Here is a 72089-nt window from a genome sequence, read left to right as displayed (position 1 = left end):
TTGGAGATATAATCCCTCCACTTAGTCCTGGGTCTTCCCCGAGGCCTCCTCCCAGCTGGACGTGCCTGGAACACCTCCCTGGGGAGGCGCCCAGGGGGCATCCTTACCAGATGCCCGAACCATGCCTGGCTCCTTTCGACGCGAAGGCGCAGCGGCTCTACTCCGAGCTCCTCACAGATAACTGAGCTTCTCACCCTATCTCTAAGGGAGACGCCAACCACCCTCCTGAGGAAACCCATTTTGGCCGCTTGTACCCTGGATCTTGTTCTTTCGGTCATGACCCAGCCTTCATGACCATAGGTGAGGGTAGGAACAAAACCTGACCGGTAGATTGAGAGCTTTGCCTTCTGGCTCAGCTCTCTTTTCGTCACAACGGTGCGATAAATTGAATGTAATACCGCACCCGCTGCGCCGATTCTCCGACCAATCTCCCGCTCCATTGTCCCCTCACCCGCGAACAAGACAGCAAGGTACTTGAACTCCTTCACTTGGGGTAAGGACTCATTCCCTACCTGGAGAAGGCACTCCATCGGTTTCCTGCTGAGAACCACGGCCGCCGATTTAGAGGTGCTGGTCCTCATCCCAGCCACTTCACACTCAGCTGCGAACCGATCCAGTGAGTGCTGAAGGTCACAGGCCGATGATGCCATCAGGACCACATCATCTGCAAAGAGCAGCGATGAGATCCCCAGCCCACCGAACTGCAACCCCTCTCCACCCCGACTACGCCTCGATATCCTGTCCATAAATACTACAAACAGGATTGGTGACAAAGCGCAGCCCTGGCGGAGGCCAACTCTCACCTGAAACGAGTCCGACTTACTGCCGAGAACCCGGACACAGCTCTCGTTTTGGTCGTACAGAGATTGGATGGCCCTGAGAAGGGACCCCCTCACCCCATACTCCCGCAGCACCTCCCACAGTATCTCCCGTGGGATTTTAAACATATTGCAATCTATTACCTTTTTTCCAACTTCTAATTTTTCCCAATTTGAAATTATGTCCCTAAAAAAAATTTGTTAACATCTGTTTTATCTAAAAAGACAAATAGCTCTGTTTGTTCATCTCACTTCCATTTTATTGCTGCAAAATGGGATTGTCAAGCAGACAAACTGACCTACACATATATAATAAAAGATCGATACTTGGCGTCTGTGTATCGATACATTATTGCCACGGAAAATATTGCGAAACAATGCTGTATTGATTCCCCCCCCCTAGGTCTTTGTAGATTGTATCCTCTAAGTTTAAGTAACAAAATCGATATCAGAAGAAAAAGTTGGATTGCTGCATCCCTACTCATATCTGGAAGTTGCAAGTTCTTCAAAAAGATCATGAGACTTTTACAACAGCAGGACATATAATGCATGAACATCTGTCAAGCTCTAAGTCCAAATAGGAGGAAAAACTACAAATCAGTCATTTTTGATACCCTGCAGCAGTCTCTCTCTCTGTGTTTTTCTCTTAATCTCCCTCTGTCTGTCTCACTGTCTTTAGATTTAACAACCATAGTCCTACCCCCCCTACGTTTATTAAAAAAACTAACTTTTTTTGGCATTTTTTTTACAATGTTTTTGACACTTCACACACATGTTTTTGTCACTTTTCTCAATGCTTTTTAAAATTCATGGTCATTAAACCTAATTTAAATGACATTATATCTCATTTCAGAGTTAGCAGAAATTATGAATAATTTAAATTTAAAACTTTAGTCAGGATATACTATTTTGAAAACATTAAAAAAAAAAGTTTTTCAAATGCTATAAAATTGAATAAAACACCCAAACTTCAATGAAAGTAATTATTAATTGTACCTGCGAAGATTGGTATATGGGTTCCATACAACGTACATCATGCATCCATGTTATTTTTGGGCAATTTGGTTGTAAGAAACCCATATTTGTGATATAAAAAACTTTGAAAACGGGTCAAATTTGACCCTAGGACAACACAAGGGTTAAAGACAAAAGTTGGAGCTGCACTGCCCGATACCATTTTTTGCTTCCCGATACCAATTCCGATACCTGAACTTGCGTATCGGCCGATACCGAGTACTGATCCGATACCAGTGTGTCATATATTTTATTATGTTTTAACAACTGTATACTACTATCCCTGTATGGATGTGATATTATTTCTATTTTTGTTGTCAGCCTGGCTCAGGTTAAAGTCTTTGTGAAACATGAACAAACACAAACAATGAACGCCACAGAATGTTCTTTTATTCTCCAGTTTGACAGTCAGTTAAAACGGAAAAAGAACATAAATAAACTACTTTAACGTAGATTTTTTTTAGGGCTTTATTACGTGGTATTGGATTGGTGCATAAACTCCAGTACTTCCCGATACCGATACCAGCGTTTTAGGCAGTATCGGAGCCGATACCGATACTGGTATCGGAACATCTCTACTTGCAGGATTTTAGCACAAAACAAAAGCATATTATAATTATTCAAACAGCAAGAACAAAAGCACAATAGACATTTAAGATGTTCTGCCTCAACACGTGTCTTCTTGCTGATGGTAACCTTGCAGTCCCCCCCACACTCACACACACATTCCCTCGCATGTTCACATGAGTGACTTCCCGGATTACAAAAGGACTCAACTCATGAATGCATGAACTCTCTGTAATACTCCACTCCAAATGCCTGACATGCCTACCAAACTTCAACCTCGAGGCAGATCCACACGTGCTCACTAACCCAAGAAAAACAACAGACATGCAGGTAAGCCTGTATGTCAACACAGACGCATTTACACGGCCCGTATATGCTTCCACAACAACACTAGATATTTATTTGAAGTGGAGGGAATGAACTGGGATGATGAAATCCCGGCTGATGCTGTAGTACGCCAGGCCTCAGCGGCAGGCGCTCCACTGGGAGACTTTAAGATGATATGTTTCGACAGACAGGTGAGAGGTCACACCTTTCAGTCCTACAGCTGAAATACACTCAAAGAGACCCGTGGGAAACTAATGACGCCATGATGAAATCTAAAAGCTGGATATTTTGATGAGCGTTATGAGGGGAGAAGAAGAGCAAGAGTGAAAGGGTGCAGGAACATAAGCACAGTTCAGTCGACGTGCTCAGGTGGAGCAGATTGATTTATGTGAATATTCAGTTGATATTTGCCATCCAGGCTCTGACCTCATTAGTACCTGAAAGTATATGCCTATAGCTGCGCACAGAAAAAGCTGTAGAGTGACAATAATTAACTCCAAAAGCCACATAAAAACACATTAATAGATGCTGGTGCCAGTCATTATGTGGAATCTTAGTCTATTTAGACATTTCATTTCCGGGATTGTTCAGGTGCAGGGAATCCCTCATTTCGGTCGGATGTCCGTCACCTTCTGCTTTCTTTGTGTTGGTATTCTGAACTCCGGTGGATTTATGAGGACTATGGTTAACTGCTCCTCGGATCTCTGCAGGGTAAATCCAGACAGCTAGCTAGATCTGAGTTTTCTGTTGCATGAGTAAAACAACATTTGAACGAGCATGTTCCACAAAAACAAATTCCTTCCCGAGGCTACTTTGCAGAGGCACCGTTGCTCCATCTGGCGCTTAGCACCGCCCAAGACGATTGTGATTGGTTTAAAGATATGCCAATAAACCAGCGCACGCTTTTCTACCATTCAGAATGCTGTGTCGACTGGCCAGACCCTCCTCCATGGCGCTGTGAGGAAGCTCTGGCAATGCAAGACTAGTGGAATCGTATTAATGTGGCCATTCCCAACAAAGCATCTCCAACCATTGCACGACATATACCACTTGGTGAACCCAGATTACCTGAACCCAGCAAACCACAAAGTCAGAAGCAGGTCTCAACATGGCAGCTATATGCAGCAGAGGTATACATGCAGTTTAGCGTCCCAAATTCCCTGTAACGTAACCCCATTTGTACAGGTCCTATCTCCTGACCAATCGGCTATCCTAACCTTAACCACTCAAGGTCAAATGCCTAACCCCAACCAATCGAGCTGCTTTGTAGGACGGGTCTTGGCGTGGCCATAATGGGATTTGGGACACTAAACTGCACGTATATTGTATACGCATATCAAATCACTGACATTCATACACTCTATGAAATGCCATGTAGCATTAATAAATCAGCAGATGACCATCAGTAGGTGGACATAAACATAAGGCTGGCATTGAATCTGGCTGAGAGGAACAAACCACAGCCGCTAAGCTTATAAGATATAATTATAATGATGACAAACAACCTGATACATAAACCCATTTGTTGTGGGCTGAGCCATTTCTCTAATGTTGCACTGAATGTAAAAAGAGCGTGGAAGAAACCTATCTTGTATGTGGCAATGACCGTGATGGGTTTCCTATAAAGCCCAAATTAGAGAGAGATAATTGTGTATGGGCAGTGTGTGGCAACATTAGATTTTCTGAAAAAGTTTAAGTGTTTCTATTATTTAGTCCACACCACATCTTGAGTGCAGGCTAAATAACAGAAACACTATATGTATAATGCAATACAATTCAACATGTATACTGTGATATTACTGACCTACATCATCATCTAGACCACCCTTTGCACCAACTGTATATTGACTCTTTACTACATTTCAGCATTTTATAGATTGTCTATTAATGCATATCGTGTAATTTCTGATCTACATCACTACCTAGACCACTATTTGCACTAACTGTATATTGACTTTTCACTACATTAAACATCTACATAGACTGTCTATTCTGTTAACTGTGTTATTACTGACCTATATCACTAACAAGACCACAATTTACACTAACTGTATATTGACTCTTCACTACATTTCAGCATTTACATAGACTGCCTATTCATATATATTGCGTTATAACTGATCAACACCACTAACTAGATCATAATTGGCACTAACTGTTTTTGTTTGTTTTGTTTGGCTCTTCACTACATCTCAACAGTGTTATAGACTGCCTATTCATGTATATTGTGTTATTACCATATCACTTTCGCATATACTTCGTCCTACTTATACCTCACTTTGCACCGGCTTTGTAATGCCTACTTAATCTGCACTTCATGTAACTGTGGTAAAGTTGGTTTTATATTGGACATTGGATATTCAACACATTCGAAAAATCTATTATGCTGCTTGCCATTTTGACTTATTCATGTCAAACCACTGTTGGTGAACTCAGCTAACTCCCCTACACATTGCACAAAGCTTCTTTTTTCAAAAAACCCATCCTTTGATTTTTTAAATATTTTTTAATGTAAAAAAATGCTATAAATCTATTATGCGGCTTGACCTTTCGACCTATTCATGTCAAACCACTTTTGGTGAACTCAGCTAACTCCCCTGCAAATTGCACTAAGCATACTTTTTTCCGATTTATTTAAATATTTTTTTATTATTTTATTTTATTTTATCTTTGTAGACCCAATTTGACTCATGCAGAAGATGGTTCCAAGATCTCTGCATTCCAGCAACTGGAATGGTAGGCCTACATGTTCTAGAAGAATTGTTTCAATGTACACTGTGAAAAACAATAAATAACTAGAACTGCAAGCAGGGTTGTGAGTAGCCACCGACGACCCGGGGAGCGCGCGAAAGTGGGACCCAAAGCGTAACGGTGAGGAGGCAAACGTCAGTAAATATCGACATGTGTGAGCCGCAAGGTCTGTGGTACGTTGCCGTTGCAAATGTCCCATTAACATTGATTGAGTAGAAGGGCCGAAACTGGTCTACGTTGGCTACAGCGCCCCTTAATGGCCGATCTTCTTAAAACGTGTGGGGACCCCCAGAGGGTCATGGCAAACTAGGATCTAAAGTTTCGTGTTGGTAGCGTTTATTTTGGTTCAGATATGTCAAAGTTGGTGTTTTCATAGTTACCTACACAAATTTGTTTGTGCGTAATTTGCGCAATTTTTGTCTAATAAAAATTCTATAAAATTAAAGGACGGGTTTTTTGAAAAACGATGCAATGTGCAATGTGTAGGGGAGTTAGCTGAGTTCACCAAAAGTGGTTTGATATGAATAGGTCAAAAGGTCAGGCCGCATAATAGATTTATAGCATTTTTTAATATTAAAAAATATTTTAAAAATCAAAGGATGAGTTTTTTTGAAAAAATAAGCTTTGGGTTATGTGTAGGGGGGTTAGCTGAGTTCATCAGAAGTATTTTGACATGAATAGGTCAAAATGGCAAGCCGCATATATATATATATATATATATATATATATATATATATATATATATATATATATATATATATATATATATATATATATATCCAATGTCCAATTTAAAACCAACTTTACCACAGTCTTTATGTAGCCTTTTGTATTCTGTATTCCTGTATTGTTTTGAATGTGAAACTGTATGTTGTCCTGCACGCTTACGCTTTTCTTGGCGAGGTCGCCATTGCAAATGAAAACCTGTTCTCAGGCCTACCTGGTTAAATAAAGGTTAAATAAAAAAGAATAAACAGACCCACAACATCCTTCAAAATGATCATATAGTTGAATCAACAAAAACTGAATATTATAACCTCCATTATAATTACCTCAGTGTAGCCTATATCCCCCTCTACACAAGCCCCGGTTTGCATTGAACCAATAGAAAAACACCAACACAAATGTAACTTTCTGTAGAGGGAGATAATGTAATCAAGGCAGCAGCACACACACAATGACCCTCCAACAACGATACTCGAACATTTGTCATATTTGACCCTAATGTAAATCAGCAGTATGAAAGCATCATAATGCATCCACCAAACACCAAGCAAAGGCTACAACAAGAACTATTCACAATTAACACTTAAAGCAAAAATTGCACAGAAAATAGGAAGAAAGCAGCATCAGAGCAGAAAATAGGCTAACGGCTAGCAGCCTCCGAAGACAGTGTGAGCACAAGCATATAGTAGCCTACAATTAGCAGCATCAGCAACCTCAGTGATACAGCCATGCACACACAAACCAATTGCAGACCTCAGACATGAAGTCCAAACATGAATGTAAGCACAAGTACCAAGAACTTAACTTGGTGAAGTGTCTCCGGGAAGGGTTGTAGTGAGTAGCTCCAAGCAGGACAGAACACTTTAGCTTGGTGGCTTGAAGTGAGCATGGAAGTCAGGGAACAGCTAATAGCGCCAAACGAAGCAACATTAGGACTGTTAATAGGCGAGCTTGATTATGATATACCTTAATGAGCAGCAGCGTTAGCAGCTAAAGTTTACAGACATTTTACAGCAGAGTTAGCTAAAAAGCAGCTTTGCAGCTTGCAAACCAGATGGCAGGGCAGGTTTAAATAGACCGCCAATAGACCGCCTTGCAAAAGGGTGCGTTAATTATGTGTTGCAGCAGGTGTATAATGTCACGTGAGAGTGTAGTACCGCACCTGAACACCTGGGAGAGTTCTCTTAATTTAAAGAAAAGTTCACTATATATCACACTTTACCACTGTTAACAAAACTGTTATTGTTATTGTTTGTGGTGTATGGAGATGATTTCTTATTTCTATTGATAACTGACTAAATGGAGACAACAGTAAAGTTAATAAAATTGTATTTATATATTATGTCTATAATATTTGTCTATAGGGTGGGAGGAGTTCATGTCTTGTATTACATTTCTTTAAATTAAGAAGATTTACCATATATGCCACATATATAGCCAATGTGACAAATTACAAACTGAACGAACTCCCATCACAAATGTTTTCTTTATATTTCGCATACATAATTCTTATCTCAGTTAATAAGATATGACAAACATGCTGTCCCAATTTATCTGAAAACACTGTCCCAGTCTGGCTAAGCAAACATGGGAGCGTGCTCCAAAAGTTCTTAGTCCAATTTATTTGCTGGTTCACTTTCCCTGAACACATGCCAACCAGTCTCTCTTTGGCTTTCAATAATTTCCACAATGATGAAATAAAAGTCAATGTTCAGTGACAAATGGTGGTGTGGCAAGATTTTGGGTTCCATTAAGTCCAATGACCCAACAAGTCAATGCCTAAAGACCCCACCTTTGCTGAACCCACCCATTGTAAATGTCAGATTTGTCATGAGTCCCTGAAGCAAAGCTTCTCTCCACTCCAGTTAGACCACAATGCAATGATACATGCATGCATTCAGAGTAAAGTCATCAATGGATATGTGTAAACTTCAGTTTAGACCTAGCCTACGAAACGTTGATGTCTGTATCATACTAAAACACATATTTTTCATGTAAGACAACACATACAATATATCTACAATGGATAATGGGATTTTACATGCAGTGACATACAATACAAATCTCACTTAAAGTGACTACATGTACCTTTTTAATGGTTAGGGGTTAGGGTTAGTGGTTAATGTTTCTGAAAATATAATTTTCTATCTGATTATCATGACCTGTAACCTCAAACGAGACTGCTGAAACAGTGAAAAGAAAGCTATTTTTATATAGTTTTTATTAATGCCTCTGCCCGGGTCCGATTTTTCCCAAAAAGTCACAAAATGATTTACGTCAGGTAGACGGCGCTACAGAGCACATCTTCTAACCGGTCACAGACTCGGTGTAACGCACGAAAAGCCTGGGGTATTGTATCCAACAAGGGTAGCAGGAGATTTCTTAATAGGCCGTATTGTATTTTAATTTTATTTTAGAAGTTATCTGCTGTTGTTATGGCTGATAATGGGGCAGGGCCATCACAGAAAAGAAGGAAACAGTGAAAGACATCGGGCGAAACCCGAGACACACTCGGTCTGGCTTTCTACAGATGGAGACGATTACGGGATTGTAAATGATTCAAAACCGACCCCAAATTGGCCTTTAGGTATGTAATATGTCTATTTCATTCAGAAAATAACATTAGATTGCGCAATGTTGTTGTAGCCTAGATTAAATTACGTCCCCCTTCCATTTAGCGCGGACGTTTTATTCCTTTTAGTCTGTACTTGTGTTGGCCTACTATTTTCTATTTCTTTGTCCCCCTGTACTTGTTTAAAGCGTCCTTGGGTTTCATGAAATGCGCTATATTAATCTTATTACGTTGGTGCTACAACAAACTCCTAATGCTTTGGCTCGTGACACAGAGACAGTGATACCTAGTTCATCCAAAGTAGGCTAAGTTACTGTATGCAACACTTGAAATGCAACGATGCATCTTTAACGTATTCTCTTATTGTAAATGAATGATTTTCTGACTGAGCAAAACGTTCATTGCAACTATATGACCTCCATATCACACTAACTCAATAATCTACAGTGGGCATTACAGCACCGTAAAGAAAACACCGTTACAACAGCAGGTGTGGTAAAAACACTACCACTTTTGTCCAAAGTGGCCGTTTGAATCAACACAAACTGTAAGTTCCACTTTAAGAACAGAAGTATTGTGATGTTCCAGGGGAAAGTGGAAAGCCTTTCAGCATGCAGAGCAACAGGTTTATTGACACCAGTCCCTGTTTCTGCAATACTAGTGTTTTTGTGTTTGACATTTTGTTCTATAGACTTTCAATTTATTTATTTCAATCAGTAGCAAATATGACTGGACTGTGGATGTTGTGTTGTAGTATTGGTGGCCCACTTTCAGATGTGAGTGCAAAGATTTGTTGCTGAGAAGCTTATAAAGCAAACACGTTTTTCCTGAGAGAAAACCTTAGCATTATAGTGATTCTCCCATTCCTGCTAAATTCCTACATTCTTACAGATAGATGTCAGCAAATTGATTGGAGTAGAACGAACCAATGACAAACTGTTCAAGATGTGGTCAAATCCTTTATTCAGATGATTTGTATGCTGACGATGATGTAACCTATGTGAAGAAAATGTCCCAAGAATGAATCCATTGCAGTTACCAACACAACTCTCCATGTTTGAATCAGGAGATTTTTGCCTCATTGTTTGTGTATAAGATAATGGGTAAATATGCTGAAAGTCCAAGGCAAGCTGCATCATCATCATCAGATATCATCAGCCCACCAGTCTGCCAGAGAGCACAGTCTGCATATCAGTGCTAAAAATTGTACAACCTGCAACCAAATCTGAAGAAAGTATGTGTAGTGTGTGTTTGCATGCATATGCATGTGTCTGCATTTGCCTGCAGCCCTGTAGACAGTATCTAGGTAAAAGTTGAATCAGGCAGTGCCAAAAGGGCTCACCCCACCTATTTGTCTTTGAATAGCTCCCACCTGTATAGGTTGATACAGCAGTCATTACAACAGTCTTTTGAAACATTGGGAAACAGCAAATAAATGTTCAACAAAGTGCCACATCACTATTTATGCTCCAAGATTTATTTTGTTACGTGATCTGAAAACCATTAATCAGGTCACACTGTTTAAAGGCTGTGTTAGTTGAAAACTGCATTTAAACATGCATATATTGTTCATGCTTGAGATAAAGGTAGATCTCCAAATCCTGTCCAAACCATCATCTTAAATAATCAGCTATCAATGAAATGTATCTTTCCTATGTTAAGTTTGTTAAAAAATATGATACATTGTTAGATTAAACTACCCAACTGTAAATGAGGTAGAGCAGCTCCACCTTGACCGTTGGTCAGACGGGGGTCTCTCCGTTCCAAACATGCACATTTTCAACAGGCAGTGTACTAGTTATTACAATTAAATACATTTGAAAAATTTCAAATGCACTATAATGGCAGAGGAGAACAAAACGGGCGGCGTTAGGACCTGAAGTCCACCTTCCTGCGGAAGAGGGCGTAGGCTCTGTCAGCCGGTTGAGGAGGAAGGGCCCGCGACTGCCGAGCTGCTCGCGCACGAACTGCGAGGTCCAGACAGCAGCACGAGCGATGCGAGTCAAGGGTTGTGAGGAAACAGACTAACCAAACAGAAACACATCGACCGAGTATCGTCTTGTCTCAGCAGCGTGAACAGAAACACAGCACAGTGAGCATGTCGGTGCTAGCTCTGCAAGAGTACGAATTCGAGAGACAGTTCAACGAGGACGAAGCCATCCGATGGATGCAGGAGAACTGGTAAGGCTACGCTGCCATGTAATGTTAGCGCCTCGTTTTTAATCCCACATTACAATAAACGTTTTCAAGTGCAAATTCAACGCCGAGTGTACACGAGGGAGGCTGTGCCGTGCACTTGTATCAGCCTCGCCCACCGGGATTAACCACGCCGTATCCTATTATATCAGGCTCTGTCATCATCCGCAAATTGCTGCTTGTGCTTCATAAAATGAACAAATTTACGCAGGCCTTTAGCCGCGTGCGAAAGCAAGGCTCTGCCACACTTGAAGCCTGTCTGAACTAATCGGATACTACATGGCATTCCGCTGTTGCATTGTGCTTCTTTAACGGGTAGGATTTATCCCGTGATTTATTTTCCCTATGTTAGTTATTTTATTGTGAAGGTCATCCTTGACTCCAGCTACCTCATCCATTTACAGTCACTGGCCCAATAGCATATTGAACCAATTCCCCTCAGCCATCCACTGTTTTCTCCTTCAAACAGGATGGTCTTACTTATTATTGTTATTTTGATAAAGGTAAGTAAGTCATCATTGTGTTGTACAGGGGAATTCAAGTCAACGTACTGCATGTTAGCAGTAAGGCCACTTATTCTGATTCAGATTTATATTTTTAATGTTTTTCTGAATGTATGAAAATGTTTAGCAACATTTACAATATTTATTTTCACAATTATTTTGTGAACAATTAATAATTATTTTCAATAATGAACAATTATTTTCATTATCGATTCATCTGTTGGACTATAAAATATTGAGTCCAAGGTAATGTCATCAAATAGCTTGTTTTCTCCAAACAACTGTCCAAAACTCAAAATATTTTCAATTTAAATGATGTAAAACAGAGAAGAGGAGCCGGATTCATTTTTTGATGTTTTTGCTTAAAGTGCTCATATTATGCTCATTTTCAGTTTCATAACTGTATTTAGAGGTTGTACCAGAATAGGCTTATGTGGTTTAATTTTCAAAAAAACACCGTATTTTGTTGTACTGCACATTGCTGCAGCTCCTCTTTTCACCCTGTGTGTTGAGCTCTCTGTTTTAGCTACAGAGTGAGAGATCTCACCTCTGTTCCATCTTTGTTGGGAGTCACACATGCGCAGCAGCTAGGTCAGCACAGCTAGCTAGTAAGTTGCAGAGTATGAGGGCGTGCCACGCTAGCAGCTAGGCGAGCATTATAACGTGTGTTACAAAGTGACGCATGTTTGTCACGAAGTAAAGGCTGGACTACAACAGAGCTGTTTGGAGCAGTTTGTGAACAGTGTTTTCTGGTGGAGATGGTAAGTCCCTTTGGGGTGGACTTTGGGATTTTTCACTTTGTAAACCTATTACATGCACAAAAAGATATATAACACAATAAAGGAAAGGGAAAAAGCCCAAAAGCATAATATGAGCACAAAATGACTGAAATGATTAATCTATCATCAACATAGTTGGCAATTTTCTGTAAATCGATTATTAGACTAGTTTTAGAAAGGATAGAGGTTTTGGCAAAAGGAGTGGAGAATGTGGACCAACTTATAATTGATTAATTATTAAACAAGCTTCAACAGAGTAACTTGCAGTGTGTTTCTTGATACATTTTTCGTCACAATCCCTTGCGAAATGACTCATTTCCTGTTTGAATTTGATCTAATTGGTCCGATAACATTTAGAAAGTCTAGAAGAACTGCACAATTACATAATTGAATCCCCATTCAAATTAGCATTGGTGCTAAACTGGAGGTCTCTAGCGCGCCTGCTCTATGGGCCCCATACTGCAGAAGCAGTGTCGATAATCTGGGTATTTTTATACTTGGAAGTTGAACTTTTTGGGCTTCCTGCTTCACTGAGCAACTCTCAGTAATAAACAGGGCTCTGCCTCAAAAGCTGTATCCAGTTCTTGAAGTATATCCATGGCCTACTGGGGTTAAGTAGATATTGCTTTGTGTCTGTGTGCATTGATGCATTTCAAATGTAGGTCATGTGCTGGTCCATCCAACCATACGTTGCATGAACTCACTGTCGGGTCATTACTGTCCAAGTCCATGCCAGGTTGAGAAAAAAATGGTTCTAAGCAATACAAAATAAGTCAAGCGTTAAGTTAGCATAGGCTTCATTATGCATTCAGTGGCACTAGGTTTGTAAAAAGCAGCACACGGCGAGCAGGAGGTATTCATCTGTCTGAATTGTCTGTGTAAAAAACACATTTAGCATATTATTTTTTTAAACAAATTTGGAGTGAGTAGAGCTCATGGAGCCAGTCTTAGAACAGTTCCATTATTATTTATTGGAGAGAGAGAGAGAGAGAGAGAGAGAGAGAGAGAATTGGGAGCAGTGTGTAGGAGCTGTCCATAGCCTGGTACTGACAACCAACCAATAACATTAATCTTCTGATGTCGGCTGACGGAGCATTAGCCAATCACATTGCAGCTGACCTATGCTGACTTCTCTCCTGCTCATGTATCAGAGGATGTCAGACTGGGCCACAGAGGATGTCAGACTGGGCCACAGAGGATGTCAGACTGGGCCAGTGCACGTTGCTGTTAGAAAATGGGATTTGATAGGTTATTTATTACATTAAAAATGTTCAGGGAGGAACTGACTAAGCTTGGCATGTTTTTATGACTTAAGGGTGAGACAGAGAATAAAAGCAAATAAAAATAGGCAAGCTTCATGCGAAATAGAAATAAAATGAAGATGTTTGATGGTTACTTCGGTAGTTGAGCACTGCAATGCACTGCAAACCAACTGCAATGTTCTTTCACCATGAAGTGACTTAAAACACAGACTTGCATACCACACTTTTATTTATTTAGCCTGGGGTCAAGCATCTTTAGCAAACCTCTACTAGGGTCTGGAATTAACATCAACTAAGCCAATTCAGTGTTTCCTTTAGGATTTTATTTTTTAGCAGTGGGGGCAGGTCTATCCAGGTCTGTTCGAACAACAACCCCCTGTTCATTTAATAGTCGACTCTGGACGGGCCCAATAACCTCTGAATAGTTCTACTTATCAAATTGCAATGTGAGGGGCCATAGGCGCCGATTTATGTTTTCCTCCGTTGGTGCTCACGGGCGCACGCCCTTTTTAAAAAAAAAAAAAAAAAAGTAGTCAAAAAATGTTTGCATTTCAGAACCTTAAGAAATGGACAGAGGGCCGACACGAACACACGCCTATTAACTCGATAATAAAGCCGTAAAGTAGGCTATCTTTCAACTCGGGACAGCGCCACTTCTCACAAATACAGATAGGATTGGAGATGAAAAGTTTAACTGACATGCATAGGCGCCGATTTATGTTTTCCTCCGTGGGTGCTCAGTATTTTCCGTGGGTGCTCGAGCTTCGAAGCACCCACGGTATCGGCGCCAATGTGAGCGGCAGCCGATGGGGGTTTGTATTGTGTCAGCAGGATAATTTAAAAGTGTCTGCCCTATTTCTGATACCGTGGCGGCAGAAATTTTGCCATGGCGGGCCGCCACTAAAAATCAACAGAGGAAACACTGCAATTGCAAATGCCAATCAAATTAGTTTTGGGCTGACAATGGGTTGCTTAGCATGTGTGTTAAGATGGAATTGTTTCTGATTATCTTTATGAATTCCACTTCTGGCTCAGTTTTTGTGACATTATTTGAATGGAAACATCATAAATGTGCACCAATTTAGGTCCAAGTTTAGTAGGTCTTAGCTACTGTTGAACAACAATCAGTGATGTGACAGCAGGTGTTTTACCTTTTTCACTGCTGTTGAGAAACATGCCTGCAGTGACATCGCTGATTGAGGTGAGGCCAGAATTGCAACATGCTTTTATGTCTAAACCAGTGGCTCAGCATTCAGTATTGTAAGTGAACAATTGAACACACCCCATGAGAGCTATTAAGAAGGTCCTACCAGATATGCCGGTTGTAGCAGTCTGTAACATAAAAACCCATCGCTACAAAGACCGAGCTGAAGGAGGTGGAGCATCTGTGTTGACAAATGATGATCATGAAAACTATTCAGACCTCAAAGGTAAGACAAATTGTTTAAGTTTGGATATTGACAGAAATTAAATTTAAAAAAAAATCTATGCATTGGTATGGTACTCATTGTACTTGTTTTCAAAGGGGTCATGAAAGTTGAGAGGGTGATGTGTTATTTGAGCACCTAAAAGAGTGATTCAATCAGATGCCTTAGACTGTCTGTATTGAGGACTAGGGATGTTGTAGTGATGAATAGCTCCCACTTTCCATCCAGCATTTTTAACTTATCGTGACGGTTTGGACTCAATTTGACTTACAGTGCATTCAATTCTTTGCGGTGTGTTGTACATGCTTATCTCATAGTGTTGACGATGAAACCATACATTGTTCAGCCCTGGTTATAACACAAGCCAACTAGTGGCTGATTTGGGTAGATAATCCATTTTAGCATTACTATCAGTGCACGTAGGGTAGCTAGGTGAAAAAGCTGCAGACTACTACTGCTCTTACTACACTCCAACTGATATTGTTGCATTTATTGAATCGTATATTATTATTATTGTCAAAGGAGGAAAAACTTCTGTTCACTTGATTTCCGTTGAGCTGTTAAATGAGCTAAGAATCAATGTGCTTTGTTGAGCAGAAGTCCATCTCATTATTATGTTAAAGAATCCAATTAATATGCTGTTCTTAGTGTAGCCTCAGGGTTAGGGTTACTTTACTTTTTACCCTACTTTTTATCACTTTTAGGGGTGATGCATGCAAAGTAAGATGTTTGTGTTTTTGAAAGGAATTTTCTGTACAGACTAAGTCCTTGGCCAAAGAAATGCATGTGTTTTAAAATGGACACAGTGAGAAATCTTTAGACATATACTGTGTATACATTGTTCTGCAGGGATGAATGGAGACTGGTACACTGATCTAATGTGTTCCCGTGAGACTGGCAGCGGCAGCTCAGCGTTGTGAAGCAAGGATGATTAAGTGGCCAGTTGTTCAGAAAACTAGGAAGAGGAAGGAGTGGACATGGACCTAGATGCTGTTGTTTAGCAACATGCATGTGATACTGTGTGATGGGTGAAACCTACTGCAGTTCCAAAGTGGCCTGTTGTGTTTTTAAGATTATTTGCAGTTTGGCCATACTTTCCGGAAGAGAATACTGTTACCTTTCCGTTATACAGACATATTATTTAACCTGCTGACTCACTCTGTACTCAGATGTCATCATTCTCCATTACCATGCAGGTTGTTTGGAATCTGCGTTCTCTGTTTTTGAAAAGCCTCTGGGGTAGATGGCATCGCTATGGGTCTCTGCACTTTTGATGGATCTCTGGTGGTTTACTCTGGACTGATGACAAAGGATGCAGAGCCTGAGAATGCTTCAGTGAAAATGCACCAGTGATAATGACCAATGAGATCTTTGTTGTGGTCTGTTTTTTGTGTATTTTTGTCTGTTAATATTTTCTCACTGTTTATATGATTCAGCTGCCCTATGAGGGATATGGCAATGTTATTCGGAAGTATCATAGCTCACTGACTAGTCTTAAAGGTCAGGTTCCTATGGTACTTGATAAGTTGAGGAGATAAGTCTCTTCCTTCCAAGTCTCATGTTACTTATTCAGTCCAAGAGCAGTACAGTCTATTGTCGCAGGGTTCTTGAGCCCTGCTGTTGGATGGATGAGACCAATAGATACCCCCATCTTAAATTAAGCATCAGGGTATCATTTCAGTGGTCATTAGATAACCAGTTTCCTTTCTTCTGTAGTTAAAGATTTGGTTGAATATGAAGAAAAAAAAAAAAAAATATATATATATAAATATGGTTAAAATGCTGACGGCTTACGTTAAGAGGTGTAAAGTGTGACTGTATTTCCCTGTAGAGGATTCCAACAGCGGGACGTAACAGTCTGGTCGGAAAAACAACACACAGACGTTCACTTGAAACTCGCCAGCCTTGTGGTGCATTTTAAGTTATTGTAAAATATCCTTTTCCCATCTGGTGCTTGTTTTTGTCGTTTACCAGCAAAAATAAGACATTGTTATAAGTTATTGTTATTACATTATTAATCAATCATTTAATTTTGGCCATATGGCATTTAGTATTTTGCTTAATGTAGAAAGTAAATTATTATTTCCTAGTGCATTTGAGAGGTTCCTCTTGATGGCCATACATTTAAATCTAACATGTCTTGCTTCAGCATGCTGCTGCCATTTTAACAAGAGCAGCACATGATGCTGCTCATTTCTGACCATGTTAACCCAGAATTCACCCCAGGCTTGAAGATTGCGAGGCTGTTCGCCTTCTCACGACTGGTGAGATGAAGCTGTAGGCTGGCTCCTTAGGAATTAAGGTCTGCCTAGAGTGTCACTGTTTCTGGTTTCACTTTTAGATTCCATCAGGCTGTCAAGGAAAAGCTTAGATGCAAGCAAAGGAAAGAGCAGTTCATTGTACAGTCTATTGTATATTGTATCCATTGAGTTACTATGCATATACATTTTTGCGTGATTTAATAGCTGTCTTATTCACTGCCTGAGCAATTATTGCATCTTTTCTTGGCATGTTATCTCCATCAACTTTCAATCACTGAACTAGCATGCCTTGCATAATTGCATTACTGCCCTCTGCAGTTCCAGGAATGTGGACTGGGTCACCCTTGTGCTTGACTGTGTACATGTATGCCATTATTAGGTGCTAGTAGAGCACAAGATTTCAACAAAATTGGCCGCCGTTCATCAAAACATTAGATCATAGCACCACCATTAGTCACACATTTTTCTGTGTACCGTTGTCTGAGATGGTTGGATAGAGAGAGATGCACAGCTTGATCCACAGCCTGTAAGTGTAGTCAAGGAATGTAGTGGCTTAAAATATTTAATCGCGATTAATTGCACGCTTGTCCATAGTTAATGTCTATAAATTGATTGTGCATTACAGGGTTGAGGTTATACAATAATTATTACATAACAAAACCAGGTGAACCAAAGATTGGAAAAAATGGCTTGGCCTTAACAGAGGGTTAAAATAAGCATGACTCAAGATGTTCCTAAGCACTTAAAATACTTGAATAGATACATTTTCCCTTCATGTAGGCTACTGATTGCAGAATGAACTGGAACTGGTGGGTGTGTTACTAACTGGATTACAAATGGGTGCTTTGGTGCTTCCTGGATGGGAAATTATTCTGCAATAGCTAGGTCTTACTTACAGCACCTCTTGGTCTTGTTTAGTGGTTTGCAGCTAATGCTACACGGTGCCACAGTAACTCCGGTTGCCTTTCCAAAGTTTTAGATACATTGTCAGGGAATAGAGTTACACGTACTGAACTGCATGACTTTGTGCATTTGTGTGGCATACATACATACACACACACACACACACACACACACACACACACACACACACACACACTTTTGTTGTGGATACAGTTGCATGTGACGCCGTAAACACACACAATTTGGTAAGACAGTTGGACACCAGCTCAATGGCACAGGCGTACAGACTCATCCTCAGACTGCAAACTCAGGATTACGTAACGGGTAAAGTCTCCTGGACCAGCTAATGCAGATCCAAGTTTCACGACAGGTTATCCAGCAGCTTTGTACAACACTGCGAGTGGGGGAGGGCAGGGGCTACACAACCAACATCCTTATTATGTTATGATCTATACTACATAGTCCATATGCAGTAGATACACAGACCACCTAAAACCACAAGGATATAGTACACACATATTGTGATAAACTGTGAACAGTACTTTAAGATTATGTCTATACCTGCTACTTGCAATTGTGTATGGGATCTGATGCCTTTTCTCAGTGGCAGTTTGTCTGGAAATCTTGTTGTGAACCTTTGTTGGGCTAGAGTGGCTTTGTAACTTTGCTTTTTACTCTGTCAGCTATGAACACCTTTTTATTTTTATATATCAGATATTCAGCATGATTTGGCAACGGAGCATACTGGACCAATGCCCAGCGTCACACCCTCTGATAACAAGCACACATGGGAGAAAGACATGTCATACCTAACTAACTGAGCAGCTCTTCTGATTAATTTGACTTACTCATTGTCCTGGTTACATATAATGATCGTGGGCTTTTTAGTCATTGGTTTTATTGTAAACTAATACTTTACTACATTGTTCATGGAAATAAGTTATATCTGATCCTCCCACACCAGTACAAATGGTATATGATTCAAAATGATGTTTTGATCCTGAATTAAGCTTTCGGTGCACAAACACTTTGAACATGTAGATCTTATGCAGTGGATCTGGGACACCTATACTTTTTACACTGCTGCCTACTTTTATTATTTCTCAAAAGAGCTCTGACGTTGTAGTTTTTCATTTTTGCTGCCTGGTCCACTTTGACAACCAGCAGAGTCGAACATTTTGCCACACCCCTCTCTATATATTGTTCTGTGTAGACAGAAGTCAGGTTCAGAAGTGGTGGTTGCCACATCCAGGTTTTTTTTTTTCAATTATTAGTATAGTCATTATAGTTTTGTCATTAAAATGTCATTGGTAAAATATTTTAAGGCTTCTTCCATCTTATGTCTCAACTCAAAATCAATAGATCAACGTCAAGTTTCATCTCAAGTTTTTGCATCTTTATTAGTTTCTGGGTTATGTTGTAGACATTATTTGCTAAGTGAACTGAAGGAAGATGGGAGAAACACATATACACCGTAAATCCTGACTACAGCCAGAGTTGCTAGCAGAGCTTGTCTACGGATCAAACTTTTAGCTATTCTTCAGAAATCTTTTATAATAAGTACAAAATGAATAAATCGTATTATCAGGACTTCACGTCATTTGTCAGTTTGTCAAAGCAGTGATACTTCTTTTGGCCCTTGGATCATTCAAAATGTATAGCTTGTATTTTGGCTTTTATTTTGAAAAACATTCAGTTGATTGTATCATTTCTTGGGTGAATCTGCATTCTGAAGGTCAGGGCTAGAGCTGTAGGGGCATCGTGAAGCATTCAAGGGATGATGTGAATTCACACTGTCTCAAATAAATTCCTGTGACCGCAGACATAGCTTGGCTGCAGCTGGCACTTCACATCCTTTGCAAAGACAACAGCTCCACCTCCCCCACCACCATGAACCATCTTGTTAGAGCATGCCCTTGGATTTCTTTAGCCTTTTATTATTTTTTGACTGTGTAATTCAGGGGCGTTTCTAGGACTGGAGGAGGTTGGAGGCTTAGCCCGGACCCATTTAAATAAACTGAACGCAATACAAAACGGCGATTGCCCAGCTTGTTTATAGCCAGTGTATGTTAATTTCAGCTGCCCAGTTTGTAGATGTTAGTTGGCACCAACATTTGGCCTAAGCATAACTGGCCTGGCAACCCAAAGGCCAGGTTTTTTTGTTGCAGATTTGTGTGGTGACTTATGATGCGGGGGTCTGGGGGGGTCCTCCCCCAGAACATTTTGTGCATTAAACACTTCATTTCCTGCATGATGGTGAATTTTTATTTACCCATTTCTACATTTTTCTGCATCAATTTATGCTGAAAATATCTTTATGTAAAGGGAAACATAGATTACAATCCAAATATACAGTAAAAACACAAAAGAATATATTGCAGTAAGGCTCTCAGGCAAACTATTTATTCTCCTGTAGATCGACTTTTCTAATTCTATCTGAGTCAGCACACATTGAGCCTAGACATCATTTACTCCTCCCTCCTCTTTTCCGTCTTTTGTTGGAGAAGTAACCTCCTTAAATGTGCAAATGACAATTATTCACCTCAATGATACATTCATTAATTTTAATTAATTAATAAACGCCTGGACTGTAATATTTCAGATGTTTGAGTAAGATTTCTGCTCATGTTCAAAACTTTGTCCACATTCAAAATATATCCCATCTGTGCTCTCTGACATTTGGAGGAGTCATGATATTTTGTGAAAAATAAAGTTATAATTAATAAAAAATATAATAGATCAAGAATAAAGTCACAATGTTTCAGAAAATAATCTACCTGCACCATAGTCTGCTGTGCATTACGTGATTGCTCTGCGTGATTGCTCTGCTGATACGGTAGATCTCAGATCTGACAGACTCAGAGCCCCGTTTGAGACTCTGGTCTCTGAATGAGAGAAAGTTCAGGGAAGTGGCTGTACGCTGCTCTACATCGGAGGTGTCGCATTTGTGCTCCGTGTACTCCTGCCGCAGCATGCCCACAGCAGAGCGCGTCCATTATAAACCTGAAGCTGCACAGACCACGGAAGGCGTGCTGCTCATCTCTATTTTTACAGCGACAGTGGACACTAAGCGACGCACGGGTCTGCTTCAGAGCTCCGTGTGTTTGAGTCTGAATCATAGACTGTAAACGTTGCGTCACAGGAACTTCAAATTAATCATCAGTATTGCACTCCTAAACTTTGTGTTGATGACATCAATGTATTAGACTGATTTGGCTATGATTCCTCCGAGAATTACACCTTTCACAGCTTTCCTCACGTAGAGACGGTTGCTAGGTGATAGCAACAAATACGGCATGATGGTCGGACCCCGCACGTAGCTGCACGTTCTATTTGCCTCGGAAAAATAAACTGGACAAAGTTACAGTTCTACCATGAGTTCTACAAAAAAAAAAGTAAGACCTGCGAGTGCTTTGGAAAATACTTTTTTTTAATTTGCATGTGCCATTATTTTTTTATTATTATATTTATAATTAAATAAATTATTATATATATACTTGTTACGGGGCTGTCGCCGGGGATGCCCAGGCCTAAGGACGCCTCTGGTGTAATCTATCTTTTAAACATAACGCAGTAGGCCATGCACATCGTAACCTCTGGCTTAGTCTACTTGTTTAAGATGATGATACATCGTGGAGAACAAGACAGAAAATTCTTCCAAACCTTTGTGCTCGGGCTGGATCACAAAAAAACATAGATTGCAACAATCATTGAGGTAGTTTTTGATACTGATATTATCGTTGTCCTGATATTGGCTTACCTGCAGAAATACATAGATAAGACATGAGAAACAAAGACATAATAAGGGCACATTTTCTTCCAAAATAACAACCAAATAATAACATGAATAACAGCCTTGGTCAGTTTAGAAAACATTTTTAATGAACAGGTATATTTCAGAGGGTTTGTACTGTAAATACGGTCTTTTAGTGAAAGTTAAAGAAGGTGGTTGAGGATAAGATTGCTGGAGTTTAAGTTTTCCAACTTGCAGAGCCTTCGCGTTTTAAGCTAATGACGTGGTGACATCAGTTTTGGCTCGCAGACCATCGCGCCAGGGACTCTATGACGAGCATACACCTCGCTTATTAAAGAGGAGAACCGTTGTAGCATTTTTGAAAACGACTAAGATGGTTGCAGCTGATGTGGAACTTTCTGTTAAAGTACTGTTTTCAATATTTTGATGGCAAAACACTTGTTCAGACATTTTTATGCTACACCATCACCAGCATCCAGAGGTATTTTGGTCTATGACTTTTTAATAATGCCCCTTGGAACTCGAACTCGAAAATAAACTAAGAGGTTCCAGAATGATTCGCATTTGCGATTTAGTCTGCCGTTATCAGACTATAATCACAGCTCAGGCCATACATCACTCTGACCTTTGACCTTTCAGCTTTGAGGACAGGCAGGACACCATAGGGGAATGCTAAGATTGTTGCTCCTCTCCAGCCCAACCGGCCTCATTACATTATGTGAGCCACTGTGTATTCAGTGTTGGCTCTGTTCTCCCCTCCTTCGTATGAAGTTGAGAAACAGTGATGCCATTCTGCAGTCCAACCGTCTTGTCATTCTCTGAAAGCTACTTGGACTGGAATGCTTTGTCCTTTGTTTTGTGGAGGTGGCCTAAATCAGTCTGTGGGCTTCCTGCAAGAACAGAAAAGTGGCATCTCTCACTTTCAGAACACTGACGCACAATGAAGTCTATTATGTTAAACAACTGTTATTGTACTTTTGTTCCTGTCTTTGTTGGCCTGCCTTGTTGTTGGTTACTATTATTGATAGCAATAGTTTAGGATTCACATTTTTCCTTTCAGTGATAAACAGCTGAGAAAAAAAAAATTCTTGAAATGTACAGCTTTTTATATTTGAAATGTATTTGAAAGACAGGTGGGAAGTAGGGGTGCCCCAAGCCAATCTGCAGGTCTTGATATTTTTTAATCAGTTGGTATTGGCTAAAATATGACTGCTAATTGATATTCATCTTAACATGACTTACTCTCTTACAGTATATGGCTGCCACTACAACAATACAACAAACTAGAACCTCAAAAATGACCACCAGGTTGAGTAAATGTTACTGTGACACGGGCTCAACAAAAACAGAACACTAACGAAAGTTTTTTTTTTTTTTTTTTGTTCTGTTCTATATTGTCCACTCCCTGCATATCACACAGCCACATTTGAAGTTTTTTTTAAGTGGCTAAGCAAACTGCACACTTTTTTTTCTCTCGCTTTTTTGCCTGGCTACACACCTGATCAGCAAAACAAAGTGCTGTTGTTGCTGTGTAGCCTACTGCTCAAGTTGCAAAACAGAACAGAATGAATTGCTGTTTCCAGGTTGCATATGTCACGCTTCTATGAGAAATGTTTGCATTTGTAGTGGTGTGGGTTGTGCACAGGTCATTTGAGTTGTATACCAGTGTTCTACTATACCTTCTATTACTAAGAGAGTTGTCCCTGAATAGATGGTCCTATCCAGAGGGAAGAGGGAAGCGTGGAAATGACGCTGCCTGTGGACACGTACCTTTACTAATTACGTATTTTCCTTTTTGGCTAATGCTGATCCAAACTATTCCTCTGCTCCCTGTCCAATAGACCAAACAGTTTTTTGAAAAGAAAAAAAAATGCTCTAGATTTTGGCAGAATGCCCCAATCTTCTGTTGGTCCTACTCAGCATCCAGTCTGTCAAGTCAGACCACCTGCACTTTGCAATTGTGCTGAGCGCTGGGAAATGCTTTTCTTTAGATTCTGTTGGGCCAGGTGGTGCTTCAGCACAAGTTCTTCACTTCACGTTGCACAGCAGGGATCTCTGACAAGTCAATTAATGTAAACAGGCATCACAGGATGGTGGGAGTTGGAACTGAATAGAAGCAATAACTGTAAACTGAAAGCTAAGCATTTAGTGATTGCTGGAGCTGGCCTCAAATCATTAAATCATTACTTCAGGCATTGCTTGTGAAATCAATACAGCTCCATATTGTTGTGTTCTGTACACAGTATGTTGTGCTTATTATAGTGGCGCTGCTGGGAGAGGAGCAGTTAGAGAAGCAGACTTTTGGTTGTATACATTTAGTTTTAAACCTAGAAATGTAAAGGCAGGAGTGACCCTCACTACTCCTTTAGTAACCTTTGTGAAAATGCTTTTAACCCAAGTCCATAAAGCAGCGATAGCCAGTGATGTTTCCTGTAACGTTATTGGACTTGTACGCCGTGGTACGGACAGACAAGTCTGATCTCCGAATACATGATTGTCCACCGCAGGTTGACGTCGGGTTGCTTTTCTCCAAAAGTTCAATCAGTCTCAACTTTCTCCTGCAGGCATTTAAAATAAATGGAAATACCTACGTTTTGCCGGACTCACGACAGACGCAGTGTTTGTGAATGAATGCTCAGCCAGCGCCTCATTAAAGCATGGCATTATGCTGCACATTCCTACTTGTGCTTGTTACTTCACATTTCTCTGTTCTTGGCTGAGATGGGCGACATAGAACTGCGTAAATTAGCCAGCAGCTAGCAGACATTTAGCTAACGTCAGCGGCTTAATATCGACAAAACACCAACGTGAATTTCAGCCTGCATGCACGTTTAAAAACAAACAATATGAGCCTTGCACAGTATTTGCTATATTTCTGCTGTTATATCTGGTTGACTCCTCACATTGTTTGAGGTCTGTTAAGCAGCTTACTATAAGCCACCCTGTATTTATGTGATTGTGTGACTAATAAGCACAGCATTTCTGAAAAAGACCAGACATAATCAGCACATTAGGCTGTGTAGGTAAAGGCAATGAAAAGTCAAAAAAGGTTAATGTTAATCTTTCCTCTGTGTTCGTGTGTTCACAGGAAGAAGTCCTTTCTCTTCTCTGCACTCTACGTTGCCTTTATCCTTGGGGGCCGCCATGTCATGAAACCGAGGGAGAAGTTTGAGTTGAGGAAGCCGCTGGTGCTATGGTCGCTCACACTTGCTCTATTCAGGTAAGAAAGCGCTAACGTTATTAAATAGAGCAAATAAATATCACTTTTCAAACACGAAGAGTAATCCTAATTATTTACAGTTTAACCAGTTAGTGGCCTAATTAAATGTCATTGTGTAATCAATAAAACGTAAGCCATTCATGCCATTTACAAACATTTCTCTCGCTTTACTTTTCACAAAATGGTTTCTCTGGTTTATGAAGTGGCTCAGTAGACAGACAGCTGATAGAATATCTGCATCTGTCCACATTTACTCAACTCAGTCATTATACTGGTCCTTTTCCTGTGGTCTTCCTAGTTTGAGGAGTTAGTGCGGGGAATAACTTAGACTTGCTTATTGCGGAGCTGTCATCTTTTCTTTGTTTTAATTAGTTTTTTGCCATTGTGTTGGTATAAATACAGGTACAATGTGTAATTACTTTGAAATTCTAGAAATCTAAAATCTTTTATGTATAGTATGCCTTTTCTCTATCCATAGTGCAGAGTGCATCTGTCACATCAGATACTACCAGCAACAGAGGGAAGCAGGTGCTTTGTTGTTATGGATTATTGATTTAAAAAAACAAACAAAACAAAAAAACAATGAGCCATGGTTTATTTCAAACCAACGCAAAATGTGGTTTAATTCACACAGGATTCTTTGTATAAAATAGGTGATTTGTATATATAAAAAAATATATATATATTTAAAAAAAGTATGCATATTTGTTTATTTAAGGTGCAGCTGATACCGACACAACATGGCATAGACTTCACATATCAACCACAGTAACAAAATAACCACACATTTCCCGTTTTGTCTCTCTGTCCTTGTAGTATATTTGGTGCCATCCGTACTGGGAGTTACATGACGTACATCCTGATGACGAAAGGGCTTAAACAGTCAGTTTGTGACCAGAGCTTTTACAACGGGCCTGTTAGCAAGTTCTGGGCATACGCCTTTGTACTAAGTAAAGCACCAGAACTGGGTAAGTCTTGGCGTTTTTATGGCATGCCTGATAGTGTCGGTGTACTGGGTACAATATATTGTTTCCCATAAACCATCTTTCCCAAATAAATGAACAGACCAAGTAAGGTTTTGTTTTGGATTCATTTTATTGTCATATTGTCGCACATGAAGCTTGTGCTCTTTAGTGATGTTGCTTAGTAGTGTTGTTAGTCATCCCTTCATTACAACTGTTTTGTTGCCAGTTGTATTAGTGTATCCCAATGGTAGACTAAACACATAGACGTTAGGCACTACATACAGGTCTATAGTATGCTGCTGTACCAAATAGCATCACAAATATCATGCTGCTGCAGACTGTTTTACCGCATGCAAGTGGTCATATAGTGTATTTGGTACTGTACATGGTCTCCACAAACCTCCCCCATGTCTTGAACAACCCAACTTCCTCTGTCATACCTGCAGGTGACACTCTCTTCATTGTCCTGAGGAAACAGAAGCTCATCTTCCTCCACTGGTACCACCACATCACCGTGCTGCTCTACTCCTGGTACTCCTACAAAGACATGGTGGCCGGCGGCGGATGGTTCATGACCATGAACTACTTGGTCCACGCTGTCATGTACTCTTATTACGCCTTGCGAGCTGCCGGCTTTAAGGTGTCGCGCAAGTTTGCCATGTTCATCACACTGACCCAGATCACCCAGATGCTGATGGGCTGTGTGGTCAACTACCTGGTGTACTCGTGGATGCAGCAGGGCCAGGAGTGTCCATCCCACATGCAGAACATTGTGTGGTCCTCCCTCATGTACCTAAGCTACTTTGTGCTCTTTGTCCAGTTCTTCTTCGAGGCCTACTTTGGCAAGTCCAAATTCTCTGCCACGGCTGTCGCCAAGAAGAGCGTGTGAACAAATGCCATAAGTATGAGAAGAAGGGAAATAATGAAGAAAAAGGGAGTTAGAAATGGAAAACAGGGACCAGTGACTTGAGAGAATTTGTTAGGGTTGGGTAAGGGGATATTGAAATGAAAGATGGGTGATGGAGAGGTGGCATGGGGGCTTGGGTGCGTGGGTGGGGGGGTAGGAGGGTCAAGAAGATGGCTGGTGTTTGTGCTTAAGCATTACTACTAATGTGCAGATCTAAAATGCCTCAAAGAACATGATATCTCCGATGAGGGATGCTGAGGAAGCAGCGTTGCCATGATCAGAAGCCATCGAGTTGTCCACCTGAATTTTAAAAAGGCCCTTTTTGAATTCATCATGAATAGTTTTTAAAACCTAAAATTAAACAAAAAGACAAAATTGGCAGATAAAAAAAAAAAAATCCATCTGCCACGTGCATATGTTTACTTGATATTAAAATAATTATTAATTGGTGCATATGAAGATGGATGGAGTCAGCGTTGACTATGAAGATGGATGGAGTCAGCGTTGACTTGAACCATCTGAGTATGTTTTTGTCCGTCTGTTGTCAGTGTTTGTTGGTTTGTTTTGATCTGTTTTAAGAAAAAGTTTGAAACACTGGAGTGGTGGTGGTTGATGTGAACTGATGGGGTGAACGGCACTGTATCTTCTGTGTCTTACATTGCAAAATGCGATATTTTCTCAGGTGTTAGGTTATCTCTTTCTTAATATAATATGCATATCAAGACAAAATAGACATGTTTAACATCAGCACCGGTTTACGGTATGGCTAAAACTCATCCAGTACCGCCGCATAGTTGATAAAAAATACGAATGAAGCTGATTGGACTGACTGACTCAGATGATCACAGTGCTCTTAGCATGATGGGAAACAGATGCGGACAGTGCCCTGCTTCACCACTTGTCATGACCATGCAGAAGTTGCCGACCACACTTGGAAAAATGACTTGCCATTGATTTCCAAACGCCTCTCTGTTAAAAGGGCCCCTACACGTGAAGAAAACTTGTCTTTTGGACACTGAAGGATTACATTGAGGACAAACATTTTTATGTTTAGCAAAAGAAAAAAAATTCAAACATGCTGTATTGACTTAAAAAAATAGTATGTATCCTTAATGGTGTTTGTTGTGCTATTGTGCATTTGCACTGTATCAATGTCAAAAACAATTGTTGCTGAACAACTTAACGTATGAACAAAGAGTGCAAAAAATGTGTCATACCTGTGGTGTGTATTTTTTTTTTTGTCTCATCTGTGACATCTTGGGTGTGGCACAGACTTAGGCTAATCATTTTTTTTAGTGCTGAACCTGAAAAGCCATTTTAGGGACTACGTGGCACATAGAGGCAGCAATATTGAAAGGTTAGAGGGTGATTATCACTTCCATGTCTGTTGAGTAGACTCTTTGAATACTTGTCAGACTTGATTTAGTGGATCTTATGTAGCAATAATTACTTCGATTTAAGTTGTCTACTTGCTGTCAGCTCTTAAACATATCAATGATTACACTTTCTGGTTTCACCTAGGTTACTTAAGTCAATGTAGATCATTGCTGGATACAATTGGCTGGTGGCAGGTATAAACAACATACATGACTTGAGTAGTGGAGCTAATTGGCTCTACCAATTAACTATTTCACAGTTGGTGCTGGACCTGCATTCAAAAGTATCCACTGGACCTGACCTCCCCCTAGAGGTGTAGCTAATTGTGCAAGCAAGCTTAATCATTGAGACTACATATTCCACATTCTTTCCTGTGATGAATTGTTGGAGATATATGCACACCTTAAATCATTCTTGCTGGATTCTACAATAGAGACACCCTAGAGTGAAAACTTTTACAGAGAGAGAGAGAGACGAAGGCTAAGTTTATCCCAGCCCAATGTGTTCCCATGTTTAGCAGACTTTTAAGCAAAAATAAAAGCGAAGAAAACATGGTAGCAGGAAGCGACCGTCTCCTCTCACCTTCTGTGGGACTACAAATATATGTTATTTCCGACTACCGTTTTTATTCGGTTCGAAAAGACTCAGCTTAAGTTGTAAATGAGTTAACTCTTATTTATTGAGCAGCAGACGGAATATTTTTGTTCGGCTGGATGATGGAGTCTTTGAGGAATCTGAAAGTGTCATACTGTAACTGGTAAGTGTTGTCAAACGACCAGCGAGGTTATATGCGGGTTTAGCTAACGCTAACTCCCCCACACGTAACTGCTAATTCCATTAGATCGTAAACAAACATATTAAGATGTAGTTAGCTAACTCACTTCTAGGAAATGGCTAATGTAACGTTAGGGATTTTTTGTTTTTGTTTGCAAAGGTACGTGCAGAACTAACTTGCTTGTTGGGGAGTAGTGTCAACAACTTGAGGCACACTCAAAACGGCATACAAATGGAGGAAAAGGAAATATTAGTGGCATAACGTTAGGATTCATATTACTGCCAGTGTAACTCCAGCTTCCAATGCTTTATTTTAGCATTATAACGTGTTAACAAATGTAGGGGAGAGTGGGGTAAGATCTTATACAGGTGCTGGTCAAATAATTAGAATATCATGAAAAAGTTGATTTATTCCAGTAATTCCATTCAAAAAGTGAAACTTGTATAATGTATACATTCATTCCACACAGACTGATATATTTCAAGTGTTTATTTCTTGTAATTTTGATGATTATAACTGACAACTAATGAAAACCCCAAATTCAGTATCTCAGAAAATTAGAATATTGTGAAAAGGTTCAATATTGAAGACACCTGGTGCCACACTCTAATCAGCTAATTAACTCAAAACACCTGCAAAGGCCTTTAAATGGTCTCTCAGTCTAGTTCTGTAGGCTACACAATCATGGGCTGGCTGTTCACAGCGCGCTGTGTCCAAGCACATTAATAGAGAGGGGAAGGAAAAGATGTGGTAGGAAAAAAAAGTGTACAAGCAATATGGATAACCGCACCCTGGAGAGGAAACAAAACCCATTCAAAAATGTGAGGGAGATTCACAAAGAGTGGACTGCAGCTGGAGTCAGTGCTTCAAGAACCACCACTCACAGACGTATGCAAGACGTGGGTTTCAGCTGTCGCATTTCTTGTCAAGTCACTCCTGAACAAGACACAGCGTCAGAAGCGGCTCGCCTGGGCTAAAGACAAAAAGGACTGGACTGCTGCTGAGTGGTCCAAAGTTATGTTCTCTGATGAAAGTACATTTTGCATTTCCTTTGGAAATCAAGGTTCCAGAGTCTGGAGGAAGAGAGGAGAGGCACAGAATCCACGTTGCTTGAAGTCCAGTGTAAAGTTTCCACAGTCAGTGATGGTTTAGGGTGCCATGTCATCTGCTGGTGTTGGTCCACTGTTTTCTGAGGTCCAGGGTCAACGCAGCCGTCTACCAGGAAGTTTTAGAGCACTTCATGCTTCCTGCTGCTGACCAACTTTATGGAGATGCAGATTTCATTTTCCAACAGGACTTGGCACCTGCACGCAGTGCCAAAGTTACCAGTACCTGGTTTAAGGACCATGGTATCCCTGTTCTTAATTGGCCAGCAAACTCGCCTGACCTTAACCCTATAGAAAATCTATGGGGTATTGTGAGGAGGATGAGGCGACGCGCCAGACCCAACAATGCAGAAGAGCTGAAGGCCACTATCGGAGCAACCTGATCTGGGCTCTCCTAACACCTGAGCAGTGCCACAGACTGATCGACTCCATGCCACGCCGCATTGCTGCAGAAATTCAGGCAAAAGGAGCCCCAACTAAGTATTGAGTGCTGTACATGCTCATACTTTTCATGTTCATACTTTTCAGTTGGCCAACATTTCTAAAAATCCTTTTTTTGTATTGGTCTTAAGTAATAGTCTAATTTTCGAAGATACTGAATTTGGGATTTTCATTAGTTGTCAGTTATAATCATCAAAATTAAAAGAAATGAACGTTTGAAATATATCACTGTGTGTGATGAATGAATATAATATACAAATTTCATTTTATTTTGAATGGAATTACTGACATAAACCAACATTTTCATGATATTCTAATTATATGACCAGCACCTGTATGTCAATGGGTAAGATGAGCCAGTGTGTAAGGTGACCCACCCTGTTTCTAGGCAACTATGCACATTTGGTGTCCTGTGTCAACACTTTTGTTTGTTAAAGTTAACTTTCTGCATTGCAGGTATACTAGCTGTTAAATCAAATGCCATATCAAATTTATATAGGTCTAAAGTTGTGTATGGTACATGTTGGTGATTTATCAACATATAAAACCATGTGAATCATTAAGCTAAAGGTTAGCCTGAATTGCTAAGCTAGGCCGTTTTTACCAAAATGGTGACTATGAGGCAAAGTGAGCCAGATGATGTGGGGTGAATTGAACCAGAGCTACAGCCTTCAACAAAACTACAGTTGGGGGGTTCGTTGACAATCTGACCAAAACTGATGGGCAGGTGACAGAATTAAAATATTCTATAATATTAATACAATTTAATGGCAACTATAGCAAGATACAAGAGTAAAGTACATTTACTGTACAAGAAATTGACATGTTTACTTATCAGCCATACGTTTAAATTCCCTGAATGATGTGCTGAAGAAGCTTCCTAAACCTCAAAAGGTTGGAAGCAACAAGCATCAAGGTGTGTGTGTGTGTGTGTTTTAAGTTGTCACCTTAACACTTTTTTTTTCCTAAGGTCATATTTTCAAGGTTCTTTGTCATAGGTGCATTCTTAAATTTTCATTTGATAGGCAACATCCCAAATTAACAGTATATGTCTTCATTGTACTTCTGTGTGTGTGTGTATGTTAATAGCATTTGACGGTTGATTGTTTTTTTTGATAAGGGATTTAGACTCTCAGGCTGACTTTTCAAAGTTGTTTTGTGACAGTTTGTTTTAATTGGATTTAGGCCTAGTCTATTTGTGTTGAATATATTGCTACTACTGCTAATAATACTGACATATCTTATCACAGGTTGACTTTGAATGAAGTGGTTTTCCTTGTACACTATCCCCATCTGCTGGAACAAAATGGGCATGACAATAAGTTCTCCCAGGTTTAGGTGAAATCCAGTTGCAATTATTCTATGTGCCTCCTATAATTCTCATGTTTGACTTCTCTCTGTGTTTTTGTGTGTCCTGGCTATAAGACTGTCTGTTAGAGTGAGCATGTAAACTGCAAGAGCAACTTTATTCATCAGCCATTTATCAAAATATTGGTTTCTAGACAGTGAATGAGGTCTGTTAAAGTATGATGGAATTCTCTCCAGGACCATATACCAACAATCTGATTTGGTGGTATCTCTTTATTTCATTTATTTGTACAAGATAACTATTTTACCAGACTAAAAACTAGGGGTGCATGATATATTGACTCAATATCGTTATCGCGATATCACGTTGCGCAATATTATAGCGATAGTGTCACGATAAGTATGCAGTATTTTGTTTATATTGTGGAGCGCTGCGTCTTGTCCGTTGGCTGTGTGGCTTAGTTGTTTGATTTAGAGCCCGCTTGAAACGCTATAATGATCATTTCATTGGCCAGTTACCGTGCCACTTGCACATGTTAGTACACGTCAGCACACAGGCCCACTACGTGACAAACCGTATGGAGTGTACCACGTGCGTGCATATTTCGACAGAGTGACAGTGTAAGTGAAGAAATAGAGACAACTAAACGGAACGAATCAGAAAAGCGAAAGAAAAGTTGTCTTGTTCTTTTATTTTATACTGTACAACCAGTAAAACATGTCCTGTTCTGTAGACATCGTTATTTATTTATTCATGTTGGACCAGTCCAATATGACTGTCAGTTGAAATAAGAAATTAGAAAGTGTTGTAAGAAAACTTGTTTTATTTGTTATGAATCTATTTTGATGCGTTTTCCCATAACTTTTGTAATTTTTCATATGTTTAAAAATATCTAAATTTATATCTAATCACAATATTCATAATCGATATCGCAATATTGCCTGAAAAGCACCTAACCCACTCAAAAAACTTAGATCTTCACCATTGGTTTCAGCTGAGTGTTTACTGTCCCATGATGGCCCTAACATCTTTCAAAAGCTTGTTCACCCTCACAAGAATGCAATAGAAACAATGAATACTTGTAAGCATTGTGTGAGAATGGCCAACATTACAATGAATGCATTAGAGTTCTAAATAATATTATCCTTAAGCCGTTTCTGCTTCCGGGGGTTGACTCCGTTTTCATTATGAATATGTACTATATGGTTAGAAAGATGTGACACACAAATGCACATAAACATCATCTGTTTGACTGGATGTTTTGTAATGGATTCAAACATTTATATGTTTTTAGGTTGCAGTAAGGGTAATTCATTGACGCACACAACATTTGTATTGGCTGTCACTTAAGGGGAAGCACATTGTTATCTTTACAATTCAAATGTTCCCTGCAACTGTACCTGAGGAGACACAACAACCAAGGGTTTGGGACATGTCCTTCTCTGTAGTGCAATGTGCACCCATAGATTATGGCTCATGTGTCTATGTCCAATACATGCATTAGAACCCCTCCCCTTTTGATTTAAAATCTGCCCAAATCCTTGCAAAGTAGGGTTACTCTGTCCTGCTCAAGAGCTGGAGGGACCAACTACTGACCTGAAGGATCAGAGCAAAGCCTTTGAGTGGGTAGCTAATTCCCTCTTTAGCCCTCATCAGCTGTCCTCTGGGCTGGGATGGAGGCGTGAGCAGTAAAGCAAAGCTTGCCCCATCTGGCAGAAAACTACCACGATAGCTAAAAGAGAAGAAAGGAAACTACTGTAGTTATTTGTATGTGTTTTGCGCTGTTAAAAAAAACACTTGTCCAATCTTCTCCCATTCCTGGACCATTTCAACATATACATTTAACGAACATATTTATTTACTTTGGGTAACGTTCATGTTTTTGCCTTTTCTTACTGTGTCTCTGTGATAACCCATTGACACATTAAACCCCTCACACCACCCTTTTTATTAGATTTGTAAAGTATTCAACATCGAAAGGCCAAACTTAACCCTTGTATTATGTTAAGGGTCAATTTGACCCATTTCCGTTTTTGTGTTGACCAAAATCTTTTTCTTCATGAAATGTTGACATTTCCTCATTTAGGGTCATTTAGGGTCATTAACTGTCTGTTAAATCAGAACACACTGATGTGTAGTAGACTGTCTGTCTGTTCAGAGTTTGTATACAAAGATGATGTTGCGGGTCATTTTGACCCAGAGACTTTGACGTGGGTAGGTAGTTGTCAAGACCCAAAATAAACATTTCTCTTTGATGCCCTTTATTTTGATTGCAGTTATTTACAATTTTACTTTGAACACCCATTTAGAACCGGGTGAGTCTGTGTAAAGCAGGAGGAGCTTTCTCATGCTTGTCCTCTTCACTGTTGTAATGTCATCTCTTTGACACGCACACTACAAAATGAGCTCCAGAAGATTTGCAACTGAAGAAGTTTTAGCACAGATTGTTGATGGTAATAGTGATGTAGAGGAAGAGGTTTCAGAGTCAGAGGATCTTTCAGAGACTGAAGACAATGCTATTGACGATCCAGATCTCTTGAGCGACAATGTCTCTGGAGTCATTTCATGTGATATCTCGGCTGTTCCACAACACCAGAGCAGGTTGACGTGAAAGAGACAAACTAGCTGCAATCAGAGATGTATGGGATAAATGGGTCGGAATTTTACCTGTCTTGTACAATCCTGGTCCCCATTTCGCTGTAGACCACGTGTCAAACTCAAGGCCCGCGGGCCAAATCCGTCCCCTTGCAGATTTAGAACCGGCCCGTATATCAATTTGGGTTCACAATAAATGTTTGCCCGCCTAGTTGTGTGGCAAACCAAAAACACAGGAAAGTGTTTTTTACACTGCAATTACCTGACATTCAAAGCAGATTATGGCAGATTTGCTGACTCTGAGACTCAGAAATTCCCCCAGAAGAAGAGAGTTTTCATATTCAGGCTGCGAAACACATGAAAAAAATTGTTTTGCTGGCTAAGGAACTCTTTTGATGACTTTTGTCATTTTGTTTTATGTCAACAACAATGCGACAAAAAGCGTACAAATTTTTTTTGGAAAAAGTAACAAATTCACGAAAAGGTGACAAATGTCTGAGAAAGCCACAAAAAAGTCAGAAAGAAAACAACAAAAATGAGGAAAAAAGCTACCAAAATGTAAAAAAAAAAAAGAACTGACATGCAGTAACAAAAGCACGTCATAAACTCTCCATGTCTGGCCCTTGGTGTGATTCTCTTTTTCCAGTGTGGCCCTGTAGACGAAAGCCTTGTTCAATTCAGGGGGGGGGCTGTACCTTCCAACAGTACATGCCCAACAAGCCTGCCAAGTATGGCATCAAAATATGGGCATCCTATGATGCCAAATCTAGCAATGCATGGAATATGCAAGTGTAAAACAAGCCCCTTGTGTGAAATGCAAGAGTTACATCTGCAGAAAGCACACAGTTACATTCTGCACATCATGTGGAGAGTAATTGAAATGTGAAGAGAATATGTTGAGAAAATGGGACAAGTTCCATGAAAACAAATGTTTTGATGAGGAAAAAACATTCACTAAATAATTGCTAAATATAGTTTTGGAATTAAAAAGGATTTGCATTTCTCCTATCTAAATGTTCATATAATGTAAAATAAACTTCTTATTGGTTTTACCTGATTCTTTGACTGTTTTGAGTGTATTTACACCGTACGGGTCATTTTGACCCGTAACATCAATGTAATTTTTTTTCAACATAATACGAGGGTTAAAGTTCACACATATCTACAACAAATGACTTGAGATGAACATATCACAACAAATAATACATATCCAGGACTGTTGTAGTAGGCTGCGTTAGTTTTAGCTAGGTGTACTTAATAAACTGGCAACTGAGTGTATAGTTATAAGAACATTTAAAGCAATGGCACCTACAAAAAAGATAACAAACTGAGGCCCCTTGAGGCCCCTGCTACTTATAGTGTCCGTGACTCTATTGCCCCCTGTTACCCCAATTGAGGAGTAATACAAGATAAATTGACACTGGGCCCAATTTCATCTTTACCTGAAGGCTGAACTGCTGCTGTTTAGAGTGGTGCCCTAACCTATCTGTTAGCCCTAATCAAGGGCAATCTATAGATAAGTGTGTCCTGCCAGGAAAATCAATATCGATGTGGCCCCTGATGGTTTTTGAGTTAAAGTGCTTTGTTTTCTGCCATTGCCTCGAAACAAAGAGGCTGTGGGTCCTTCTATTAACAATTCCCAGTCAACCCTGAGAAGGAGTCGCAGACTGAGTCAGAGATAGAAATAGATAGACAGATGGGGTGGTGGTGGAGGGTTGCAGCATTGGTACCAACATCACTAGAGCGTTAGATTTGGTGGAGGATAGAAAAGCATCATCAATGGAGCAAGAGCTTTGAAGAAGAGTGTGATGGGGTGGGACGAGACAGAGAGAGGCTATGAATGGCCAAAATAATCGTTCAATTATAAGAAAATATATATAATAAATAAATATATATATATATATATATATATATATATATATATATATATATATATATATATATATATATAATAAATAAATATATATATATATATATAATAATGACGTTACAAAAGTGTATTTTGCAAAGAATACTGTCTGGAAAATTAGGACTGCAGAAGTTTAGTAATGGTAAGAGTTTTTATGTGTCCCTTAAACTTCATGCCAAATGTGTTGCAGCTATTGACAAAGCACATTTTTTGGGAATATATTTTTATTGATGGAAATAAAAGCAAGCCTCATCTTGCCATTTTGTAATCAGAGTTATAGTACACGGGCCGAAAGGAATACATAACCAGACAATTGAATATAGTGTGAATGAAAACTCTGGAAGGGGGTTGTGTTTTTCATACAAATATTACCATCATTTTATTTTGCTTGTTCAGATATAATAAGGCCCCTGGCTTGTTTGTATTTCTTTAAACCAATCACAACCATCCTGGGCGGCACTAAGCCCTAGATGCAGCAACGGCTAAATGTGCTAAATAGATAGTGGTGATAGAGGAAGGGACATCTGGCGCATGAAAGGAACACCGGATGTCAGGCTTTATCCCAGCAATGTACATCTGTTGAGCCAGAGTACACTGCACCCATCAAAGCCCCTCGTGGAGTTTACAATACAACACCCTTAAAGGAAAACCTCTCACATCCAACTATTCCATGAAATAAAGAACAAATGGGGGAGAACATAAAGTGATTTCTAAACAACAAAACAAAACGCATCCCTTTATAACACAAGCAGTTATTCTATTCTGATGCTCTTCTGCACCAGCTTATTCCAAGCAATTTGAGAAGGGTGTTCAGATATTTGATAATTGGGAGGGAAAAAGTTGCAATGGTATCTCAAAGTTTATTCAGCAGATTAAACATGCGAACATATCAGTGCTCACGCTGGAAATAGTCTTTGCTTTAGTGTAAAAGTCAACACAAAACGCATTAAGCCTACACCATTTGAAGTGAGGATTGAGATCTTTTTAGGGATGGGACCAACGTCAATTATTCAGTGGTAGCTGAAATACAATAAATAATATTCAAAACACCCTGCGGAGTACAACTAGTTTGGTAGGCAAGCCCATCGTGAGCAAAGCAAATTCTTGTGGTGACTAAAACATCCAAAACACATTAGGTACATTTGTGCTTTTGAGCTATATAAACAAAATTGTGTAACACTTTACTTGAAGGTATCTACATAAGAGTGACATGACACTGTCATGACACAGTCATGACACATGAACCCTAACCCTAACTCTAACCATAACTTGTCATGACAAAAACCGAATGGCACTTACTAAAAGAAGCGTTATGTCATAAATGTTTATGACTTGTTTATAATGTTTATGACACGTACATGACAGTGTCATGTCAAAGTGTAACCCACAATTGACTTGGCTTTAAAATAAAATGTGAATTAAGTTCCTAGTATTTATGCTAGACTAGTATTTATGCTTTTTGCTAGACCGAAATGACGTTGTTTTTCTTAGATGGCCCATGATAACTTGACAAGCGGTACTCTATTCTTTAATAATTTATTTTCAAAAGCAAGCAACAGAAGTTTTTTTTGGTCTAAATTATGACCAGATTTTATTGTCTTTGTTTGCTTGTTTGTATATGTGATTTGTTTTCTATATTTTTGCCTTCATTATCTTTTGCAACATTGGATAATATGATACTATACTTACATCTACTTTGGAACTTTGTAAGAAAGACATAGGCTACTGTACATATGTATTTTACATGACATAATATATTCTGTTGTCAGCTACAGTATTAGGTAAATGTTGATGCTGGGAGGAGTTTCATTCTAAACGCTATATTTTGGAAAATGGGTCATAAAACATTTTTGCCTTTAGGTTAACTTCAGTCTGTGTGTTAACTATTGTTTCCTTTAACCTTGCATCACTTTTGGTAGACTTTCTGCACATGACGCTTTTTTCGTTTGTCATGCTAACTAGCCAGAGTTTTTTTCTGTGTCAAACATATTGCTTTCACTACATCTTCGTAGTACATCGTAATATCATTTTCTGTGCACACAATTATTTATTCTGGGTAATGCTACCAGATACTTGTGTTTACAATGGCTTTCATGATCTGGTGTGGCATTAGTAAATTGTAGGTGTAATACAAATATAAAGATGAGCGTTGCAAACGCGATATTTGTTTATGCAAAAATGGAACAAATAACCTTAAGGTAGGGAACAACTTCTGTGGCATTTCTTTCATTTCTTAGTACATCAGCCAGATGTTGACAGTGTGCACAGTTTTAACTGTACAGCTGTGTTGGTCTCTCTGGTAATCTAGGAGGCAGGGGACTCTGGCCTGGGAGTCTGGGAGAGCATTGGTGGCTTGATGGACGTACAAGTGTATGAGCTTGACACTGACGGACTTGAGTGATGGACAGTGGGTTGTGTGGTCTCCATGGCAACAGTTGACACCATGGAACACTCATACCCTCTGTTGTGCTGTGACAATCTCCCCAACTCTTCAGACACAAGGTTATTGCCTGGCAAAAAAAAACATGATCATTTAGAAATTAAATTGCAAACACAATGGCACAGTTTAGTTGCAGACTTGTCTTGGTTACTTAGGAGGAAGAAAAAGCAATAAGGTCAATACTGTCTACAAAGATGAATGCCAGAGTGTTTCTATCAGTTACAGATACCTGTTTCTGAAGAGCAGGATGGACAGACAGCTCTCCTGGGACAGCCCATGGCAGGGATCACCATTCCTTCCACGCCATTTTCTGCTACCATGGAGAACTGCAAGGTCATACAGTAAAACATTAAGACGTTTGAGTTAGAACTATTGCTCCATTTGTTATGTTGTCATGTCTACATAACACTGGCTTCTTGATCTTTTGTATTTGTTTGAGTGGAATCTTTTACAGTTAATTATGTAACGCAAATGTATTCACATTAATTTCTGGTTCTCTAAAAATCACTTCCTTTAAATATGTATTATTATTATTTCTGACAGAGCTTGGTGATGAAAGTCTTACCTGAGGCACACTGGTTGTGGTGGTCTCTGACATGCTCTCATCTGTCACGCTGGTCTCGCTCACGCTATCCTCTGAGGGCTGTTTGTGGAAGAATTTTCTAGTTCTGCATAGAAAACAATAAGCAAACATGCAGTATTCTAATTCATTTAGAAATCACAAGGGTCCTCAAGTTATCATGTAAATATTCACCGAATCACATGGAAGTTATATGTTATCAAGTCACAGAGGTGGGGCCCTCGCAGAGAAAATACACATTCAAATTAAACATAGTAGGAAATATAAAACTGACCCGTGCTCTGCATAACCTGTTATCAGTGTAATGCCTTGCACCTTACCTGTCCTGCACACACACATCGTGTTAAAAATTATTTTAAAAGGTCTGTTAGAGAAGTAACCAGAAGGGTTAACTTAGGTTAAGAGAAACTACCCCAAGGGCTGCGTGTCTGTTTTTGGTGCATTTGTTTGCATGCAGTGTTTAAAAAAAAAAGAAGACAGCCTGAGAAGCAAGTTGTGTGTTTTTTTTTAGTGCTATTATTAATGTGTTATTAACGGCGTTAACACAAACCCATTTTAACGGCGTCAATTTTTTTTATCGCAAGATTAACGTTCTTTTTGGCCTAGCAAACTTTGTAGTTTTTTTCACATGCTGTTGCAACAACTAGTAACGTTAGAAAAACTACAACACCACACCAGATCTAGCTAGACCGGAATCAAAAACAACAGGCACACACTTGTTTGGGCTGGCGAGCCGACCAAAGAGTTGTAGGCTAACGTTACGTTTTGAGTGGATGGCAAGCGCGAGACGCCGAAATGGATGCCAATAACATTCTGAATGGAAAGTTTACTTTTAAAAAGTTGCCAAATGGTTCCATTGACAAGACCAAAGTGTGTTTTGTCGTTGTGAACTGAGCTATCATCGCAGCACGTCCAGTCTGAAATACCACTTGATGGCCATGTACACACCTGATGCGAATTCTCCGCCCCCTCGTCAAAGCCGTTACATTGTGTGAGAGATTATTTGCTCCAAGTGAGAATGTTAGTGTAAAATTGAACACTACAGTATGCCAATGTTGTTTTCAATAAAAAAAAACATTTGCACAAAGCAAGCCGATCCACTTTTCCATGTTGATAAGAGCATAAAATGTGAAAAAATAATGGGACAAAAAGAAATCAAGGGACATTTAGAATAGATAAAAATGCGTGATTAATTGCGAGTTAACTATGACATTAATGCGATAAATTGCGATGAAATATTTTAATCGTTTGACAGCACTAGTTGTTTTATTTTTGTTTTTTTTAGCCCATATCACTGTGTACTGTATGATATTTGTGTGTGCTGCAGCTTTTAAGTTTGGTGGTTTAGTTCCCTCTGCAAGTGCACTCGCAGTCAACTGCAAAAGGCAATTTGAGGCAGAGCTATTGGCGGCCATGTAGCGTTTCACCGGGGTCATACCTCACCGGCTCCATTTTGTAGCTGAGAAATGACCTATTTTTATGTGTAATTGCTGTAGAACAAGCTAAACCAAGCATGTAATTGAAAGCGTCCTGCTTCCACAGGGGAACCAGACTGCAAAGGTTAGGATGTAGTAGGTGGAGGGGAGGGGTGTGCTTTGTGAGTCAAAAGAGTGGAGAATGCCAACAGCCTTGTCCATAAGCCAGCCAAACAACCGTAAAACAAATCGGCTACTTAGTGACAGCTCAGGTGGAAATAAAAGGGAGGAGGGGTCGCAGTATGCAGTTTACGTATGCTCCTCTCTCAGCTACCCAGGGTTGCATGCTGCCATTCGTTCCACATGTAATCTGCTTCCCGACCCCCTTCTGTCAAGCTGAGACACCTACATTACACGGCTCATGCCACCCTAGGTTTGATAGACACCTCTAAATGCTGTCAGCTCATTCATTTGCTGGAGCAGCTCCTCCCTGGCTATCTGTGCTGCCCTATGCTTCCAGTGTCCAGAAGACTGAACACAACACTGCTTATAATATACATCATTATTGCCATGCATACGTCACTGAAGTATAGATAACATAACTGTCCCCAGATCTTTTGTTAATATTTTTTTTTTACCATTAGGGGGTGAAAAAGCTTACGGAAGCCACTTAAGACCATAACAGGACTTTCACATGTACTTATTATTTTAATAAATCAAATTCTTTTGGGGCCATTAGTATCTTACTAGAGCCCCACGAGGTTAATTTTGTAATAGTTTTCTTAGGGATAAACAATAGGGGAATTTACTACAGAGCTCTTTCACTTTAAAAACAGCTATATCTTTATACATTACTTATATATTTTTTATATTTTATTGTTAGGCACCAAAAAACCCAAGACAAATTCCTTGTATGTCCAAACTAGGCAATAAACCATTCTGACTGTGATATGGGATAGTCAGTAGTTTTGAGCAAATGGTTAAAGTGGTCCTAAAGGCTGATTATAGAGCATTTTAGCAAGGACAAGATCTCATACTTGTCCTTCCCTTCCTTGCATTTTTGAATGCCTTGACCCTCATTTACCCCTTCTCCTCCTTCTCCCCTCTCACCCGTAACAGTAGGTGACACAGGCAGCGATGGAGAGCAGGGAAACGAGGACTACCATGCAGGCCGCAATGACCACGTTCCTCCTCTTCTCCTCCTCAGCCTGCTGAAGCTCCCACCACTCCAGGTCACTGAACTGACAACGCTCCCCCACGTAGCCTGCTACACAACTGCAACAGGTGAAAAGACAAACAGCATCATTATGTAGTTCACGATCACAATCTATTATTGAGCGTCAGCGTCCTTACAGTAGAAGAGTTTGACTTAGTAGGTCACATGCATGTTACAAACTTTATGTAAAGAATATCATAATGAGCAGTTGCGTTGAACACTGCAAGGGAAGAAACTACACGTTCGCTGGAATAATGTATCAAATTATAAGTTACATGAGTTACATGTCTCTTGCACAGCGCTCATTAGAGCTGGGTATATATTATATCATGCAAGATGACATCCAGTCAATGGCTTTAATCATGAAACAATAGGGACACCTACTGGTTGTCAGCTGTAGTAAATAACATGAGAGCTACTGTAAGAAGCCAGAGAGCCTGCAATGTGTGATGCAGGAGGTATTCTCATACTTTCAAACAATATTGGCATGATCTGATGGAATTTCATTCCATGTGTTTTTGTAATGCTGCTTAAAAAGGAAAATACTTTGCAGAGATCAGATTTTCCTGATTGAGTTTCTAGTTTTGAGTTACTGCACACTATAGAGTACAACCGATCATTGTAGACTCTTGAAATATAAAGAGCAGCTTATGTTTAACCTCTTCTACTACAGAACAGATGATCAAAGGATAATAGTTTGGGAAAGTGAGCATCGTGTACTTACACACGATGTCAGTAAACTGTTAAACTTGGAGATCAGGGGTCATACTGATGGGTTACATGGGGGGGTTATTTACTTGCAAGCATAGGACTCCATTTCAGGAAAGTAGAAGCAGACACCCTGGTACAGACAGTAGGAGTCATGGGTGGAGGGGCAGCTCTCTATTGAGTTACTGTTGTGGTGCCGGGTGGTGACCTCAGCAGGGCTACCGGTCGTCACCCATGGCGATGTGGTCTCCAACTCTTGTAGATTCAGGAAATAATGTCATTAAATTAGACACATATACGAACAGCACACTATTACCTTTTAGTATCTTTAATCATAGTCTGCTCTTCAGAATACTAGTCCTCCTTTGAGGTGACTCATGTAAACGCTGTATTCCATGTACTATATGATAAAAGGGATTAGATTACATCCCAATAATGTTGTTAAATAAAAATAATAATAATAATAATAATTTATTTGATATAGCACCTTTACAGACAGATTCACAACGTGCTTCACACAATAAACATTTGTTAAAATACAGTAGGATCCAAAACAGAAAATAAACAAGCAAAAACAAATACAATACCACTGAAGGTAAAAGATTAGGTAACACTTTACTTGAAGGTATCTACATAAGAGTGACATGACACTGTCATGAACACAGACACTGTCATGACACAGTCACAGCCAAATGACACTTACTAAAAAACGTTTGACTTGTTTATAATGTTCATGTGTCATGACACTGTCATGTCACTCTTATGTAGATACCTTCAAGTAAAGTGTAACCAAAGATTAAAAGACTAAAAACCCCACAATTATAAAAATGGGACACAAGCGAGTAGAAACAAGTGTGTCTTCAGCTGCTTTCTAAAAGCATCAACAACAGCGTATTGAGTCATACTGGATACAAGCCTCTACTCTCTCAGCACTTTCAATAGTACATCTGATGATCAGTGGCGAGAGCAAATACATTTATCCTGTCGAACACAGTTTTTCTAATGTTCCAATAGTAATAACCATGGTACTGAAATTGTATGTGCTGTAAATAATCCAGACACACCTTGACAAGTCTTCCCATCGCCGTGGTATCCAGAGTGGCACTTGCAGAGATACTTCCCCAAGGCATTTTGGCATTCTGCATGTTTGTTACATTTGTGCGTTCCCTGTTTACACTCATCAATATCTGAAACAAAAGGAAAAGATACCTACTATTTTTACAGTATTCTGTGTATCAGAAGTTCCTGAATATATATATATATATATATATATATATATATATATATATATATATATATATACACACACAATGTATGTTATCAGCTCATCCAGATAGCATCTATTTATATTTTTAAGCATTAAGATTAAAGAAAGAAGAACGATGACACATTTCTCAATAACAAGGCCTGCACTTCTCTGATACATTGGTGCAAGTATTATTTTTAGCTGTCAAAATAGTTGAACACGTGACCTCTTACTACTGCAGACAGACAAACTTAGCAAAGGAATTAATAATAATGTGAAGAGTTACATTTTTTAGACTTGCCTTTTAAGGCATTTTGGCTTTAGCTCCTGTCATTAATGTTTATGTTAAATATTGTGATTATCAATTCTGCTCCATTCTCAGTGCTGTTATGTATGCCAAAAATGTACAATATAACTGTAAGGGAGATAAAAGTGTCCCTGTATCAAATGTAATTCCATAAGCTTTCTTAAGGATATGTCACTTCATCCCAAGACACATTTGTAGTACAGCAACAGAAATACTCACCCACACACATGTGTCCATCACCTGTAAAACCTTCTAGACATAGACAGGTTGGGCTGCCAGCACTGAGCAGGCACTGTGTATTTACATCACAGCGAAGCGAGTAACACTCATTCTGGTCTGACGGAGAAGGGGACACATGGAATCATGACATTTATTTAGAGTAAGACCTTGAGTGGGAAGCACTACACACAGTTTGCACTCTTTACACTGTTACCTGAAACCATCTTGTCTGTGAAGAGAGTTGGCTCACTGCCCACATCTGAGTCTAGATCAGCCGCCGCTTTATCGGTTGACAGCCCAGGTGTTGTCAGGGGTGTGCTCTCATCGTTGAAGGTTTTGTTTTTGAGAGACGTTAAATCAGTGGATTCACTGCCTCCATATTCTACACAGTAAATTCATATAGTTAACAATAAACGTTCATCATTGGTCAGTTTTACTTCATAGCTTATTCAGAAGTGTAAGATATCTCAAATCACCTGCTGTTCCATTCGAAGCATCGGCAGGCAAGCAACCTTTTCCATCAGCTGATAGGTAGAAGTGTGACAGACAGGAGCAGTGGGCCAATCCCAGTTTGCTTTCACACACCTGGGCACAACCTCCATTTAGGTAAATGCAAACGTCGGCCCCTGCAGATGAGGATGCAATATGTATAAATATAAAGCTCAATCATTCACTTTTAGGATGACTTGTTTTATTGCTGCTGGCCTACACATATCTTATCATATATCCTAAATGCTTAACGTCAGAGATTTGTTTTTTTGCATAGCTTAGTAAATACTAACACATAGAAAGCGGTGGAAAGACAAAAGAGGCTGCAGGATACACACTGTATCATAATGCACTTCCAACTTGAGATCATTTTGTCATCCTTCCTTTGCTTTTTGCTTGTGCTACATGCAGTGTTTTTACCCCTTGTGTTGTCCTCGGGTCAAATATGTCAAAAAGTTTCTAAACAAAAAATATGGGTTTGTTTCAACTAAATTGCCCACAAATAACATGGATGGTTCCATACACAAAACAGGCTGTGATCATTTATCAACATATGTTCTTCTGATCTTAACCATTAGCTAAAATAATTCATAATTTCTGGGGGTTTTATCTCAAAATGTAGGCATCATTTAATATGAATTAGGTTTATTGACTAAGAATTCCAAAAGTAAGTGTAAAACTAGTGGTAATAAGTTGGAATAAAGTTGGCTAAGAAGATGTAACACAGAATTGGGTGATCGTTTATACTTTTTGCTTTATAAAACAGGCAAAAACAGACCGGGACAATGTTGACCATGGTTGATGGGAAGACAACACAAGGGTTAAACCTCTGTGTATAGTTTATGAACAAACTAAATCTCTAAAATGAGTACCTGGCGTCTCTCTTTACCTGGCTTAGCAAGGGGATGAACCACCACGATGGATGCTGGTTGGACCATGTTGCCATGGATACGTTGCAGTTTTCTCCCAGTCCGCTTGTGCACGCTCCGCAGCTGCTGGTACTCCTGATCAGACATCCACAACCTGTCCTCAAATACTGCCAGGTCAAAAGGCCGACCTGGAGGCATCAGAATGGAGGGAAAGAAGACTTTGAGTTCACCCATTGTTTTCAAGGTGAGAACTATTCTATATCTTGTGTTCATATTACCTAAGGGAGTATTGTGATTGCAAGGACATTGGTTAGAGAAGGATTTCAACATATTTGAATGATGTTTCAAGGAGATGGGCAGTTAACTGGGGACATCACTGAATGAGAGAATGACTAATAAGTGCACATTCATTTCAATTTCTAACCCTCCTATGGCTGCTGTAGGACATCTTGAGTTCGGTTTGTTAGCCTTTGCTTTACTTTGTCAGACTCAGCTCTGCTTTAGTCAGTCTAAGGCGGAGATCTTCAACAGGGGGTCTGGGACCCCTAGGGGGTCCTCAGAGTTGCAGCAGGGGGGCCACCAAATTACTGATCAATGGTTTAAAAAGAAAATATATATAAATATATCTGAAAATCTACATTATTACTAGTAAAGTAGTAAATATTATTAGTAAAGATAAATGTTTTTTTAATATACACAACATTGATGACAGGCTTACTGGCCTATAGCTAAGGTAGCCATCCACAGATACAGTTAAGCTTAAAGGAGAATTCCGGTCAATTTCAACACGTAGCTCTGTTGTTTGTAAATTTGGAGTGCTGGCAGTAGCAGGAAAAACTAAAACAATCGGTGCTGCCTACACCGTGTTATCCCCGCGCTAGCGTTAGCACCCAACAGGCTTAAACAGGGCAAGTTTTAAACGTGTTTTAAGCCTCTAAACATGATCGGAATGTCATTACAAGTGCCTACCCATGTGCAGTGATTCCTTCCGAGGGAACACAGCAAATTTGACTGGAATGTTGGCTTGTAGGAGTTCGACAATCGACTAGTGTGGACTTGACCGGAAAACAGGAAATAAACAGAGGTATGTGCACTGGCTGGATTAACACAACTTTTATGCCTTTCTGTCAAAGCTACTGCAGCCAGATTCGCTGTGTTCCCTCGGAAGGAATCACTGCACATAGGTAGGCACTTGTAATGACATTTCGAGCATGTTTAGAGGCTTAACAAATGTTTAAAACTTGCCCTGTTCAAGCCTGTTGGGTGCTAACGCTAGCAGGGGGATAACACGGTGTAGGCAGCACCGATTGTTTAAGTTTTTTTTGCTACTGACAGCACTCCAAATTTACAAACAACCTTTAAGGATTCACTGTGCCACATTTCAACATTAAAACATGATGTATAAATATATAAAAATGCCAACAAAAAAAATGTCAGTTTGGTATTGTATGCACCATAAAAATGTATGTGTAAAGGCTTTAGTCTGCCCTACACGTCACTGTAGGCCCAGTTTAATATGCAACACAATTTTATACAATATATGTAGCAGGGGGTCCCTGCTCCGTCTCTCTTTCAGCTAGGGGTCCTTGGCCTAAAAAACGTTGAAGACCCCTGGTCTAAGACACACTTTGTCAGGCTTAGGTCAGCATCTACCGGACTCCGCTGTACTTTAGTAGTAGTTTTTGAGTTTTTTTTATTTCACTTGGCACCTAATGACAAGCAAGTCTGTATAGAATTGTAATCAAACTTTTTGCCAATACACTGAACTTGTAGCCTAGAAATCTAGATGCACCCTAGCGGCAGCTAATTTAATTTGCAGCCAGGGGGGTCTAGGCACTCTCCGTTGGCTTGCGAGCTGGAATAACCAAACTCTGGTCAGGCCAATCACATCTTGTATAGAGTCGGTGGGCGGGCTTATGGCCGCTGCTGCTGGGAACAGCGGTCTTCTGGAAGACTTGCAGTTAAGCTTTTCAAGGAAGATGTGTTCGGAGTTTTGCCGACCGGATACGGCAAAAGTTTAATCTACCAACTAGCTTTGCTACCTTCTTCGTTGCTCTGCCTGGTTGTAGCTCTATCCTATTGCGTGCAGTGCTAATTTGAAAGTCAACCGTTTATCCCACCCCTCGGATTGAACCCTGTCAATGGTGAGTTCCCAGACCCAACATCTTGATGTGGGTCTGGCTTGTCAGGCTAGTGAACTTGTATATGCGTGTGTATGTGTCACACAAGCCTCACCTACTTGGTTCTCTAACAGGACCTGTCGATCTGAACCATCCAGAGCAGCAGTCTCCACCAGGCCCCTCCTCTGGTCACACCAGAACAGACGATCCTCTGTGAAATCGATGGTCAGGCCGCTTGGTGACACAAGGTTGGTGCTAGCGATTACAGCGCGGTCTTTCCCTTCCAAAGAGGCGCTTTCCACGACAGGCACGGCCCCTATATCAGTCCAGAACAACTTCCTCAAAAAGTAAAAAGAGCATTGTAAATTAGACATAGAAGATGTATTATTCCCACAGAACCTTAAGGTGTCACATGCTATATTCACTGCTGTTTATTGATATTGTTAATCCCTCTAGGTGAATTGCAGTTAGTTTGTAGTTTTAATTTCTGAAACTATCATACACATACACGCCACACTCACTTTGCCAAAGGATGAACTGCGATTCCTCTTGGTTTTTCTAGCCCTTTGCTTACAATGGTTATTCGGTTCAGTCCAACCAAGTTACTGCAGTCAACAGTTGACTGACTGGAGGACAAAAGTAAAGTACACTATTAGTGTAAAACAAGACAAAAACCATATCAATTCTGATAATGTTTAGCAATGTAACTGTTACTTAAATATGCTATAAAAAAACAACTCCAAAAATAGACTTTTAAACAAATTTGAGTGGGACATTTAAATTACATTTTGAGATTTAATAAAAACAAAACCGATTAACAAAAACCAAACATCAAGTGTTGTCCCCCATAAAACATTGAAAAGCAAATGTCTGATATACAAATGTTCAAGTTAAATCCTCCAGCACTTAATGAAACAATCTTTTCATAAATAATCCTCAACATTTACTCTCTGCAAACACCACACACCTTTTATCTGTCCAGTACATCCTGCGATGGACCCAGTCTATCGCCAGTCCTTCTGGAGAGTCCAAACCATCAGAGACGAGAACTTCCCTCAACCCACTGTTCAAATCAACCCGCTCAATTGTCTTCTGGCTTGTACTAGCAAAGTACACCTTGAAAATGCATACAACAATATATAAAGAAATGCATTCAGTAAACAAAATAGATGAGATGAGCAGGTTAAACATTCAATATGTTCTGTTTTGCCACTATAAAGTAGAAAAGATTGATTTACACTGGTGAAACCCACAGGCCATCAAATTACAGTGTCTGTCCACTAGGTGTCTCTGGATGTCTGCACCAAAACCTGAATCAGCTCTTCCTAAATTCTGTTACTCCAGACTCCTTAGGGTAGTATAGTACATACTCTACTACTTTTGCTTCTATTGAAAGAAATCTGAAACAAAACGGCAATAAAAGATGCAAGGAGTTTTCATCTTACATTATTCTGGACAGGGTCATAGTCCAAAGCTATGATTGTTCCTCGAGGCTCCTCCACAAGGGCTTTATCCCCAGTGCCATCAAGATTAATTTGTTTTACATCCACTAGATTGGCAACTAGCAGATAAGGTGGTGGTCCTGAAAAAGAAAAATGTTACTTTATGATCAGATGTACTATAGTAGATGTAAACCCACGCACATTCTATGGTGTTTTAAGCCCCCAACATCTCGTTCCAGGCAGCGCTGCGACCGTTGACTTCAAGGCACCTAACCCTAACCTTAACCCAAACCCAAACCCCAACCATAACCATAACCATAACCATTGCCTGATCCTAGTGCCTTCCAGGCAGCGTTGCCTGGAAGGAGACGTTGGGGGCTTAAAACGGCGAAAAACGTAAACCCACTAGATTGTTTGTTTTTTTCTATTTTACCTTGTTATTTTTACCTTTTTATTTTTGAATAAACAGAATTGTGAAAGATTAACTGTAGAATACACCGTCAGATTAGATAGACAGAGAGTGTTTGTCTGTGTGGGCTTATCCGCCTCGGCTGACTGCTCTGCCATAGTATGACTCACCAGAGGCAATGCAGCGCTTTCCATCTTGGTGGAGCTGGTAGCCAGGCAGACAACCACACTGCCACCTAGTCGGGTTGACAGGAGTACAGAGCTGACTGCAACCCCCTCTGTCTGCAGACAAGCAGCCTGCAATGGCGACAAAACTGTGTTACACATACTCACACAGATAAGCTTGTGTTCTTCACATAGAGGCCCCATTTTCTTACATCACTCACACAGCATATTGATTTAATCCTACTTCATATATTATTACCGGTAAGACATTTATATGTAGTGTAGGGCACTTTCTCTTTCCTAATTTCACCCACTTCTCTTATGGCGGGACAGTCAAACTGAGGCTATGTTTTTCAAATTCTTATTCAGTTAGGCTTAATGCAGTAGAAAGTGTTACATATGAATACATTATAATAACAGGGAGCTGTTCACTGTGCCACACTGGTGAATCATTGGCTACGGAATACCTCTGGAAGGTGACACATTTTAAAGAATCCAGATGATCTTAAAAATGATGATTTAAAACCCCTAATAATGATTTAAAACCCCTAATAAAGTTTTCATAGATGATGTCTTACTCTAAATGGATTCCATCACTTGTACAGTATGATCATTATCTTTTGGACCAACTGGTTACTGCACTAGTGTGCTGTCAGACGTTTGATCCATCAGACCACTTTGATCCAACTCTTGCCTTCAAGACATTTAGATAACATAGTAGTTACAATAGCTATTATGTTGCTCAGTTTATCAAAATGACCCAAAACCTGAAACATCTTACTGTTGCACTAAATCATTCAGTGTATAGCTTAATGTTATTAGTTCAGTTGTTTCTATTGTCATACTATATTTATATATCTACAATAAGATAATAAAAGCACTTTCAGTGGGAAGATAACCATACTCTATACATTAAACTTCAGCATTTAAACACAGGAAAGAATACTTTCTACACTGGTGTATTTGTGAAAACGTAAACGCTAAATTAAAAATTAAACTAAAATGCTAATTTTCACTTCAAATAAGACAAAAACAAATAGTTTAGTCTATAAAGATATTTAAATAGAATTCTGAAAATTAGGTAGATTTTAAGTTTCAGATTAAACGGCTGATAAACTTTGACGTAGTCCCTACCAGTACAGGCTTGACCATCCTCCTGCAGTAAAGATCCCTCTGGACACACACAGACATCACCCTCGTCTGTTGTCAGGCATCCATGGCCACACTTGGTGATATTGCCTTCACATGGTATGATCTCTGAATGCGGAAAGAAAATGTATATCTTGAAACATTTGTATCAATAATCTGGTGCATTAAGGCTTGGTGAGTTGAATGAAAGATTAAAGGAAGTTAAAGAATGTCATTCAACCGGCCATTAATGGCTGTATTAACAAGATCAAAGGGATGTTACATGTTTAAGAATTGTCCAGGTTATTTTGGGTCTCAACAGTAAGTAGAATCTAACAGCCAGATGGACAACAAGCTTCTTAGTAAAATCCTTTTCATGGAGTCAACCCTAACCCTATCAAAACAGATGAAAGTGTGATGAGAATGCAGTCAAAGCCTACACAGTGAGGGCGATGTGATGTTAGCTCACAGGAGTGTGGTATCTCCTGTACCTGTGAATATGGGCCAGGTGTACAGAGGCAGGCAATACAGATATGAACCTGATGTGAAATAGTTAGAGTATCTGTTGCTCTGCCTCTGACTGGTAACTAGTGGTGAAAAAAATATTGTTCTAGCCTTCAAGCTCCAGGGATTTATATAGTCAAAAATGTGTCATGTCACTGAGTAGACTAAATATTAATTGAATACATTATGAGAGAACAGTTTTGTGTATAAAAATGATAAAAGAATGAGAGACAACAAGAACATATAAGGTTCTACTCTTAAATGAAAATTGACTTAACCGGATGAGGATTTGAAAAACTGCCGTTTTTAAAGAAAAAAATGTAAAAAAAAAAAAAAAAAAAAATCCCATTTGTTTTTATGGAATCAAAAATAAGACATAAGCAGCTCGGCTATATCCTCCGCCATGTAATCTCTGTTGTCGGCACCATTGTCTAGCCTGCCACTTGGCTGCATATTTATTTTCTCCTGGATTTAAAGGTTGTCTGCTTGACATCTTATACACAGGCAAAGCTGCTGACCAGATATGTTTCCGATTGCAAGTGTCACATGGTCAACTAATCTCATTGTGTCTGTGAACCATCACTGTTCTCTTGGCCTCATAGCTGTGAGATTAGAAGAGATTAGGATGTGTCCATGTTTTACTATGTTGTGAAGTTAATCACTGTGTAGATTCTATAGTATTAATGGTAACTAGAAGGAACATTAGAAGAAAAAAAAACCTTAATAAATAAATAACACAAAAAATAATGTCATGAAATCCTTAGTCTATATCTTTGACGTTACATGTTTCGGGATTGCTCCGGTGCCGCAGGAAATTCCGCCGGATGCATGTATTTTCCAATTTCCTTCCGCTTTCTTTGTGTTGGAATTTTAAATTCGGTGTATTAATGAGGACTATTGTTGACTGCTCCTCAGATCTCTGCAGGGTAAATTGAGACAGTTGGCTAGACTATCTGTCCAATCTGAGTTTTCTCTCGCACAACTATTTTGCAGCGGCTCCGTGCGGAGTTTAGCGCCGCCCATGACGATTCTGATTGGTTTAATCCCCGAATGCTACGTGGAGTAGCCAGACTCTCCTTCAGCGCGCTTTGGCGGAAGGTCTGGCAAAGCGAGACTACCAAATCTTTGACAAAATAAATAGGTTTTAGCACTTTATTTGACTAAATATAGATGACTATACATTCCCTCATGACTGCAATGCATACGTTTGTGCCAACGCATGAGATTGTCTGAGGTATCTGTTCACTAAAAACTAATTATGTTATGCTGGCAGACAACAGACCTGCATTATGGCAGAGAGAAATGACCAAATACAGACTGAGGTAGATAGCTATATGAAATACCTGGATTAGTAAAATTTCTCTAAAAAATACATTTTAGTATAGCACTTTTGATAGAAAACTGGCTGTTGTCCAACAAGGCTACCAAAATATAAATTGGTCTAATCCTAAAAATAAATTGTTGAAAATAGTTTTACTAACTTTAAAATTATCTACTTCCAACTACCTTACACAGCCCTTCAGTATCAACACAACAAGACCTATAGTGACAAAGGGTTTTGACCCAAGTTACTTAGCACACTGTTGGCAGCTCACATACGTCTAGTCTAATATGTCTAGCATAAAACCCAGCCTTTTTATTGGCTCTGGAGGGTCAAAGTAGTGTCTGGGGGACAAATGCCACCTTTCATAGCACCGCAAAAAGAAGAGGATCTAATCTGAAACCAGAGCTTCTTTCATTATGCTGACGAAAACGAAGCACAAGTGGTACCACTTTTTGAATAAAACCTAAATTTTTCTTATCTCATAATAATGATTATTATTTCAATTTCTTATGCCGTCAAGCTGCAGTTTCACACTGCACTTGACATAGCCTCCCATAAAGGAAAAAAAACTGAACAAATTGAATACTACATGAATGCCAATTATTGTCAATCAAGGGGTTTAGCCAATTTATTGGTGTCAATATCATCCAGAAGTGTATTCACAGTTTTTTTTATTTTGTTTTACTATAATTGAAAATGCATGAAGTCATTACATCGTCACCAGTGAACTATCAATCCACAATTAACAGCTAGTGCTATTTGACTTCCCTGCTACCTAGCTTTATTGCTATATAACTTCATCTGTTAATTTATTTTCTGTGTGCCACATATACAGTATAATGCTGTTATGGAATCAAACCGGAACTGAAGCTTTTAAGAAATTAGAATAGAGAAAACATTAGAAAGAAAGTTGTTTATATGATCAACATAACAATGACACACATGTTTCCACCAGTAGCGGAGATAGCGTGACTGCTTGGGTGCAGCCACCCCTGGGTCCCATGCCAATTAGCAGCCCCTCAAACACTGCCAATATTACATCACTTGATGAGACTGGGGCCCTTATCAAGTGACACTTTGTTGATTAATAGCTGAAGGAAGCTAATAACTGCTTATGATCACAATCCAGCTCTTCTTATCAAACGGAACAGTCACTTAACTCATGGTTACAATGGAAAACCAGCACAACAATGACAATTACCAGGCAACAAAACACTACATTCTAAGCAGACCCATAAAAAAAAAAAAACGAAATTCATAAAGTTACATTGGTATTTCGAACAAACGGCATCATGGGAATTGACTAGCCAATGAGCCACGCTATCTTTATTTTTTTACGTCATTATTTCGTTCTTGAGTCAGTTTGACAGTATAACCTTCAAATGCATAATGCAACCCCTTCTGTTTGCTTCTTTCTCAAATAGCGTTTTCGTTTTTTCCAAAGATGATACAATATTTATCCAGGGAGTACAGTTAGACAGTGGCAGAGCCATATATATATATATATATATATATATATATATACACACACACAGATGCCAATGCTGTGTCTGTGTATATGGGCAGAGCAGTGAACTTTCCACTATACCTCCACATGTCTTCCTGTCTGGTAGGAGGGCATATCCTTTAGGGCAGGTACAGAAATAGGAGCCTGGGATGTTTTCACAGCCAAGAGAGCAGCCGTGGTTCCAATGGGCACATTCGTTCACATCTATGGCACAAACAGACAAAAATAGTGACATAACCTTTTTATTTTATAGATGCTCTTATTTGAATGCCCTGCCATACCTTACTTATACTGTATGTGTGGCCACAGGGGGAGTATATGTTTAGGATGGGAAATAGACTGCAAATTGTGAGACTCATTCAAACTTTGGTTATAAGCAGTCTATGCTGTGGCTCGTTTCTGAACTAACTGGACTAAAAAAAAAAAAAAAATCTTGAATGAATTTTTAATTAGTGGTACAGATACCAACCTTCACAATAAGTGCCTTGCTTACTGAGAGCAAAGCCTTCACTGCACTGGCAAGTCCCTTGCTCAGCTAGACTGGAACACACATTCACGCAATTTCCACTCTGTTCGTCGCAACCTGTTTGAAAGGGTTAGCGGTAGTACATTACTAAAACATTGTCATTTGAGACATATCTACTGTAAAATAAATGTAAATACAAGTAATAAAATGGAGAGAGACGCTACAGAGCAATTTAAATGTCAAAGTTAAGCTGTAACCTGGAAATGGTGATTGGGAGTCTGCCATTGGCTGGTTGAGGGGATGTACCACCTTGATATCAACTGGGGGTTTTGCCATTTGTTTTATGTTAACAGTCAGTGGCTCTCCACCAGTGTACTTGTTTACTTGTTTCATAACCCGTGATGCGGCATCAGTGTAGTACAAGTGCTCCAGAAAAACTGATATCCCCAGTGACTGAGACCTGACCAAAGAAGACAAAAACACAAATGTTTTATCCCGGTTTGCTAACAAAAATAAAATGATAGATAAATGAACGGAAAACAACAATATGCTCACTGAAGGGGCGTATCTATGATGTGCAGGACGTTCCCATTGTAATCACAAGAGGCAATGGCACTTTCTCCTTGCAGACCAAACTGAACCCAGTACAGTCTTTTATCCTCTCGGTCAATCGACAGTGCTTCCAGTTGTTGTGCTATCTTAATAAGTGTAGTTTTCATCTGTCCTGTCGCATCAGACCGCTGAATACTTGGAGTCATCCCGCCAGACAGCCAAAAAAGAAACCTGCAAAATATTAGTTTTGAACAAAGAAAGGGCTTTGTAAATAAGTATTCCCAAATATCTCTATTTTTTTCTGAAGTTATTTGGTCACTTTGTGTGTTTCTCAATTACAAAATAGTGCCAGTTAAGTTAGATGCTGCTCCTACTAATGCCCCTATTTGAGAATTTTGTTATATGAATGCTAACATGAATGCCCCAACATCAGTAGCTTTATAATCCCATTGCCTCATAGTCATATTTTAGTAGTGTTTAATGAACAACAAACTAAGTACAAAGTAATTTAAACATGCTCTAGGTATTTTATTGTCATGAAGAAATATTCCTAAATGTTAATAGAAATCTTTCACTGCCATTATTCACTTTTGCATATCCACTTGTCAATCTGCTCGACCAAAATGCAATAAAATGGTGGGCAGTACTGTGTGTAGCCTGGTAAAAACTAAACTGTCTTTGACCAGAGAAATTAGTGATACTGTATGTGTAAAAAGTCAGTCTGTCATTTTGCACCTCTGTGCTGGCCATGCTTGATGGAGGGAGATTAAACATTTATAGTAACACAAAAACAACATGCCAGGAATCTGAACTGTGTGATAAATTGTATAGGAACCATCCTCCCTTACTCTACGCTTAAAAAAAAAAGTGACATCAAAAGTGCAATGCAGAATGGATTACCTGTTAGTGGGGTCAACGTTTATACAACTGGGTTGGGTCAAGTGTCTTAAAAGAGTCCTTTCATTTTTCCCATTTATATCCATTATCTTGATTTTTCCCTTTTCTCCACTTGTCCAATATACACTGTTCCAAACCCAATCCACCGCAAGTCCTGAGATATGTTTGTCAGATGAGTACAGTTTCTGAAAAACAAACATAAAAATTAAAATTGTCTCAATCAAACCCCAGACTAATGCATACTTCTCAAATCTTACGAAAAATAAACTTTTTATGAATTTGAATACATTTTTCAGACAACAGACTGGAATCTATTCGCGCCAGCTAAGTTCTCTACAACTTTAGAGTCGTTACATAATCACCTGTCTGTGTACTCCTCTCACTGATGCTTTGTAGATGACCCCAGTGTGTTTGTCAGCCCAGTAAACTCTCTCCTCTCTGAAATGAAAGTCAAGCAGGATCGAGCTTCCCACGCCAGCCACAAGCCTTCTCTGGTTCTTCCCATCGAGGTCCATCCGATGAATAGCTTTTCCATGGCCGAATATCAGGAAGGGCTGTGAGGCTAAACAAAATAAAACATGCGTTTAATCTCTTCAATTTTGCTTTGTCTAACAGTCCAAAACCCAAAGATATTGAGTTTACTGTCACATGACAAAAGAAAAGCAACAAATCCTTTCATTTGAGTAGCTGAAACCACAGAATATTTGGCATTTTTACTAAATAGTAGCTGATTTATTTTTTTGTGGTTTGACTAATACATGAATCGACTAAACCTTGCAGCTCTAAATATTAGTAAAATACGGAGCATCTAGTCTGTAGTATTTCCCCCTTTTTTTTCAACCACAGATTTTCCTTTGAATAGATGCAGGTTCCTTCCTTTCTTTATGCTTGATCTCAGTTTAACAGAATGAATCCCAGGGACAGTTAGGTAACCCTGGCAGTATTTAGCATTTCAATAGCTGTTTCTTCCCTCTTTGTGTTCGCAGTTGTTGTCAAATGAGTCAAATCTAACTTTAAAAGCCTATTCATGGCTGTATTGGGAGGAAGTTCAAGGCAGACTCAGCTGCTTCTGAATAAAACATCTCTTAGCAACACATCACTCATCGTTTGACTCTGACACTACGCTTCAATTAATAAAGTTGAAGGCTAAAGGCTGAAGTGGTTAGTGTTTCTGCTTTAGTACACAACATGTATACACTAAGGCTCTGATAAACCATAATGACCAGCAAAAAAGTGGCAAAACTTCTACATCCGTAAATGGAACGCGTGGATGTCCATTCCAACATGTCAGTTGTTGGAAACACTGAGTTAGGTTTTATAATAAATAGACATAGTTTGCTGAGGGCCCATTCAACTTTGACAAACTGGTCTACGAGTTGAAACCAAATCTGTGTTTGCTGTCTGGATGACTATTGATAGAAGGTGCGCTGGTCTATCATGATAATAACACGGTCATGTGCAACCATGGATACCACTCTTAACTCTATGGAATGAAGAAAACAATGAGAAACACCAGACAAACAACATAATAATGTCTGGGCTGAGCTCCCCAAGATGGCTCCTGGTGCTGAGTTGCTAGGAAGCAACCTGATGAATCATTAATTGACAAGTTCACATGGTGGTCAGCATGATTCTTGACCTAGTAAGCTCAGTTCATTGGAATTTTTTGGAAAAATGGGTAATTTTAAAACATTATTTTTAACTTTACAATTCAAAAACAAAACAAATGTAAGCCCTTTTGGATCTGTCGGCAATGTCATACAAAAACAGTTGCTCCTAATGCATGCACAAGTAGGCAATTCATATGGACATTGATTCCCCATTTTACTTTACTGTTGTTAACATTAGGGCAGTTTGAGTGGCCATTTTGGACGCTATGTTCAGTGGGTTAACCAATGCAATCCTCTTGCTCATCAAAAGAACCAACTGATTGAGTATTTTAGCTGTGGATGAGCTGTTAAACCAGACATGTAGAGTAATGATATTGAACGCAGCTTATAGTACTTGGCCTCTAATTTCTTGCACAACCTTTAGGGTTTGACCAACTTTGATGTTGCTCTAGTGACTAGAGATGTAGGATCATTCTTGGCACAGCATGGTGCAAAGTGGAAAAGGGCCTTGAGTCAGACAAATACATTTTCAATAGGAGAAAAAAGGTGTCGGTATCTTGACACAGCCAACGTTGCTGTTGAAGCCACAATATGTGCTGCTTCATGATGCTATTACGTAATTTTTTTTTAAATGAAATATTTCTTGGTAATTGTAAGGCTGCTTTTCACATACTGTACAGTAAGGTGTTGATGAGTATCCACCCTGTTAGAGTGGAGAAGAAACTAAACCATCTGATGTTCATCATGGGATATATAACAATATTACATTATTACAATTCATTATAAAACATTAAAATATTTTTTACCTAACTCTGCCAATGTATCATAACAGCGGCCATTCTGACAAGATTTTGGACATCAGCGATCACCATCTGTAAGCTTCAACTGATGTCCTTGTGGCATCCCACAAAAAACTTGGGCTCAGCCTGAGATACTCCCACTCAAGCGAAGGCCAGTTTACTCTACCTTTGCTACAATGCATTGTATTGTCTGCTTAACCAAGTTCACTTTGTCACACATATTGTAGAATGCCCAACTTTTACCCTGTGTTGCCCTGCTGCTTCTTGAGATGGGGTACTTCTTGTGGGAGAAACGTTTTATTTCACTTGATCACAGTTTTTTTGTTTATCACTGAGCACCAACCCAAGACAGAATAAGGGTTATATCAGTAGTTGTAATAGTAGTCAACAGTGTAAAGTCTGTTAAGGTGTAATATCTGCAAAGAGCAGAGAAAGGAATGTTTGTGCAGAATGGGATATCTACCTAATTAAGTAAATAACTGAATTATGTATCACTGAAGCAAAAGTGTATTGTTGAAAAAAAAACACATACAAACTAGGATATCTAGGTTTAGATATAATACATAGACTTCAAGTTATACTTACTCTACTTAAAATGAATAGAAGATTGATCAAATAAAATGTGCTGTACACTGAATATTGTACATCACAAATTTGGATCACTGTGCAGTGTGGCACTCTACATGTGTATTATGATAATATATATTCATATTGAGCATCATCATATTTTACCATTATTTATATGTGCTTTATGAAAGTAGTTCTTCCCTGGCCAACCTGCCCTGTGATAATGTCATATTACTTACAATTTTATCAGAAGTACCAACTATACTCAGAAGATACTGTTTTTGATTGTTAAGATTGTCATCTTAACTACTTTCTTTTCCAAGTACACACAGGTACATCTACAAAAAGAGTATACTTCTGACACACATAGTTTAAGGACAAAACAACCTCATATACAGCAGAGTATCCAGTAGTCAGTACTTTACCATGAATTGGGTGTCACAGTTTAAACAGGACAGGTGTCAAACAAACTCACCCACACAGCTGTTGTTTCTCCCTGCTCGCGATAGACGTTCATCCCAACATGCTGTACCGACGGCCAAGGCTCCAGAGCTTTGCACCATAAAATAGATCAGCGCTGCTGTGATCGTTGCAGCCAACATAATCCTGCACTCCTTCCTGCCTTGGGAGTGACACTTGTTCACTTTTTCTCAGGCATTCCCACTATTAGCACTGGCACACAAGAATTCCCCAAAATTAAGCAACATTTGTTTATGAACTGTTGGCATCCTTGTCCAAGGGTTCAACTTAAAGAGACAGCGGAACTTTACATACCAGAAGACGTTGAACTAAAGAGAGATGTAAAACCCCAATGAAAAAGATGGAGTACTCAGAATAAAGACGGTAACACTGCCGGTGCAGTGTTCAACCAACATAACAAAAAAAAAAATGGTGTGGGATCCTGCTCACTCCCTACTTTGGCCCCTAGGCTGCCAGTCTGTTTTGGAAGCAAAGATTGAAATTCCTGACACCCCCGTGGTAAATTTTGCACATGTTAGTCCAGCATCGGAGCAAGATCTTCTTTAAGCTGCAGTCAGTGTCTCAAGCAGAATGTGGAATATGCAAGCAATGAGGCTGGGCTGAAGAAAGGTTCCACATAATAACAACATCTTCCCCTCACCCCACCCCCTGTCCTTTCTGAATGTGGATGGTTGCGACAGAGTTTTTGTGTCTCTGAGAAAGAGACTGGGAGATGGACGTTGCATTTAAGGATATTAGACTGAACCCAACCTTAAAATATTAATTTATTTATTCATTGGGAAAACTAATTGACCTTTGGCATCTTTTTTTTTTTCAAACTATAACACCATTCATAAATTGCATACCCTTACAGTACGAGTGTAACTTACACATGCCACACACACAATAGACACACTGTTTTCTGTCCTGTGTGTGAACGAGGAGTCAGATTGTCTCCTGTTGAAGTTCATCTGGCTCCCGGTGGGAATCGGTAGAATGAGTAATTTATAGAGCACGAAGGAGGAGTGGAGCCGATTGTCCCTAAATTGTTTGTCCTCGTTTTACCCAGGCACACAACTAACAGACTCCAGGAACCAAAACCTCTATTCATACCCTCCATGACTAGGTTATTGTCAGCAACAACGTCACCAGTAACCGTGTAGAGGGTCAATTTAAGATTTACATGGCTGAGAAAGTTGTCTTGTCTCCAGACTAATGTTAGCAGTCTGAAGGGCACTGACCTTTTCCCACGATATAACCCCTGGCAGATAACAATGAAAATGTCTATAATTTCACTTCAAGTGACTAGTGTGCTGAATGACAATCACACATGGGTTTAAATCATCAGGTAGAGTGCGTATCTAGGAAACAGGGAGAGTGTAGATGCTGCTGCCGTATTAAATGCCACCTCATGTCATTGCTTTTGTAAAATACTTACAATACAAAGCATTTAAGACTATGTAAATAAGATAAGCGATACAATACGGTGCTTTATTGTCATTGCATGTTAAACACAATGAAATTTGGTTTCGCAGGTTTGGTTAGCCACTGCCTAAATATGCTGTCAGAATTAAAAAGAAAACGTATTACAGTATATTGTTGTACAAATCTGTTTGGTTCATTGTAGCTGCTTAAACGTTTTCCATACTACTGCTACTACTACATACTGCTATGGAAAAATACTGGCCAGGATTGGCAGGTCACACATGTTGGTACCAATTCCATTTGTGTTATAATATCAGTAAATCATATACTGTTTGTGTTTACATTACTTGGCTGTTGATTTGGATATTCTAATGTTTGATGACATTGTAAAAGAGTGGAAAGCTGATGGATTGCAGGTTTATGATCGACTGCACCAACATATCAAGCAGCAATGGCTTTGTGCTTGACCTCTAGATAAAAAGAGCTGAGGATAAGCTTATTGTTTCACATTAATATCCATCCATCCATCCACCGTCGTCCTCTTATCCTGGGTCGGGTCGCAGGGGCAGCAGCTCCAGCAGGGGACCCCAAACTTCCCTTTCCCGAGCCGCATTAATCAGCTCTGACTGGGGGATCCCGAGGCATTCTCAGGCCAGTGGGACATATAGTCCCTCCACCTAGTCCTGGGTCTTCCCCGAGGCCTCCTCCCAGCTGGACGTGCCTGGAACACCTCCCTGGGGAGGCGCCCAGGGGGCATCCTTACCAGATGCCCGAACCACCTCAACTGGCTCCTTTTGACACAAAGGAGCAGCGGCTCTACTCTGAGTTCCTCACGGATGACTGAGCGTCTCACCCTATCTGTAAGGGAGACGCCAGCCACCCTCCTGAGGAAACCCATTTCGGCCGCTTGTACAATGGATCTCGTTCTTTCGGTCATTACCCAACCTTCATGACCATAGGTGAGGGTAGGAATGAAAATTGACCAGCAGATTGCGAGCTTTGCCTTCTGGTTCAGCTCTCTTTTCTGTACAATGGTGCGATAAAGTGAGTGTAATACCGGCCCCGCTGCACCGATTCTCCGGCCACTCTCCCGCTACATCATCCCCCCCTCACACGCGAACAAGACCCCAAGGTACTTGAAAGTACCTCACATTAACGTGTTGCAAATCTACTTTTAACATTCACTCATTTATGTCTTATGCTACAAAACAGTTCAACAACCATAACGACTGTTGAGTGATATATATTTCTAGCCTTGTTGTTATATATTCTGTCACTATTTACATGTGGCCAATTTTCCATTGGACTGGAGCCAAGTCATGGTTGCCAGGAGATTTGTGGTGCGACTGTAAAGCCTCTACAGAAGTAATGTATCTCACTTCCAGTTGCCCTGTCTGGATTTGCTTTCGTATACCACAGCCCAGTGGAGACTGTTTCACAATTAAAGAAGAAATGGATTATATCTGTTCATATCATTCTGTGTATTGATCTGGTGTTCTGTCTGTCTCTCTTTTAACTCTCTCTATCCTCCTAGCCCTCGCGCCTATGAGAGCTCCTGTATCTCTCTACCTATCTAACAATCCATCTGTCTTTCCATCTGCCTGTCTCTCTATCCATTCATAGTTTACCTATCATTAACAGCCCAGCCCTTGTCTACCATCCTTTTTATTCTGTTTGTTAAAACAGCGTGGTTGTTGCCATGATAACATCACAGCTGGTATTAGAGATTACTTAGTACTGCAGGCTCATACAGCTGGTGGAGGCACAGAGGTATCCATGGGAACAGTTTTCTAGATCCACCCATCATCTTAGCAGGATTTACGGCAACGTCTGTGCAGATCTTTAGAGAATCTGTGACCCATTGATTTTCAGGCTGAACATGTCTGCTCTGGTTCATGAGACATGTGATATGTCTGTGTACCTCTATATTTTTCTTCTATATCAAGTAGTGTTTGATTCATAGTAGATACTATGCAGTTTTTCCAGGCAATTTTCTCTTCTTTGTGTTTGTGTGTCTTTACCCAGCATCACACAAATGGACATATACAGTACACACAAAGGTATATAATGGGGATAGCATGATGAGTGTACCACTGTATACAGTACATGAGTACAGTGTGCATTGTAACACTGGGATTTACTTTCACCTGGTGAAGTCCAGAAAAAGCACACAATCTGTTGCTGATTATAAATTCTGAATAATTATCGGAGATTAAAAGATTATGAACATTTCTAAATTCAACACAAGAAAAGCATTGGCAACATTTTTGGAAATTGTATTTGAGAGACCTATTTTATGTGCACCTATCTACTCCTATAACCCAGATAGCCCAACTCAGATATAATTGAAATATTCTTCAGTTTATTAAAAACAAATGTACATCTTCATTTGTCAACAAATGTATACATAAAGTTAGTGAAACTGGCAATGTGTTTCAGACGAGAGTCACTACACACATATTCTATTGAACCCACTGACCATACTTTCTTGTCCATGACCATACTTCCTTCTCCATTAAGGCAACAATCAGCTTGATGCTTAAAGTAACAATAATGTCTTAAATGTGATAGTGGATAATGGGTCTTCTTTGACACCACCACATAATGTTCATATCTGATGCTTTAACTTTGGCAATAGGTATAACATAAAACACCACACACAGCTAACGGACAGGCTCTTTGTATGGTACTATTTAAAAGTTATATAGTCCAACAAAGGTGCTGTGCTGTAGTGACAACCATTCAAATGTCTTCATCAAATATTATCAAATATAAGGCTCCATAATAAATAAGGACATGAATAACAATAGTCATTGACTGATCTGATTGGGCTTTTAACATAGGCTCTTTTAACACCCAAACAACCTTCAGGGAATGCTTTCATGTCATCTACACTTTTCTAAATCATTATATAAATCTTTATAGATAAGTAGTTGATAGAAAATGCTGACTAAATGTGTTTTACCATTCAATACAGCAAATTATTTTTTACAGCCCCACTCTGTAAAAATTTATATTTATAAAGATGTATAAATGATTTCATAGTTAATAGTTTATCAGTGTCATAAAAGGCATATACCAAGTATTTCATATAATGTGTTACTAGCATGGCGTTTGAGCAATGGCCATGGACTCTTGGTGTCAGCAGAGATACTCAGACCGGGAACTGTCACTCTTATACGTCATCTGGGAGTCGATGCTGGACCTGGAGCACAGGAGCATTCGCTCTGATTCATGAGTCGCTCTCCTTGCCCAAAGCTCTGTAGGACGAGAGTTCAAGGTCCTTTGTTTCATTGAAAGTGTCTCAAACTTGACATAGCTGTCTTTTTCAAGCTCCTCTTGGTCCAAATCGGGGCTGTGTCCCTTGCAGTACAGAGCCAGAATCTTGTAGAGCAACAATGCAATAAGAGACAAAACCAAAGCACAAGCAATGCCACTTATGATAATGAAAAACTGGTTCTGCCCACCATCCTCTACATTGACCAATGTGTAGAAGTCAATGCAAGGATCTTTTCCAGCAGCACTGCCTTTTGCTATGAGGCAAACAGAGTATCTCATCCCAGATGACAGTCCATCTAGGAATACTTTTCCACTGCCAGCATTAGTCTCCACTGTCCTTTTGATATCGTCCTCATCATAAGGTGAGTATACAACTATGAGTGGGGTATCATTTGGTAAGCCATCTGCTGTCCAGAGCAATACTGCAGTGTCAGATGTTTCCTCTACAATCTTAAGATCTTTGACAGACTTTGATGCATCACTTTTCTTGCTCTTTTCATCTGCTGCAAGCTTTCTCCCATTAGCTCCTTGTTGGGATTTTGCTGGTTTGATTGAGCCTTTCAGTAAACTGTTGCTGGTCGTAGTTTTCAGCTTCTTAGGAACAGCAGATGTTGATGTTCTTGGAAGAACTGTGGATGTGATGGTGGGTGAGTCTGGAGTGTATGTTGGAGGAGTAAATGTTGTGCCTTGGCTAGTTGGTTCAGTTTTGTTAGGCCTCAGTGGAAGGATGGTGGTACTGGTAGCACCAGCAACCGAGAGAGAAATGGTTGCTTCTGCGTTTCCAGCATCATTCTTAGCTTTGCAACTGTAGTTCCCGGCGTCTTTGAACAATATTCCATGCAAGCTCATGATGGACCATCTGATGCCGTCTCCAGGTGACTCCTGGACTACAGAGTGCAACAAGAACATAAAAGTCAACATGGATCAAGTCTTACCAAGTCTCAATCTGCTTTTCTAATGGATTATGACTTTGTGGCACTAGTACCGTGCTTCATACTCACCAGGCAATGAAAATCTACAAACAATAAATATATATATATATATATATATATATATATAATTTCTAAATGGTATATACTGTAAGTCTCAATGAAAACAGCATTGATTTTGTTTTCTAAAATGGTTACACTTTTAAAAGCTTGTATATTATACCTGTGTTGTTGACTAGTGAGCCATCTGACTTAGCCCAGTAAAGAGTTGGTGTTGGAAACCCTGTGGTGTCACATCGCAGGAGAACATTACTGCCCAAATCAGATGTGATCTTAGTTGCCGAAGTCATGACTGATGGTTTTACGCAGTTGTCAAGTTCAGCACGCTGAAAAAGGACACCAGCCATATTCTCTGGTCCACTGCAGGCCATGTATAGGTCCATCAAAACAACTGGTGTGCCAGACATTTTGGAAAGCTCAATCAGCTTGGATATTTTACAGTCACAGAACCAGGGGTTATCTTGGAGGCCTGAAGATGAAAAGATAAGACAAATTAAGATCATTGATTGCTGTTTCATGTTGCCCTACCTAGAGCCAGTGTTTGGTTTTTCTGTTCTGGGCTACTGTAGAAACATTGAGGTGCAACATGGCGGACTCGGTGGAAGAGGACTCCATTCTGTATGTAGATATGAACAGCTTATTCTAAATTAATGAAAACACAACGATTCTTACTTCCAGGTAATTATACACTAATGAAAACATAGTTGTTAATATTAGTTATATTTATTATATTCCATTTCTGCCAATGGATTGCCCTAAATCCTACAAACTAGACCTGGGAAGACCTGTGGAAATGAACCTTGTGTATATACTCCTGTATAAACACCTGCTGCACACAATAGATAAACACATGTACCGTTTATTAAAGCCCTTTAACCAGATTAGTTTGTCTTAACAGTGGCAAAGCACCTAAGCTGTCTCTGGCCTCTCTCCAGTTTGTGGCAACACACATTTTCAATTAGCCTTTCTGTTTGCATAAATGTCAATAGATCACTGACAACTTTAACACTTTATAATCCATGTCCTAAATTTTCCCTGAAATCCTGGTTTCGAGTCCAATCCATATTTTAATGTTGTATATTTAAAAAAAATATATAATAATTTAAAATAGTAAAGATGAGCATACCTCTATTATATAACTAACATGAAATGGTTTTAGTATATGCTAAATAAGCTGTCATCTGTTTGTTTTTTTCCTCTAGCCTAATCCTGTTTCTCCTTCACATACACTAGAAAGCACAGCCAGCTCTTTCGGCACAGATTTGCCCTTATACAGTCAATTAACAATATTCCTTCCCACTGTCCATGCAACACAGATACAGTAAACAAACATCTAGTCTTGTATATGTTAGGCTGGTATAATCTATATACAAAAAAATACTTGCTCACATTCAATTTCATGCAAGTCAAAAATACAACAAAAAAGATGATTTACATAAGATTTAAATACTAGACATATTCTAATAAGACTACACGTTTTTGGTTTCACTCCACCATAACTTTATACTGTTTTCACAGCAAGGGAGATTCAAATATTAGACTATTAAAAGGCACTTAGGTGTTTTACTGTACAACATAGTGATGGACCACCAATAGTTATGTGCTTTGTTTTTTTACTTTAAAATTTATTTTTTCTGCCCTGCTTTTAAAGAAAAACTAAAACAACTCAGTCTGCATATTTCCTCCCTTATGGCCCCTCCCTTAATTGTTTGTCAGCAATGGAGGGCAGTACTATAAGTAAGTCGCCATTGGTACAAGATATTTCAGTGCCAGTGCCACTTTTTTCGTGCCAAAAACAACACAAAATAATCTATTATCTTGATCAATCTATTAGCTTGATTAGAATTGAGCAAATGCTGTACATGTGTTGACATATCCACCCATAATAGCTAACACTATTCTGTTATCATCGGTCTGCAATCCCCTGACGAGATGAATAAAGATTAATTCAACTGAACTGTAGAAATCCTGTAACATTTATTTTGGACTAAACCAATACTTTAGTTCTAAAGAGCAAGCCATATTATTAGCAGAGCATTTTTCTTAAAGAGCGAACTACCACACTTATCTTGGTGTTTAGGTTTTTTCAAAATGTAAATGAAGCAACCAACAGTAGGATGTAAATAAAAAAAACGTGTAACGTGTACGTACACTTGCTTTACTTGTTCTGTGTTCTGCTGAAGTTGACCCTGGCTTGGATTGCCAAGAGGCGGTGGGTTAAATATTCAATAGTTAATTAGGACAATAACTTGATAATGTATATTAGGCGTCAAATTAGCTTATTCCACTACTTAGAATAAGCTAATTTGATTGTGTCCTAGCAGTCACTACCAGGGCAGGTTTGAGTCAGTCAGAACAAGTCTGGCTAGACTAACAGGTGATGGAATCTCCTAGTTCCTGATGTTCCTGAGGTAATTGCAAACCCCAAAAAGTCCTGCCCTAGCCCCTAACATTCTATAAAACTTTGCCTTTTTATCCTTACCTAACAAAACTTTCTGGGAGGCATTAGTGGAGATGGGTGCTCCATTGAAGGGTGGCCAGATATCCATGAAATCTGAGGGCAGAGTGGCTAATTTGTTGCTGGATAGATCCAAGTAGGTAATGTTGAGGAGGTAGGGTATTGCTTCAGTGGGAACATGAGTGATTCTGTTGTTGTGTAGATCCAGTGTCTTCAGCCTGGGCATCTCTTTCAGAGACTCCCAAGGGAACATTGAGATCATATTTCCATCCAGCCTCAGCTCGTGGAGCACTTTGAGGTTGTAGAAACTTGTACTATCCACTGAGCTTATGGAATTGTAAGTAATCCACAGGTACCGTAGGTCCACCAGGTAGTAAAAAGCTTCTGTTGGGATTCGCCGTACCATGGTTTTCTCAATACGAAGTTTGACCGTATCCACAGGGACATTGACAGGGATATCAGACATGTCTGGATCATTGCAGACCACAGATCTGAGAATAAAAGATGAGTTAAATGGTATGAACATATCCTATGACCAGATAACAAAACAAAGGCCAAATGTAACACTTTTTCCAATTTCCAACTATTTTCCAATGAAACAGCAGTTGAGTATTTAAATAAATTAAAATAACGACCTGTCAGCAAGGTTGTATCATTAATTTATTCATCCATCCATCCAGACTCTATGTTGTAACTTTTTTGACATGACATGTAGTACATCTAAAGGTCACTTCCCAGATGGCAAGGTTAGAGCTAATCACTATCATAATAAATGGCGAGTTATCATGTGGACTGACTTTCACTGCAGCAGGTGGAATATCTGGAATCTATTACAGTCACGGATAAAGACCAATGTACAAGATAATCGTTTAATTTATTAGCTTTCAATCAAAGAGTTTGATTAGTATTACATGATTACTAACTATTACTTTTAGCTTTTCTTGGCTATGTTGATAGTGTCAATAGTTCAGTACCAGAATATGTGCTAATACACCTAATATAATGTAATCTTTAGTATTTTTACAGTCACCTTTTTTGCCAGTTTTACAACTGGCAAATCAAACTTCTCACTGTTGTCTAACTTGTTATTGCAAATTCATATATAGAAACTAAACCAGCCTATGGAATTTGGAATAGTGTTTGTTTATATACTGCTATTTAACTTTCTCTCTCCTTTATGTTAGATTCAACATTATGAACTAACATTTTATTTTCTTTGTCGCCCAAGTTTGACTGCAAGGAGAGGAATGCATTATGGAATAGGGTTCAGCACTAATAAGACTATACGAATTATGCAGGTGGTCATTAGGTCTTTGTCAGGGGTAAATGGATTTGTACAATGCCAGGAATTGTGGACTAAGTCAATACAGGTCAATACAGGTCAGTACAACCTGTACAAATTGTATTGTACGGTGCATTTTGTACCTTTATTTTCACATTATATGTATACTTTAGATACTGACTTTAAAGCTACAGCTACAAAGCTAATTGTTACTCATCCAAATGGGGTCACACTCAAAACATTTCTTTTCACATACCGATGGACACGGGATGACTGAAAAGTTTTTAGCTTTTTGCTCCTCGTTAAATATGTAAATGAAGTGTGTCCTCGTTACTTTCTGTCGATGTAACACGGATCACACACCTTGATGTTGTGCTCATTCAAATGGGTCATCATTCTTAAATAAGCATCTGAGAAAGATGATTACACATGCTGTAAAAGGATTCTTTTTTTATCTAGCATTTATTTTGTAGGTAAAGGCAAAGAAAAGGTGACATAATTAGGCAAACCTCTGACAATTTTTAACATATGTCACGACATTTTCTTTCATTTTAATTTTAAAAAATTGCAAGTGTGTGTAAACGAGATCACAATTTACCTGGTTCCTGCTCCATCGCTACGACCATGGAAGCCACAGGTGCACTGGGATGGACAGAAGGGATGAGCCATACTGAGGCAGCATAGGAATACATGCACATAGAGAAGTCGACGCATGGTTTCACCAAATGCACCCACAGTTCTCACATTGAGAAGTGATCATGAAAAAAGACATCCAGATTCAGTGAGAGCCTGAAGAATTAGTCTTAAAAAAACAAAAAACAAATGGAGAATAATGAAAAGAGCGTTCAGTGTCCATAGGAGGCAATGGTAAACAGGCTGAGGATTCAATTACAGTACAGCTCACCTGTCAGATTGACAGTGTGGGGGAGGGTGGTGGATTAGTGGGGGATTTCTTAGGTTTGACAGGGTCATGCAAGCTACAAAAGGCGACGGGGCAGGACCAGTCATTTGGACATGGCGCTAATCGGCTAATTCTGGAAAGGTTTCCCGTCAGGTGATCCAGCCACACCTTTGTTAATCCATTCTGTTCCCAATCTTACCATTGCTTTTTTTTTTATTTAACTCACTAATGTTAATTCATTCTTAGACCCATTGGAACACTTTTAATATCACACTATGTACAGCTTGGTTCAACCCTGTTTGGTTATATATACTGTATAGATTTTCTTTTCTTTTGCATTCTGACGTAAGTCCCTCTGACTCAACACATTCCTTAAATGTAAATGTATTATTGAGCTGGAGGCCATATGTAAGATGTGTGAATGAGTTCTGTCTGGCACTAGGGTGCAAAGTGTAATCTTGGATGTGATTTATTATCTGACTGGGTGGAACAGTGGCTTAGGATAGAGGGCCACACTCAATCTGCCTGTCTGCCGATGACGGGTCCACAGTAGCGTTTCCCATTCATGTATTTTGTGCTGTCTTGTTTTAGAATAGGCACACAACAGCTCATTTTTAAAGGGTTGGCTTGAATGTGTCAGTACATGTGAGATTATTACTACTTGTTACCTCTATTGATCCTTGTGCTTTTATTGACTTTCTGACTCACAGTACAAAACATAATTCATGAATTGTTTGTAACCTTGTATCTAAAAAAAGAAAAAAAGTGAAAAAGTGAATTATTTTTCACATATACTGTATCAGGTAAATTGTAAAATGACCATATGCTTTCTGTATCAAAATAAATGATATAATAGTGTTTGAGAGTGCTTCATAATCTTACTCGTGCAGATATAATACTGTTTAGTCTCAACTTTTGGCTGCCAACTCTTTATTTGGAATGACTAAGAGGAAAGGGAGACATCTAGTGGTATGAGGTTGTTCTGAGTATTTCCTTGTGATAAACCTCATTTCCCTTCTCTTAAAATAGTAATCCATCTCTCGAAAATGGAATCCTGCCTGACCATATTTCACGACTCACCTGACAGTTAATAACAGTGATATATTGGCTCATATGGCAGTTATTACAAATCCTTTTTAATACTACCAGCAGGACTACTAAGTAATTTTAACCTAAACAAATTGAACACAAGACACAAAAAGTATTTATTAACAAGTACACAAGTGAATTTTATTAATGCAAGCAAATTTGATCATACAGGTCAAATAAGCCACTTCAAGCTGTTGGCACATGAATGTACAAAACATATTCAATTTAAAGCTGCTACTAAGCATTCGTAGTGAAAGTACAAAAGACTAATACGAGGAGAAAGATGAAAGCATTTTTTCAGATCATTACAGAGTAAGCAATGTTGGTACAAGTATTAGTTTTAAGACATGGTTGAGAGCTCATCACAAACTAAATAGACACAACTCAAAGACTACAGTCTCTAATATCAGTAGCATAACGCAGAAAGCGTGAAAGGTTTAGTACTGCACATATAAACAAAGGGTTGATCCAGCAAGACAGTCAAAAGTGTAAAAATAAAGAAGTGAAATAAAGTAACTTTTGAGTCGATAAGACTATATTAATGCATGTCCATGCCACAAAAAACATCTAAATTCACAATCGTTACTAACAGTACAGTTATCCAACTTTGAGTTGAACACCAATGCGCTTACATCTAGAGAGAGCACAGAAATGGTCAAATAAGTGCATGAAACTATCTTTTAGGAACACCGGCAAAAAAAAATTTTTTTGCCAGGCAATGAACTGATAGGCCACCTGTTGTAGTGGTATCGCATCAGGAAGTG

The 72089-nt window shown here is 39.3% G+C and overlaps 4 protein-coding genes across 4 annotated transcripts in view; 1 reads left to right on the top strand and 3 right to left on the bottom strand.

Moving 5' to 3' along the window:
- Positions 1-10714: 10714 nt before the first annotated feature.
- On the top strand, positions 10715-28168 carry elovl6 (ELOVL fatty acid elongase 6). The gene is made up of 4 exons (XM_078260148.1): positions 10715-10956; positions 24949-25080; positions 25897-26048; positions 26492-28168. Exons 1-4 carry the CDS (start codon positions 10874-10876, stop codon positions 26932-26934), a joined length of 810 nt encoding a protein of 269 aa, XP_078116274.1. The 5' UTR covers positions 10715-10873; the 3' UTR covers positions 26935-28168.
- Positions 28169-38768: 10600 nt separating this feature from the next.
- egf (epidermal growth factor) lies at positions 38769-57017 on the bottom strand. Its single transcript, XM_078261330.1, has 22 exons — positions 56829-57017; positions 56470-56651; positions 55573-55800; positions 55275-55477; positions 55021-55134; positions 54633-54755; positions 51223-51345; positions 50095-50220; positions 49519-49655; positions 49041-49189; positions 48595-48699; positions 48189-48412; positions 45974-46141; positions 45072-45221; positions 44810-44977; positions 44596-44712; positions 43886-44010; positions 42913-43076; positions 42010-42174; positions 39470-39572; positions 39134-39230; positions 38769-38974 (listed from the first exon to the last, which is right to left on the bottom strand). Exons 1-22 carry the CDS (start codon positions 56979-56981, stop codon positions 38769-38771), a joined length of 3330 nt encoding a protein of 1109 aa, XP_078117456.1. The 5' UTR covers positions 56982-57017.
- A 7451-nt stretch (positions 57018-64468) lies between these two features.
- lrit3a (info leucine-rich repeat, immunoglobulin-like and transmembrane domains 3a) lies at positions 64469-70049 on the bottom strand. Its single transcript, XM_078261329.1, has 4 exons — positions 69934-70049; positions 68078-68544; positions 65759-66064; positions 64469-65493 (listed from the first exon to the last, which is right to left on the bottom strand). The coding sequence occupies exons 1-4, from the start codon at positions 70047-70049 to the stop codon at positions 64469-64471; spliced, it is 1914 nt and encodes a 637-aa protein (XP_078117455.1).
- A 1408-nt stretch (positions 70050-71457) lies between these two features.
- gpm6aa (glycoprotein M6Aa) overlaps positions 71458-72089 on the bottom strand; it is a 20930-nt gene continuing 20298 nt past the window's right edge. The window contains exon 7 of the mRNA XM_078260147.1: positions 71458-72089. This exon is cut by the window's right edge and continues 1443 nt beyond it. The gene's annotated coding sequence lies outside the window, so the exon portion shown is untranslated.

The sequence above is a fragment of the Sander vitreus genome, chromosome 10 (genome assembly GCF_031162955.1).
Source record: "Sander vitreus isolate 19-12246 chromosome 10, sanVit1, whole genome shotgun sequence".
Taxonomy (NCBI): domain Eukaryota; kingdom Metazoa; phylum Chordata; class Actinopteri; order Perciformes; family Percidae; genus Sander; species Sander vitreus.
Note: the sequence above shows the minus strand (reverse complement) of the source record. Positions and strands in the feature narration are given on the sequence as shown.

What these genes read in the sequence shown, in the direction of transcription:
- elovl6 (XM_078260148.1), top strand. Translation starts at nt 10,874, where the DNA reads ATGTCGGTGCTAGCTCTGCAAGAGTACGAATTCGAGAGACAGTTCAAC. An exon ending in CTCACACTTGCTCTATTCAG is followed by an intron (nt 25,081 to 25,896) that starts GTAAGAAAGCGC and finishes CTGTCCTTGTAG; the next exon opens with TATATTTGGTGCCATCCGTA. An exon ending in AAGTAAAGCACCAGAACTGG is followed by an intron (nt 26,049 to 26,491) that starts GTAAGTCTTGGC and finishes TCATACCTGCAG; the next exon opens with GTGACACTCTCTTCATTGTC.
- egf (XM_078261330.1), bottom strand. Translation starts at nt 56,981, where the DNA reads ATGGACCTCGATGGGAAGAACCAGAGAAGGCTTGTGGCTGGCGTGGGA. An exon ending in TGCTTCGAATGGAACAGCAG is followed by an intron (nt 44,978 to 45,071) that starts GTGATTTGAGAT and finishes TTTACTGTGTAG; the next exon opens with AATATGGAGGCAGTGAATCC. An exon ending in ATGGGAAGACTTGTCAAGGT is followed by an intron (nt 43,077 to 43,885) that starts GTGTCTGGATTA and finishes AATCTACAAGAG; the next exon opens with TTGGAGACCACATCGCCATG.
- lrit3a (XM_078261329.1), bottom strand. Translation starts at nt 70,049, where the DNA reads ATGCGTCGACTTCTCTATGTGCATGTATTCCTATGCTGCCTCAGTATG. An exon ending in CTCCCAGAAAGTTTTGTTAG is followed by an intron (nt 66,065 to 68,077) that starts GTAAGGATAAAA and finishes TTTCATCTTCAG; the next exon opens with GCCTCCAAGATAACCCCTGG. An exon ending in CTCACTAGTCAACAACACAG is followed by an intron (nt 65,494 to 65,758) that starts GTATAATATACA and finishes TGCACTCTGTAG; the next exon opens with TCCAGGAGTCACCTGGAGAC.